At 35.2% G+C, this 72089-nt stretch overlaps 1 protein-coding gene, 2 long non-coding RNA genes and 1 pseudogene across 8 annotated transcripts; 2 read left to right on the top strand and 2 right to left on the bottom strand.

Annotated features, from left to right (window-relative positions):
- Positions 1 to 6670: 6670 nt before the first annotated feature.
- On the top strand, positions 6671 to 9910 carry LOC130469969 (protein RNA-directed DNA methylation 3-like). The gene is made up of 6 exons (XM_056839520.1): positions 6671 to 6801; positions 7047 to 7458; positions 7531 to 7863; positions 8225 to 8581; positions 9035 to 9253; positions 9344 to 9910. The coding sequence occupies exons 1-6, from the start codon at positions 6671 to 6673 to the stop codon at positions 9908 to 9910; spliced, it is 2019 nt and encodes a 672-aa protein (XP_056695498.1).
- A 23513-nt stretch (positions 9911 to 33423) lies between these two features.
- On the bottom strand, positions 33424 to 37982 carry LOC110790882 (heat shock cognate 70 kDa protein-like; annotated as a pseudogene).
- Positions 37983 to 39609: 1627 nt separating this feature from the next.
- Positions 39610 to 44968, bottom strand: LOC110790883 (uncharacterized). The gene is made up of 6 exons (XR_002533945.2): positions 44950 to 44968; positions 44797 to 44849; positions 44063 to 44131; positions 42889 to 43041; positions 39899 to 40135; positions 39610 to 39805 (listed from the first exon to the last, which is right to left on the bottom strand). It is a non-coding gene; the product is annotated as an uncharacterized lncRNA (long non-coding RNA).
- A 12815-nt stretch (positions 44969 to 57783) lies between these two features.
- LOC110790884 (uncharacterized) lies at positions 57784 to 67450 on the top strand. 6 transcript variants are annotated; one of them, XR_008930894.1, is made up of 15 exons: positions 57784 to 57991; positions 58165 to 58218; positions 59082 to 59275; positions 59868 to 59926; positions 60009 to 60124; positions 60487 to 60548; positions 60661 to 60895; positions 61398 to 61616; positions 61729 to 61792; positions 63478 to 63548; positions 65270 to 65362; positions 65444 to 65545; positions 65856 to 65965; positions 66537 to 66625; positions 67251 to 67450. It is a non-coding gene; the product is annotated as an uncharacterized lncRNA (long non-coding RNA). The 6 variants fall into 6 exon arrangements; XR_008930893.1 differs by lacking the exon at positions 65856 to 65965 and adding an exon at positions 58457 to 58491 and having other exon boundaries at positions 57785 to 57991; XR_002533949.2 differs by lacking the exon at positions 65856 to 65965 and having other exon boundaries at positions 57785 to 57991; positions 59857 to 59926.
- Positions 67451 to 72089: the final 4639 nt, after the last annotated feature.

Raw genomic sequence — 72089 nt, 5'->3', positions numbered from 1 at the left:
TATAGTTTCCTCCTACATTCATCCTGGTGTTCAACCCAAAAAGCTTCAGGAGGTGAATTTTCCTCATTTATTCACTTATATAGAAATTATCCTATATAACCCTAGAATCATGACTAGCTTCTCATATAAGTCCGGAAATTTTGGGCTAGAAATGTAAATTGCGTGTATCTGTTTAATTAGGTGGATATTTGCATACGTGGCCAGTATTGTGTTATTTCTTTTTCTCCATCCAATTCCATTTCCCTCATATGCAAAGTTTGTTATCAGGTTTATATCCCTCTCAAGGAAGACGATGTTTGGTACCTTTTAGTTATTGATATAAAAAGGAAAGTGAACTATGTTGTTGATTCAATTGGTTCTTTCAACCGTGATGATCGTATGTCTAGAGCCCAACTAGTGGTAAGCTTTCAATCGTCCTTATTTTTAGACTTTTAGTTTATGACGCTCACAATGGTATTAGTCTAATTTATGCTACACATCTACTTGCATAATGAGAATCAATAGCTCTATTTTTATTTAGACCTGTTATAATTAATCTTGAAGTTTGAAAATAATAGTTCAAATAAAATAAAATAATAGAATAAGATAATTTCATGATACACTGTTGCACCATCGTTGTTGTGAATCTGCTTTAAATTTATAATTTCATTTACGTGGGATTTTTTTTTTTACCAGATTGAGAGTGCTGATCGGTTTTTCAAAATTAAATCAGCAGTCAAACATTTTGTTGAAGAGGCTAAAAGATTTCCATACCAGCATGTACAGGTTCCTGCACAAACAAATGTTGTTGATTGTGGGATATATATGCTGAAATACGTTGAGGCACTAGAAGTACCCCAAGATTGGAGTTACATTGATTACACGGTAATTTTCAAATAAAGTAATTTTGTTTTGACTTTATCTGATTCGATCACTTGGTACAACTTTGATGCTCATTCCTGGTTTGGTACACCACTGTATGTGTAGATTGAAGATATGCGGAAGGAGAGAATTACATGTTTTGGAAACCTTTTCACAAGTTATGGCAATTTCTCTTCTCTGAATTCGAAATTAATGATGGGATCGTGATCGAAAGGAGGGGGATGATTATGATGTTACTCCGTAATAATCTGCTGCCCTTACGAAAACAAATGTCTGTTACTTGTTTCGGTTTTTTTTTTTTTTGGGGGGGGGCAGAATGAACACACAGTGATTTGTTTCGGTTATATCATTACTTTGATAAGACATTTAATACATGTTTTTGGATATAATTCCGTTTCTAAAGATTATAATTCGTTTGATACATTAAACCCTATTAAATTATCTAACACGATCCAGGTGAGATTGCTTATGTCATGTATACGGTAACCCATTTCAGACCCGGCCGATTGAAAATCATTAAATTTTTAGTAATAAATGAGATTGTGAGGAACTTTAAGCATAGTAAACACGTTGTTGTTACAATTGTTGGATGTCCAAGTTATTTTACCATTTTCGTTTAATAACTCCTATTCAAAATACGTGTAGTCACTGAGTATCCGGTAGCTACTAAACCTACTTTAGGAGTACCTGAGCACTCCATCTCTTAATACTTTTCTCTTATGTATAGGTTATTTTACCGTTATTATTCCATCCCCGCCGATATTTATGATAGGTCTTGCCGATATTTGATTCGTTCTAAATAGGAGACTAAATAAATTAGAGAAAATATATCTTTATTTCGGTAATAAAATAAAATCTTATTTTAAAAAAAAAAAATATCGGTAACAATCAAATAAATTTCAGTAACAATCAAATAAAATATCGGTAACATATAAGATAAGTTTTTTTTTTTTAACATAAGATAAGATTCTTTTTAAAAAAATTCGGTAACAATATTAGTTAAGATTTGGTTTTAATACAAGATAAGATTTTTTTTAAAAAAAATTAGGTAACAATATATAAAATCAAATAATATAAGATAAGATTATTTTTTAAAATTTTGTTAACAATCAAATAAAATCTGATTTTGTTAACAGGGTAATATTGGACACTCTATTTACTTATGTTACCGAAATTTCGGACACTCTATTTAACAGGATTTGATTAGATTGAAATTACCGATATTTTAATCAAATAAAATCTCGGTAACATATAAGATAATTTTTTTTTATTAACATAAGATAAGATTCTTTTTAAAAAAATTCGGTAACAATATAAGATAAGATTTGTTTTTAATACAAGATAAGATTTTTAAAAAAAATTAGGTAACAATATATAGAATTAGATAATATAAATAAGATTGTTTTTAAAAAACATTTCAATAACAATCGTTTTTATTTCGGTAATTTTTTTTAAAATTTCGGTAACAAATCAGTTTTTATTTGTAAACAATTTCGGTAACAATTATTAACTAATATAATTCAGATATACGATATCAAAATCTATTTTTATTTTGGTAATCAAATAAAATCTGATATTTTTTATTTCGGTGATTTTTAAAAAAAAAATCGGTAACAATTCAGATTTTATTTGTTAACAATTTCGGTAACAATTCAGATTTTATTTGTTAATAAATAAACAATGTCGTGACGAACTTGCCGGTATTTGATTCGTTCGATACATTAAATCCTGTTAATTTATCTAACACGACCCAAAGTTAATTAGGTCTTTACTATTACCTAATCAGTAACTCCTAATTAATAAAGTGGAATTCCAAAACTATTTGGTAACTCCAAAAAATAATTAGGAGGTCTTAACATAAATACATATAGATTTATTTATAGATTAAGGGTCGCATTAGATAAGGAAATTGTTTAAAATAATAAATAAACAATGTCGTGACGAACTCGCCGGTATTTGATTCGTTCGATACATTAAATCCTGTTAATTTATCTAACACGACCTAAAGTTAATTAGGTCTTTACTATTCCTTAATCAGTAACTCCTAATTAATAAAGTGGAATTCCAAAAGTATTTGGTAACTCCAAAAAATATTTAGGAGGTCCTAACATAAATAGATATATTTATTAATAGATTAAGGGTCGCATTAGATAAGGAAATGCTTAAAATAATAAATAAACCATGTCGTGACGAACTTGCCGGTATTTGATTCGTTCGATACATTAAATTCTGTTAATTTATCTAACACGACCCAAAGTTAATTGGGTCTTTACTATTCCCTAATCAGTAACTCCTAATTAATAAAGTGGAATTCCAAAACTATTTGGTAACTCCAAAAAATAATTAGGAGGTCTTAACATAAATATATATATATATATATATTTATTAATAGATTAAGGGTCGCATTGGATAAGGAAATTGTTTAAAATAATAAATAAACCATGTCGTGACGAACTTCCCGGTATTTGATTCATTCGATACATTAAATCCTGTTAATTTATCTAATACGACCCAAGGGGGTTTGTTTTCTTATATAATTTCATGTGAACGGTAACGCAAATAAGTAAATAGAGTGTCCGAAATTACCGATATTTGGCAACACTCGCTCTCTTGATTCTCTTACTTCCAAAGTTAATTAAGGGGGTTTGAACTCTCCACATAGCCTCCAGGATGACCGCCCGATCCGGATCGGGCGCGCGTTGATGAATCCAAATGGCCTAAATTCCGCCCGATGGTTGCATTTCGCCCTCAACTTCCAGGGCGATTTGCAATCTTCAATGTAGCTCCCCGTACCACTGAGTCTAACTCTCGGGGCTCAACCATAAGCATCCAAGGCTCCCGAAATTCGACGATGGAGGTCCCGAACTTCCTCGGGCTCATATAGTGGACTAGATCAACATGAAACGGGTCTAAAAAGACCAATTTCTCATAATCAAACCTGAAACTCAAGGCACACTCAATAACACACATTAGTACTAGAAACGGCTCCTAAGAGCACGTTTGACACATAAAAGTACTAAGGGACGGGGGTAAAAATACTATATAAAACATGCATATGGAAGAAGAATGAACAAGATGAAAAAGATGGTGATCCACAGGGTCTGCCCTGGGGTAAAAGTCACAAGAGTTTTGATAGTTGGACCTCTGGTCAGGGTAACTAGCACCCTGTTTCCCAGGGGGTATCTGAAAAACAAGAGACACTGTCTTCCTGGGGACAATCTAGAGATTCATCTCAGAAGAACAACAATGAAAACGGGGTTTCTTCCAATTTCAATAAACAGGGAGCTGGAAAAAGCTGGGATTCCAAAAAGAAAGAGAGCAATGTTCAGTCTTCTTGTGCACAACAAGGGCACTCAACCTGGAAAGATAGCAAAGAGGTAGAAAAGTTTCCCACATAGGTCAACTGACTCGAAATTTTTAGTGCTTTTATATTCTGCTGACTTGAAATTGCTTTTTTCATGAAGCATCTGAATTCTATTTTTTTTCCAACATAATGTTTTGGTGTGAGTCTTTTTTTACTATTATTTTTTTATTCACAGGTTTTAATGCAGTTAAAGTTGATTGTTAGGTTACCCTGGTTTTGGATTGGAAAAAGGAAACGAAAAGCCGTGGGACGTTGCTAGCAACGTTAGTGTTAAAAAGTCTACTTGGGGACAAACTGGTGGTAATTCTTGGAAGAAGAATGAACAAGATGAAAAAGATGGTGATCCACAGGGTCTGCCCTGGGGTAAAAGTCACAAGAGTTCTGATAGTTGGACCTCTGGTCAGGGTAACCAGCACCCTGTTTCCCAGGGGGTATCTGTAAAACAAGAGACACTGTTCCTGGGGACAACCTAGAGATTCATCTCAGAAGAACAACAATGAAAACGCGGTTTCTTCCAATTTCAATAAACAGGGAGCTGGAAAAAGCTGGGATTCCAAAAAGAAAGTTAGCAATGTTTAGTCTTCTTGTGCACAGCAAGGGGACTCAACCTGGAAAGATAGAAAAGAGGTAGAAAAGTTTCCCACATAGGTCAACTGACCCGAAATTTTTGGTGCTTTTATATTCTGCTGACTTGAAATTGCTTTTTTCATGAAGCCTCTGAATTCTTTTTTTTTTCCAACATAATGTTTTGGTGTGAGTCTTTTTTTACTATTATTTTTTTATTCACAGGTTTTAATGCAGTTAAAGTTGATTGTTTAATTGTTTTTTCTTGTATGAATTTTCAATCAAAACCATGAAGAAATCTGATGTAGTTATTTAACAGGCAAGGAATGCTGGTGGTTGGAGTTCCGTCAAGGCTAATAATAGCACAAATTCTGGTGGTTGGAGCACAGGTAAGGCCAATGTAGACGGTGTTTCCAGTAGTTGGGGGTCTCAAAAGGAAGACAAGCCTCAGCCAAAGAGTAACGACAGAAGTGTCGGTGACGGGAATTTCGATAAGGATGCTAAAGAAGAAGGTCTGAGTAGCTGGGATGCCAAAAAGGTAGAGCGAAAAACTCAATCTTCCTGGGGACAGCCCAGTGAATCAAAGAATTCTGCACAAAGTAGTGCTGATCATTGGGGTTTTCACAAGTCAAATCAGCCTGGGAAATCATCTGGTTGGGGTTCTGAAGATACCAACGCTGGCAAGGACAGTGAGAAACAAGATTCCTACGGGAAATCCAATGTTTCAACGTGAAAGAAAGAATCTCGTGAAAAGTTGCATGGTTCTGATGATTCACAATCACCTTGGGGACAGCCTGGCGGGTCAGGGTGGAATAAAAAGCAGCCTGAAGGAGGTCGTGGCTGGGGCTCCTCAAACACTGGAGAATGGAAGAGCAGGAAGACTCAGAATCAAAATCAGAATCAAAATCAGAATCCAAATCAAAATCGACCTCCGAGAGGACCAAATGACCATTCTCCGAGGGTTGCATTAACTTCTACTAGAAAACGAATGGACGAGTTCCCTACTATCTCAACCCCTACTGATAGAACCCCTACTATTTCAACCCCTACTGATAGAACCCCTACTATCTCAACCCCTACTGATAAAACCCCTACTGTATCAGCCCCTACTATCTCAACCCCTACTGATAGAACCCCTACTGATAGAACCCCTACTATCTCAATCTCTACTATCTCAAACCCTACTGATAGAACCCCTACTAATTGAACCCCTACTATCTCAACCCCTACTGTCTCAACCCCTACTATTTCAACCCCTACTGTCTCAACCCCTACTATTTCAACCCCTACTGTCTCAACCCCTACTATATCAACCCCTACTGATAGAACCCCAACTATCTCAACCCCTACTGATAGAACCCCTACTATCTCAACCCCTACTAATAGAACCTCTTCATCTGCGTGGGGTAAACCAGCACAAGAAACTGATAACATTGGCTGGAAAAAAAACAATCCTCAGCGAGATTCTGAAAATCTGGAAGGAACAAGTGGCTGGAATGATAAACTGCAAAAAGAAAACAGATCGTTTTCAAAACAGAGCCAACCAGCAAGCTCCAAAGACTGGGATTCTACTGGAAATGTTACAACTGGCAATACTGGTTTTGGAGTGGAAAAAGGAAACGAAAAGCCTTGGGACGTTGCTAGCAACGTTAGTGTTAAAAAGTCTACTTGGGGACAAACTGGTGGTAATTCTTGGAAGAAGAATGAACAAGATGAAAAAGATGGTGATCCACAGGGTCTGCCCTGGGGTAAAAGTCACAAGAGTTCTGATAGTTGGACCTCTGGTCAGGGTAACCAGCACCCTGTTTTCCAGGGGGTATCTGAAAAACAAGAGACACTGTTCCTGGGGACAACCTAGAGATTCATCTTAGAAGAACAACAATGAAAACGGGGTTTCTTCCAATTTCAATAAACAGGGAGGTGGAAAAAGCTGGGATTCCAAAAAGAAAGAGAGCAATGTTCAGTCTTCTTGTGCACAGCAAGGGGACTCAACCTGGAAAGATAGCAAAGAGGTAGAAAAGTTTCCCACATAGGTCAACTGACCCGAAATTTTTAGTGCTTTCATATTCTGCTGACTTGAAATTGCTTTTTTCATGAAGCCTCTGAATTCTATTTTTTTTCCAACATAATGTTTTGGTGTGAGTCTTTTTTTACTATTATTTTTTTATTCACGGGTTTTAATGCAGTTAAAGTTGATTGTTTAACTGTTTTTTCTTGTATGAATTTTCAATCAAAACCATGAAGAAATCTGATGTAGTTATTTAACAGGCAAGGAAGGCTGGTGTTGGAGTTCCGTCAAGGCTAATAATAGCACAAATTCTGGTGGTTGGAGCACAGGTAAGGCTAATGTAGACGGTGTTTCCAATAGTTGGAGGTCTCAAAAGGAAGAGAAGCCTCAGCCAAAGAGTAACGACAGAAGTGTCGGTGACGGGAATTTCGATAAGGATGCTAAAGAAGAAGGTCTGAGTAGCTGGGATGCCAAAAAGGTAGAGCGAAAAACTCAATCTTCCTGGGGACAGCCTAGTGAATCAAAGAATTCTGCACAAAGTAGTGCTGATCATTGGGGTTTTGACAAGTCAAATCAGCTTGGGAAATCATCTGGTTGGGGTTCTGAAGATACAAACGCTGGCAAGGACAGTGAGAAACAAGATTCATGGGGGAAATCCAATGTTTCAACATGAAAGAAAGAATCTGGTGAAAAGTTGCATATTTCTGATGATTCACAATCACCTTGGGGACAGCCTGGCGGGTCAGGGTGGAATAAAAAGCAGCCTGAAGGAGGTCGTGGCTGGGGCTCTTCAAACACTGGAGAATGGAAGAGCAGGAAGACTCAGAATCAAAATCAGAATCAAAATCAGAATCAAAATCAAAATCGACCTCCGAGAGGACCAAATGACCATTCTCCGAGGGTTGCATTAACTGCTACTAGAAAACGAATGGACGAGTTCCCTACTATCTCAACCCCTACTGATAGAACCCCTACTATTTCAACCCCTACTATCGCAACCCCTACTGATAGAACCCCTACTGTCTCAACCCCTACTATCTCAACCCCTACTGATAAAACCCCTACTGTATCAGCCCCTACTATCTCAACCCCTACTGATAGAACCCCTACTGATAGAACCCCTACTATCTCAATCTCTACTATCTCAAACCCTACTGATAGAACCCCTACTAATTGAACCCCTACTATCTCAACCCCTACTGTCTCAACCCTTCTATTTCAACCCCTACTGTCTCAACCCCTACTATTTCAACCCCTACTGTCTCAACCCCTACTATATAAACCCTACTGATAGAACCCCAACTATCTCAACCCCTACTGATAGAACCCCTACTATCTCAACCCCTACTAATAGAACCTCTTCATCTGCGTGGGGTAAACCAGCACAAGAAACTGATAACATTGGCTGGAAAAAAAACAATCCTCAGCGAGATTCTGAAAATCTGGAAGGAACAAGTGCCTGGAATGATAAACTGCAAAAAGAAAACAGATCGTTTTCAAAACAGAGCCAACCAGCAAGCTCCAAAGACTGGGATTCTACTGGAAATGTTACAACTGGCAATACTGGTTTTGGAGTGGAAAAAGGAAACGAAAAGCCTTGGGACGTTGCTAGCAACGTTAGTGTTAAAAAGTCTACTTGGGGACAAACTGGTGGTAATTCTTGGAAGAAGAATGAACAAGATGAAAAAGATGGTGATCCACAGGGTCTGCCCTGGGGTAAAAGTCACAAGAGTTCTGATAGTTGGACCTCTGGTCAGGGTAACCAGCACCCTGTTTCCCAAGGGGTATCCGAAAAACAAGAGACACTGTTCCTGGGGACAACCTAGAGATTCATCTCAGAAGAACAACAATGAAAACGGGGTTTCTTCCAATTTCAATAAACAGGGAGCTGGAAAAAGCTGGGATTCCAAAAAGAAAGAGAGCAATGTTCAGTCTTCTTGTGCATAGCAAGGGGACTCAACCTGGAAAGATAGCAAAGAGGTAGAAAAGTTTCCCACATAGGTCAACTGACCCGAAATTTTTAGTGCTTTTATATTCTGCTGACTTGAAATTGCTTTTTTTCATTAAGCCTCTGAATTCTATTTTTTTTCCAACATAATGTTATGGTGTGAGTCTTTTTTTACTATTATTTTTTTATTCACAGGTTTTAATGCAGTTAAAGTTGATTGTTTAATTGTTTTTTCTTGTAAGAATTTTCAATCAAAACCATGAAGAAATCTGATGTAGTTATTTAACAGGCAAGGAATCCTGGTGGTTGGAGTTCTGTCAAGGCTAATAATAGCACAAATTCTGGTGGTTGGAGCACAGGTAAGGCCAATGTAGACGATGTTTCCAGTAGTTGGGGGTCTCAAAAGGAAGACAAGCCTCAGCCAAAGAGTAACGACAGAAGTGTTGGTGACGGGAATTTCGATAAGGATGCTAAAGAAGAAGGTCTGAGTAGATGGGATGCCAAAAAGGTAGAGCGAAAAACTCAATCTTCCTAGGGACAGCCCAGTGAATCAAAGAATTCTGCACAAAGTAGTGCTGATCATTGGGGGTTTGACAAGTCAAATCAGCCTGGGAAATCATCTGGTTGGGGTTCTGAAGATACCAACGCTGGCAAGGACAGTGAGAAACAAGATTCCTGGGGGAAATCCAATGTTTCAACATGGAAGAAAGAATCTGGTGAAAAGTTGCATGGTTCTGATGATTCACAATCACCTTGGGGACAGCTTGGCGGGTCAGGGTGGAATAAAAAGCAGCCTGAAGGAGGTCGTGGCTGGGGCTCCTCAAACACTGGAGAATGGAAGAGCGGGAAGACCCAGAATCAAAATCAGAATCAAAATCAGAATCGACCTCCGAGAGGACCAAATGACGATTCTTCGAGGGTTACATTAACTGCTACTAGAAAACGAATGGACGAGTTCCCTACTATCTCAACCCCTACTGATAGAACGCCTACTATTTCAACCCCTACTATCTCAACCCCTACTGATAGAACCCCTACTGTCTCAACCCCTACTATCTCAACCCCTACTGATAAAACCCCTACTGTATCAGCCCCTACTATCTCAACCCTTACTGATAGAACCCCTACTATCTCAATCCCTACTGATAGAACCCCTACTGATTGAACCCCTACTATCTCAACCCCTACTGTCTCAACCCCTACTATTTCAACCCCTACTGTCTCAACCCCTACTATATCAACCCCTACTGATAGAACCCCAACTATCTCAACCCCTACTGATAGAACCCCTACTATCTCAACCCCTACTGATAGAACCTCTTCATCTGCGTGGGGTAAACCAGCACAAGAAACTGATAACATTGGCTGGAAAAAAAACAATCCTCAGCGAGATTCTGAAAATCTGGAAGGAACAAGTGGCTGGAATGATAAACTGCAAAAAGAAAACAGATCGTTTTCAAAACAGAACCAACCAGCAAGCTCCAAAGACTAGAATTCTACTGGAAATGTTACAACTGGCAATACTGGTTTTGGAGTGGAAAAAGGAAACGAAAAGCCTTGGGACGTTGCTAGCAACGTTAGTGTTAAAAAGTCTACTTGGGTACAAACTGGTGGTAATTCTTGGAAGAAGAATGAACAAGATGAAAAAGATGGTGATCCACAGGGTCTGCCCTGGGGTAAAAGTCACAAGAGTTCTGATAGTTGGACCTCTGGTCAGGGTAACCAGCACCCTGTTTCCCAGGGGGTATCTGAAAAACAAGAGACACTGTTCCTGGGGACAACTTGGAGATTCATCTCAGAAGAACAACAATGAAAACGGGGTTTCTTCCAATTTCAATAAACAGGGAGCTGGAAAAAGCTGGTATTCCAAAAAGAAAGAGAGCAATGTTCAGTCTTCTTGTGCACAGCAAGGGGACTCAACCTGGAAAGATAGCAAAGAGGTAGAAAAGTTTCCCACATAGGTCAACTGACCCGAAATTTTTAGTGCTTTTATATTCTGCTGACTTGAAATTGCTATTTTTCATGAAGCCTCTGAATTCTATTTTTTTTCCAACATAATGTTTCGGTGTGAGTCTTTTTTTACTATTATTTTTTATTCACAGGTTTTAATGCAGTTAAAGTTGATTGTTTAATTGTTTCTTCTTGTATGAATTTTCAATCAAAACCATGAAGAAATCTGATGTAGTTATTTAACAGGCAAGGAATGCTGGTGGTTGGAGTTCTGTCAAGGCTAATAATAGCACAAATTCTGGTGGTTAGAGCACAGGTAAGGCCAATGTAGACGGTGTTTCCAGTAGTTGGGGGTCTCAAAAGGTAGACAAGCCTCAGCCAAAGAGTAACGACGGAAGTGTTGGTGACGGGAATTTCGATAAGGATGCTAAAGAAGAAGGTCTGAGTAGCTGGGATGCCAAAAAGGTAGAGCGAAAAACTCAATCTTCCTGGGGACATCCCAGTGAATCAAAGAATTCTGCACAAAGTAGTGCTGATCATTGGGGTTTTGACAAGTCAAATCAGCCTGGCAAATCATCTGGTTGGGGTTCTGAAGATACCAACGCTGGCAAGGACAGTGAGAAACAAGATTCCTGGGGGAAATCCAATGTTTCAACATGGAAGAAAGAATCTGGTGAAAAGTTGCATGGTTCTGATGATTCACAATCACCTTGGGGACAGCCTGGCGGGTCAGGGTGGAATAAAAAGCAGCCTGAAGGAGGTCGTAACTGGGGCTCCTCAAACAATGGAGAATGGAAGAGCAGGAAGACTCAGAATCAAAATCAGAATCAAAATCAGAATCGACCTCCGAGAGGACCAAATGACGATTCTCCGAGGGTTGCATTAACTGCTACTACAAAACGAATGGACGAGTTCCCTACTATCTCAACCCCTACTGATAGAACCCCTACTATTTCAACCCCTACTATCTCAACCCCTACTGATAGAACCCCAACTGTCTCAACCCCTACTATCTCAACCCCTAATATCTCAACCCCTACTGATAGAACCCCTACTATCTCAACCCCTACTGATAGAACCCCTTCATCTGCGTGGGGTAAACCAGCACAAGAAACTGATAACATTGGCTGGAAAAAAAACAATCCTCAGCGAGATTCTGAAAATCTGGAAGGAACAAGTGGCTGGAATGATAAACTGCAAAAAGAAAACAGATCGTTTTCAAAACAGAGCCAACCAGCAAGCTCCAAAGACTGGGATTCTACTGGAAATGTTACAACTGGCAATACTGGTTTTGGAGTGGAAAAAGGAAACGAAAAGCCTTGGGACGTTGCTAGCAACGTTAGTGTTAAAAAGTCTACTTGGGGACAAACTGGTGGTAATTCTTGGAAGAAGAATGAACAAGATGAAAAAGATGGTGATCCACAGGGTCTGCCCTGGGGTAAAAGTCACAAGAGTTCTGATAGTTGGACCTCTAGTCAGGGTAACCAGCACCCTGTTTCCCAGGGGGTATCTGAAAAACAAGAGACACTGTTCCTGGGGACAACCTAGAGATTCATCTCAGAAGAACAACAATGAAAACGGGGTTTCTTCCAATTTCAATAAACAGGGAGCTGGAAAAAGCTGGGATTCCAAAAAGAAAGAGAGAAATGTTCAGTCTTCTTGTGCACAGCAAGGGGACTCAACCTGGAAAGATAGCAAAGAGGTAGAAAAGTTTCCCACATAGGTCAACTGACCCGAAATTTTAGTGCTTTTATATTCTGCTGACTTGAAATTGCTTTTTTCATGAAGCCTCTGAATTCTATTTTTTTCCAACATTGTTTTGGTGTGAGTCTTTTTTTACTATTATTTTTTTATTCACAGGTTTTAATGCAGTTAAAGTTGATTGTTTAATTATTTTTTCTTGTATGAATTTTCAATCAAAACCATGAAGAAATCTGATGTAGTTAACAGGCAAGGAATGCTGGTGGTTGGAGTTCTGTCAAGGCTAATAATAGCACAAATTCTGGTGGTTGGAGCACAGGTAAGGCCAATGTAGACGGTGTTTCCAGTAGTTGGGGGTCTCAAAAGGAAGACAAGCCTCAGCCAAAGAGTAACGACAGAAGTGTTGGTGACGGGAATTTCGATAAGGATGCTAAAGAAGAAGGTCTGAGTAGCTAGGATGCCAATAAGGTTCGTTAAAAACTTACAGATTTATTATTTAATTTAGGCCAGAATATACTCTACGGGTCCTTAACGGTGAAAAACAAAAGGTTCGGATCCTTAACGGTGAAAAATTGCAAAGGTGAGACCCCATTCTTTATATTAACTCCAATATTATGGATGTAATTTTTTATTTTTTTTCATCCTTTCTCCTTGAGATAAGAGGTTCCATTTTCAAAGATTTTATTTAATAATCTAAAAATGTCAAATATATACTTCCTCCATTCTTTATTAAATGACACAATTTTTTTTTCACGTTTGCCAATGCAATATTTCAACCATTAATACCTTTTTATTATCAATGGTTAAAAATTATAAAAGTTTGATATTATAAAACTATAGGATGAGACGATTATAACAAGACCCCACATGACTATATTTTTTGTTAAGTATAAATCACAATTGATGGTCAAAGTATATTATATGAATAGTGCCAAAAGTACAATCATGTCATTTAAAAAAGAATGGAAGAAGTATATCAATATGTGACAGGCGTTGATTTGTACGTGTAGCGGAATTTTCGGCTGATTTGTCAAAGATCTTTGATTTTATATGTATATTAATCCGGGAAATATATTATGTAATATAGGTAATTACCATAACGTGCACTGTAGATTACGATTCTCCGTTTTAGGAATATTATGTAATCTAATTATTTATGTAATGTTGAAATCTTATTTATGGTCAAAGGCGTTGAGCCGTTGGTTTGACCCTAAATTGAAACAAATCGCTGAAATCTTTCCTGATTCTTTAGCTAAAATCAGTCCCTGAATTTACCACCCATTCAATATTCAGTAACTGTTTTTTGGAATTTTTTAAGAGATTAAAAAATTAGATTATTTTATTAATATTTGCTTTGTATGTCAATAATATTATTCTCGATATATTTTTTTTATATAGTAGGCGATTGAGGTCCTAATTTTTTTATAAAAGAATAAAAGTTGTTTCACTTTATCCCAAAAAACAATGAATGGATATTGGATGAATTGAAAACATGATTAATTGATGGAGTAATTTGCATTTTAAAATAAAAAGAAAAAAAGTCTTTGTCCTCATTAATTAATGATAAGTTAAGTATATCCTCATTAATTGTAGTGTGTCCGTATAATGTAATAGATGTCCTTGATTATTTATATTATGTTCAAATAATTTATATACGGGCTGTTTACAACATAAGGTTTGTTCTTAGCAAAAAAATTATAATTGTGACAAAGTCAGATTTTTATAATGTGGTATTCACACAATTTCCAAATTAAATTATGTCAAATGAAATTTTAAGCTTTCAAGAGCTAGAGCAACTAGTTTTTATAACTTTAAGCCATTGTATTTGCATTTAAGTTAATCCTACAACGAAAACCGATAACTTTAAAATCAATTGCAGAATATTGCACTTAAACAACTAAGCAAGGAAATAAAATCCCCAAAGGCATAGGTTAACTACAAATAAATGAAATTTAGAGCGGTTCCAACATCAACATGTCTCGCTTTGGAGGTAGTCGAGATGCCAAATGGACCAACCTAGACAAAAGAAAAAGAACTCAAAAAAAACATAACAAGGTTTTTATTGCGGAGTACAAATTCGATTCAAATGAATAAGGAAAAAAAACGTTTGAGGAAGAGACAAGGTTAATCTTGGTCGCCTGATGCAGGTAGTGGAACTTTATCCTCATCATCAAGTACGTAACAAGCCTCGTAGTCCTCGAGATCACCTTCCATAAACTTCTTGAGTTCCTCCTCCACTTCCTCATTCAACTTTGAAATCCTTGTTTCAGTAAAACTTTGGGGAAACACATCCTTTATCATCTTTTGCACCAGCAAGCAGTGTCTAAGAGTAGATTTCATCAATTTTTCACAACGATAATCAGCAGTTGTACACATGCCTTTAGATGGCTCCCCAACAAAATCAGTTGCCTCATCAGATTGACTCGATGAGTTTTCATTATCGTCGGTCATCATTGAGGTCCCAGCACCAATCTTTACCCAGTAATCATTCTCCTCATCATACTTATATCTCATATTATGAGTAAGGGTTTTAATAGTAAACATATACTTGGGCTTAGGTTTTCCATTCGTCAACAACATCTCAACATATGTTTCTCCATCAAATTCTAAACCATTACTCTTAAAAAGGAGGGTCAGCAACATCCCATAAGGCAAAGACAACTTCGTCTGGCGATCGCAGCAGATGCCATGTAATGCAGCATCAGTTTAGGCATGTTGACAACTTTTTTCTTCAGCACACAGTACATGATAAACACATCTAAAAAGGTAATAGATGACTTATTTCCAATCCTGGGGATGATTGTTCTGCTAATAATCAAGTGCAGCAGCCTAACATCCCAGTCTAACTCATTCACATCTGGCTTCCTTTTACGACCGACCAAGCTGTTGTCACTCAAAAGAAGCTGCATACACTCCTCTTTATTAAAGTCCTTGTGCGTGCTCCATTTTTTCCCAGGAGAATAAAAAACCCCACCCGTAGGTAGGTGAAACAACTCAGAAAGACGGTGCTCTGTCAATATAATTTCCTTCCCACGTACCCAACTTGTTAAACAACCATTTGACTGGAGAGAAGCACAGTCTAAATGAGTGTAAAACTCCCTCACAAGTTCAGGGTAAACCCTGTCAACAGACTCCAATATTACCACCCAACCCTGTGCATTGAACCAGTCATAAATGTAGGGGCAACGTCCTTCAAAAGATTTGAAATCTACGCCTTTACCGTAGGCTATATCCCTACCCTTAAACCTTTTCTCGTAAACTTCACTGAAATGCTCATTCTTAAATCGACGAATCTCAGATGTCGATCGACGTTGTTGCAGGCCTTGCAGCAGCCGTTTTGCCCTATTCCGGCATAAAACACCGCGCCAAGAAAGAGGATTGTTTCTTTTCTGTGCTTTATGATTATTATTTTCCATCTGCAAAAAGCACTCGACAGTTAGTCATCTCCATGGCACTCACAAAATAATATCAAACTATAACTTCAACATCCAAGATTATAATATCTGTAAACTCCAGTCAATGGTCCGGATTTGTGTCAAATTATCATGAAAGTATTCGGGTATGATCACATATTAACATTAAAACGTAGAAAAAAGAAATACATTAATTTAACAAATCCGAAATAAATAAGCCTGATATTAGCAAAAATTAAAAAGCGTTTTAATAGAAATGACCAGAAAACGAAAATTCCGAAGGAAAATAAATTGAAAGGAAAGGTATGAGAGTATATATCAACACTTTGAAAGCAATAACACAAAAAACGCTTAATTGTTACAAATTGTTTAAAACGTAAATATAAAGTTTGGTGGACTTACCTATGCAGTTCTTCGCAGTGCCAACGAAGATATTCACGTCTCTCTAAAACTAGAGCTACACTTAAATACCGGACAAAGGGTGTGAATGCCAAACAATCTTTTGACTTTGTCTCAAATTGGAGCAAATTTCAGTGGGCTTTAATATTTTTTAAAAGAAATTTGGTTACGAATTTCTGTTTAGGTAAAATATATTTCAAATACTTTAAAAACCCAGTTAAAACAATTTCCTCTTTAAGGAAAATATTATTTCAAAAATTTAAATTTAAGTTTCAACTTTCAAATTGCAACTACAAAAGTATATTGCGTAAATAATGGTAGTTGTTATTATTGCGTAAATAATGCAGAATTTAAGGAAATTGAAACTACCAGGAACGGAACGTTACTTTTATAAAACAAAAAGTTATGGTGTGTTGTACGTTAGAATTAAGATTCTCTTTTCCATAGGATAAAGATGCTCTTAAAATCTCTTTTCCATAAGGAAATACTTATTTATATTAGTTAATAAAATAAGAGTTAATTATTAAACAAGATAATTTACATTATAGATAATCACTAGTATAACACCCGTGCGATGCACGATTTGAAAACCATAATATCAAATTTGTAGAAAATATATCATACATAGGGGATTTTCTTACACCAATACATATTGTATTTACTTAGTAGTGACTCTCATGCGGAGATTTTTATTATCTTTATCTTTCAAAAAAAAAAATACAGTATTGTATTAATATACATAGTAATTTAATCATTACAATATGATGGCAAAATTAACCAATAAATTAATTAATCAATGAGGTTTCGAATAATATTTTTGCCATTTCCCCCCTAAATGTGTTGTTAAGTACTCCTTCCGTTCCATAATATTTTCCGATTTTTCATTATATGCGGTCTCCTATGCACTACTTTGACCATACATTATGAAACGGAGGAAGTATAGAAGAAGATTCAATAAAAAAAAATAACTTCTTATTTAAACGTTTGACTTTCAGTAAATGGTCATACGTAGCTCCTATAATAAAATGATTCAATTCCGGGTATTAAAAACTAAATATTTTTATATATTTTAAAAAAACATTTGAAAGAATGCTTATAAATTATAGAGTAGGTCAATCGTTACCACCATTGTGGCTTTGACCCATCATTTTTGTGCATGTCTATTTTAAATTTTTATAGGAATTTAATATTTTACTACATTAATAGAAATTAGTAAATTATATGATGAAAGTGGTTTTATTCAATTCATCATCCGCTAGGGGAATAAAATATAAAAGTATTCTTGTCATAACACTCGTTTTTATTTGTACCGGCCGTACTCATCTTTTTTTTCCACCCGAATTACGTACCACCTTAGTATCCTACCCATAAACCTTATAATTTTTTTCAATTTTTATAATAATTTGATATTTTATTACGTTAATTAAAAATGAGAAAACTATTTATTGGAAGTAAATTTATTATTTTTATCAACGGTGGTCGGAACATATTTATAATTATTCTTGTCATACACACCCGCTTATGTACTAACAAATCCTAACACACATCTTCATTCTACTCATTTTTAACCCACACGAATAAACACTTTAGTATGTATAACTTACCAATAAACTTGATAAAATGTCTTACCCTCCCGACTTGTACTTGAATATTCGAAACGGAAGTCTTCTTACCCGGCCCGTAAATAAGCCCTACTCGAATGAACTCACTTTTTTCATTCCTAAATAACAATCGGTTTACTTTATCCAAGCACCAACTTTGACCTTAGTTAGGTCGTTCATAAAATACACTCATACGTAGTAAAAACAATATCATATACCAGCTGTTTCGTATTAAGAATTAATTTATAAAATAATACTCAGTAAATCTTTTATATATTTTTCTCTGAATATATTGATATGAACGATCAAAGTTAAATCATGAAAAGTGACACTACTAAGGACTATGTATATATTCTGCTTTCGAACATTTTGACATATAATATTTTTAGTATTACACTTGTTATAAAGTCAAGAAAATACTTAATACTTACAATAAAATGTTCAAGGATTTGGGGCAAGTTAGTGGGTGTGTGGGACATATCGCGTGTAACCCCAACCCATATCCTCCGATCCTTACCATGGTACATATAAAATGTATCTTGATTTCACCACCAACTTACTATATATATGAAGCACTTTTTTTAAAAAAAAAAATCTATGTTTTGATCTCTATGTATTTAATTTCACGTTGAAATTAAGGATTTTTTTACAATAATATGTTCTCTTTTAAAAAAAACAAGTACGGAAAAAAAAGTTTATAATACATGTTCTGTATGTTAGTAAAAATACATGACTATTTTCATGGTAAGAACATTTTCTTCCCGTCCAATAAAAAAATAATCACATTTTCTAGCATACAAAACATTTTTCTGATCAGGGTTTTTAATTTTTTTAACCGCAATTATCTTTATTATTGACTTCTTTTCAACTAATATGACCTTAATTATTGAAATAAGTTTCAGGTCCTATAAGTTCAGATAAATTCAGGTAATAAGTTGAAGAGAAAGTTGAAGAGAAATCCCCCTATATGAGTCAACTCTTGAAATAAAGTCAAAAAATTCATTTTCCCTTTCATACTTATTGAATAATGTCATTGGATTTTCAAGTTTAAGCAGGAAAAAAGTAAAGAATTTTTTTTTTCTTAATAGTCGAACTTTTATAACTCTAAACTTTAGGAATAATAACTTTCAATAATCAAAATTACAATGTTTCAAATTCAATAATTATACACTACATTGGGATAAACTACCTAGCTAGAAAGTTCAATTAGTTAGTCTATGATTCTGGTTTTACATATTTTTTTCTCTAAATTCTTGCGTTTAAAAAGTTGTTCTACACTCACTCGTCTATCCATAACTATGATTTTTTATTACTCCTATCAGCGTGGCAACTTGTTATAAAGCAAGAAGTTTGAATATTCAATGAATGAGTAATGTATTGTCGTTTTAAAGTCGAGAATATGATCATGCATATACTTAATGATTTTCTTTGACCAAAGTATAACAATTATCAATTATGAGTTGTGTTGTTACATTCTTGGGCTTTGTTATGTTTGACTTATTTTAGGCAAAATAAGTTCAGATAAGTTCATATTAGTTCACTTCAGATAAAATAAGTCGAATAGAACGGAGCTTTAGTTGTATATTTTGTAATAAAGTCAAATATATTATTTTATTTTAATTATTTATATTAAAAGAGTCGTAAATCATAGAGCGAAATTTATATTAAGAAATAACTTTAACAAAGTACTCCATAAGTTTTAATTTTCCTCTAAATATATTGATATGAACGATCAAAGTTAAATCTCGAAAACAGACACTTATTAAGGACTACGTATATAATATACTTTTGAGCATTTTGACATATATTTTTTAAAATATTAATCACACGTGTTATAAAAATTCAAAAATTACTTAATATGTACAATAAAATATTCAAGAATTTGGGGAAGGTTAGTAGGTGCGTGATTATACTAAAATATTCAACGAATGGAGGAAGTATCCTATAAATAAAATATACTAAGACAATGATGAAGTTATTAAGGATCCAAAAGGGCATGGGCCTCTGTTAACTTTTAAAAAATAGTATACCAAATAGGCCTAGTCTAATATGTTATTCATTTTTTTTATAAATTAGTATACCAAACAGGCTCAATTTAATTTGTTAATTATTCCCCACTTTCCTAAATATTGACTCATTACAATTTTAATCTTACATAAAATGTATTTGGTCCCACCACTTTTATTTATTCTCAACTTCATAGTACAACCAATTCATCACAAAAACATTTTTGGTGCATGCATGGGGCAAACAATTACGAAGGGGTCGAGTACTCCTATATAACTACTACTATTATGTACGAAATATGTGTTTGATTCCTTAGATTCTAATATAATAGTGTATATTTAATTTTATTCACCTATATACTATATAGATGTATTTAATTTATAGAAGTTAGTAAATTATTATTTATTTTTTTCGTTGGAGAAGTTAGTAAATTATAAATACAAACCTGTTACCTAAATTGGTATATGATACTTTCCTTATTGTTTGGGTTGGAGAAGTATTCGATACTTTTTTTTTAATTCTTGTTTCTTTTCAATTGTTTCCTTTGAATATAAATCTATGACCTAAATAGGTTAATATGGAAAGTTTGGTTACAGTAATTTTTTTGCTAATAAATATGCACTTTGTATATTTAGTAATAAAATCCTATATACTATTTTTTTAATTATTTACTTATATTAAAAAGAGATCGAGGCCAATCAATGAGTGACAAATGTCATCACCACATTGATTTCCTCTCTTTTAGTATATTATATAGATTAAAAAAGGTAAATAAAAAACCGATTCAATACATAATTAAATTAATATTCCGTATCGTCCCTTCTTGTATTTCCCCTATCGTATGTTCGGATTTGATTATTAATGAAAGCTAAGTGCCTGATGGCATTTCCCTCAAAAAAATAAAAAATTAAAATTCCGTATCGGTTATATATTACGTAATCTTAATTCGGTTTAGTTAAGAAACCTATAGAATGCAAAATACCGAATCAAAAGATAACGGAAAAGATAATTACGTTTTTTTATACTTTGAAATTAATATCTTTTACGAAAATACATGATGTAAATTTAGAAAAATATACTCCAGTTTTTTCAGAAGATTTTATTCAATATCCTTACTCTCTTAACTTTCCTTATGAATAGACATAGTGAATTGACGGCAAACATCCTTGTAACCGCTGTATTTACCCACGTTTCTGCCATCCACCTCCTTCTAAACCTAATTTCTTCCTTCCCGTCCTTTCATCTTCTTCTTGTCGCCCGTTTTCTTTGTCTCTCCTACGACCCTTTCTTTCTCTCTCGTGCTGCAAAATCTTATAGTATCTTTAAACACCCAAAAGATATCATTGTTGTGCCTTAAATACCAAGTTATATTTCACGTTAAAAGGTCTCTAAAACAGTACACATTTTCGGATTCATTCGGATACTGCCGTGACAGAATTTAACAATGGCCCTTGAACATAACCGAGATGAGGATATTCAGTATGATAAAGTAAGTTTGCAATTTATTTTTTAACTAAAGCACCGTGCAGTTTACTTGTGTTAAATATTTTTTATTTGGAACAATCATCTTGCGTATAAATATAAGAATGTTTATGTATTTTAGCAATTGTTTGTATTATGTTTTGAAATTAATATCTTTTACGAAAATACATGATGTAAATTTAGAAAAATATACTCCAGTTTTTTCAGAAGATTTTATTCAATATCCTTACTCTCTTAACTTTCCTTATGAACAGACATAGTGAATTGACGGCAAACATCCTTGTAACCGCTGTATTTACCCACGTTTCTGCCATCCACCTCCTTCTAAACCTAATTTCTTCCTTCCCGTCCTTTCATCTTCTTCTTGTCGCCCGTTTTCTTTGTCTCTCCTACCACCCTTTCTTTCTCTCTCGTGCTGCAAAATCTTATAGTATCTTTAAACACCCAAAAGATATCATTGTTGTGCCTTAAATACCAAGTTATATTTCACGTTAAAAGGTCTCTAAAACAGTAAAACCTAATCACTTCACATTTTCGGATTCATTCGGATACTGCCGTGACAGAATTTAACAATGGCCCTTGAACATAACCGAGATGAGGATATTCAGTATGATAAAGTAAGTTTGCAATTTATTTTTTAACTAAAGCACCGTGCAGTTTACTTGTGTTAAATATTTTTTATTTGGAACAATCATCTTGTGTATAAATATAAGAATGTTTATGTATTTTAGCAATTGTTTGTATTATGTTTTGTAGATTAATGTTGATGTTGATATGAGATCTCTTCTGGAATTGACTTATAAAGCCGTCAAATCTGTGCATACAAAAGTAGAGGGTCTCCGAATGACTTACTCCAAAAATAATCCTGATACATCTTCATATCGTCCAGATGATCAACAACAAGTTGTCAATTTAAAATCTCTTGGCAAACGAAAGGCCATTGACACGGACAGTCAATGTCCTTCATCCACCCAAACAAAGAACAATTTAGTAAGTCTGATTCAACATATTTATTTAAATTTTACTATATTTTGTATATTATCTAATATGTTTTCATAATTTAATTAGGCGAAGAATTTGTCAAGTGCTTTTTCTAAAACGCTTTCATCAGAGAATAAGGTAAACGTACATCATCTTTAAAGATAAGACAATAATGATATTGGATTGTTGATATCTATCAGTTTTTTATTTTTATTTGTAAGTGTTCGATAGAACTGAGGCAATTGAATCTGTTTCATTATAAAATAGTAGTTATATTTGGAATTTAGAATTTGAATATAGCTATTTAGCTAAATAGTTTTGATGAATTACTTTGGTTTTTGATAATAAATGCAGAAAATAATTTATTTATGCAAAATTTGAAATGTGTTTCTTCAAATAATTTTTGCTCACCTCCTTCGGTCACCTCTTGTTTTTTTGTTCAAATCAGAAAATTATTTTTGTTCACCTCCATTTATTGCACCTTTAAATAATTTTTGAATTTACTTCATCACAATTTTTTTCATTCATTGAGAGTCTCATACTCACAATTATTATCTTTTCGTTTAAAGAAGGGCAAATTAAACAAACTTCTCAAACGTCATTAAAGTCCAGATTAGATTTCAACTACGATTATTTGTTAATCTTGATTATGGATGAAGAAGCTTGGGTTGATAAATTAATTGATTAGCTACGAATCAGACTAAAATAATTGGTTCGATTTTTGATTGTCATCAAATACGACCAATCTTGATTATGGATTATTGGTTGGATTTTATGTTTTGCATGAAGATATTATTTTCTGCATTGAGCTAGCAACACCCTTAAAGATACATTTATTGATTTTTTTTGTTCTTGATATATAGGTTGTTGGTTTGGGCAATGATACGATAAATAAACCGTCAGTTGTGCGTAAGGTGGCAACAAAATCAATAGTTATACGAAGTACTTGAAGGGGTTAAAAGCTGAAACTCAAACATTATTTTCCAAGTTACTTTTGTCGAATAAGGAAAAGGAGTATTATTACTCTTCCTCCCCACCTACTGACGTGTACTGTAATTTGGGTGATGCTTTAAGTATGGTTGAAGATAAAAATTAGAGAGCTACGGTAATTATCTTTGTCATTGACAACGTAATTTCATGAATGATTTCATATTCTAAGTTGTTTTAAACATTTTTGTTTATTTTGTAAGGTCATTGATGCTTACTTACACGCGAGGAGTAAGTATGAGTCTTGTGATACTCTTATTACCAAATTATATATGCCTACGGACTTCCATAGCATGGTTTTGGCATCGGATGAGCCGCCAAGTCCCAATTCTTTTGCTAGTTTGCAAAACATAGTTTCTGCCTACGTTCCAATAGGTGTCAAACCAGAAAAGCTTAAGAAGGTAATTTCACCATTTGTCGAAAATTGATCCTGTATAACCCTGAAATTATAAATAACTTCTCATGGGATATGTTCCCAATATCGATCGTTCCATTTCTGTTTTTTTTGTCAAATTCCAAATTTCTCATATATGGAGGGTTTGTTATCAGGTTTATATCCCTATCAAGGAAGATGATCACTGGTACCTTCTAGTTATTGATATAAACATGAAAACAAACTATGTTGTCGATCCAATTGGTCATAACAACTCTTATCATATGACAAGAGCCAAGTTGGTGGTAAGCTTTCATACCAAGTTTTTTTTATGTGTGTGTGTGAGAGAGATTGACATTAACCAAAGCCAACAGTTGTAATATGAAAATCCCATTAATTTTTCATATTGTTATTTTTTAATTTTATTTTGAAAACTATTGTTTTATGAACTATTGTTTTATGAACTGAAGTATATTTTTAATTAGGCCTAATTAATCATGAATTCTAAAGATGATATGTCAAATAATCTAAGATACATAATTTGAGATTTTTTCATATATAATAGACTGTTGATTTACTATGTGATTGACATTAATCTGCATTGATTTTATAATTTTACTTGTTCTTCTTTACAGATTGATAGTGCTAATCGCTATTTCGAAAAAGAACCAAAACTCCATCATTATGTTCAACTGGCAAAACATTTTGCTGAAGCAGCAAAACATGTTGTTCAAGTGGCCAGAGAATTTTCATACCAGTTAGTGGCGACTCCTGCACTTAAAAAGGATGTTGATTGTGGGTTTTACATGCTGAAACATGTGAGTGCCTTGAATGTACCCAAGGATTGGATTCACATTGAATTCAAGGTATTTTTTTTTTGAAAAAGTGATTTTTGAGTAAGTAAATATAATTAACTTGTGACATTTTCAATAACCCTTCCTTTTTTTTGCATGTCATTGTGTAGATTGAAGAAATGCAGAGGCAGAAAATATTTCTTTTCATCGACATTTTCAGAACTGTGCACAATGAAGCTGAGCTGAATAAGAAATTGATAATGAGGCCAGAATGTATATATGATTGATTATTAGGATCTATTGAAAAACAATTGTGGCAATGATTTGTTCTTTTTTATTATAATTTAGGTTGATAAAGACAATTGTGATATTTTGCAAGGTTGTGTTTTGTTATTATGTTTTTGGATAATTATATTTGAGTGGTACTCTTCTGATCAATTCTATTTTTTACCCTGATCTATATGATTTGTTCATTACACTGCATCGGGTTAAATTATCTATCACGACATTGGGTACGCTTATATCATGCATACGGACATACGGTAACGCAAAAATAGTATATAGGGTATCCGAAATTGTCTATCTTTTACAACATCCCATCAGTCTATCCGAAAAATAGGGCGGATCTTCAACATTTTTCTTTGGGGGGCCATTGAAATTTCGAAACGTAAATGTTAAGGATAACGCTTAACAGTAAATGATGTACATCAATATAACATACTCGCACCAGTATGACCGACACAAAGTTTAATGCAATTTAATTGACTTTATTATTAAATTAGCGCGGTGGTTGATATTTGAGTATTTTTTGAATATAGCTAGTGAGAATATGTCAACTTTTTGAAGGTGGGGTGATTTTTTTAATGTTTTCAGATGTTAGGAATACAAGTGGGACCTTAGGTAAACGAGAGAAACAATATAAAATTAGGAAAAAACATATCTTTTATAGAAACGATGCAAGGATTCCGGGACGACTTTATAAGGAAAACGGTGCGAGAATTCCGGCATGAATATTTTTTAAAGGATTTTCCAATTAAATATTTTTTTTTAGAAAAAAACTAAGGACACACAGGAGATGACATGTGTCATTGCATGCGTTTATTTTTAAGATTCTATAAAATATGACGATATCTATTCGGCTGGAAAAAAAGTAGGAAAAAAGGAAAAAATTATACTAAGAACTCATTAGGACGTGACACGTGTCATTCCTGATTTGTCTTTTAGTATATATATAGTAATAAATATCTTTACAACATTCAATCTCTTAATGTCTGAGCATGTACAGTGGCTCCTACGCTTCTTGCTCTATCTGCTCCCTGCTTGCATCACTTTCTAGTCGTTTTAGTTGTAGATAGTTGTATATTAGATGGTATAATATGATGATCGAGTTGGAATTCATGTTATACTTTATTTCACCTGGATTCCTGGAACGGGTTGACACATGCTTATTGTTTAGCTTGCTCCTTCTCGGACATCAGGACATGTATTTCCTTTTCTTACATCTTCGGTAATGTCCAACCAGGGCCGGTCCTGACATTTAATGGGCCCTAGGCAAAAAATGAAATATGGGCCCCCGTATGTACTCGTAATAAATAAAATTTTAAGTTTCAAAATCTATTTAGCAAATACTTTCATTAAAAAAATACGCAATTTTTGTTAATTTTTTTTATTTCAACCTATTTCTACCATTTTTGTTATAAAAAGTGGGGGATTTTTTTTCCTTCATGTATATGTTACACGAAGAGTAAAAATGTGAACGGCATTGATCGTAGTTCGTGCAATAATAGTATGACAAGTTGTTTTTTTACTATGTAACAAGTTTTTTAAAGTAAATTTCATAGATATTCATTTTTTTAAAAAAAATTTGGGGTTTTTTATAATTACAAGCTGATTTTGTTGCATTAAAGATGACAAACAACTCACATTAATAAAACTGTAGAGGAAGATTATAATTTTTTTATTTCTTTTTTAAAAGGTAAAGGAAAAGACTTAAGACATGAAAAGAAAAATAAACGAAGGAAAGTGAGTAATACGGAGTATTTTTTTGAATGTATTAGGGAAATAATATTAGAAAACAACTCCTGTACTAAGAAACTTTAAATAAAAAAACAAAAAAAGAAACAAAGGAAAAGGTGAGTTGTCACATAGAAAGAAATAAAAAAAAGGAAGCACGGGAAAAAGGTGGCGAGAAGATTTGATCCCACATTATGTATGTACATGCACCTAACCACTACCACTGAAACAGCATGGCTTCTTTGTGTTTTTATGCGTCGTTTTGTATTAATACAAAATAACTGGGGACGAATTAATTTAGGGCCCCTTTCGGTCCTGGGCCCTAGGCCGTCGCACCTCTCGCCTATGTCCAGGACCAGGCCTGTGTCCAACATCATTCAAGGGACCAATGCAAACTGTGTCATTCAGTAACTTTTATGTTTTTTAGCTTATCCACACTTACTTCTGAAACGCACCAGGAATTTACAACAGTGTACTTGAAAACTGTAATATTAGCTAAACAAATCTTCGGTCAATGCCTTAGGAAATCTTCGGAAATATAATAAGACTACTTTTATTAATGGTTTTAAAAGTAGAATACATTGGATCGAAGGTACATAGCTCTACACACATTAGGAGGGCAAGGCTCCTAATAATATATACATTTGAGTATTAAAAGTTTGAGTGAACTGGACTTTTAATAGTATAGAAATAAGCTTAAGCAAGGCCATTAAAACCTCGATGAAATAATACTATGTATCACTTGCAATAATATTACAATCGGGTTTGATATTCCTATATTCGTTGACCTTCGTAAAAACTATGAACTTAGGTAAAAGGGATGGATAGACCATTGTCTTCGATCAATCTTTCCTGCCGATTTTCATTTTAGTAAGAGGAACGGGGAAGGTACAGAGGATTGCATTTATCAACCTTTAACTAGAGGATAATTGTCGTTGTAGGTAAGATCTTTTATCCATAAACAAATTGTATCTTAGAGATATATAAGATTCATCCACTAAGATATCCATTCAAGAACTATGTGTCCAATACCACATTCCTTGTCTGGTTCTTCAGTGAATTTCACCTTATATCCATTGCTAACTAATGATGTGATCTTTGGAAGCTTACTCACTAACAACTCTTTTAAATCCAATACCTACAAAAAAAATCAACCAAATATCAGGGTATGAATTGACAATTTTTTGACACCATGTTAATTATATATAATATATGTATATGAATGCATGTTGATTGTTATAATGTGTTCAGCAATTGTGTTTCACAATGAAAATGCAAAGTCGTGAATAGTTTCGGGTATCCGCATGCATGTTGTGCATGTTATAATATTTCTTGACTGTGATTCCCTAAACCAAGTTCTACAATGTTTAAACATATCTACATTAGCTATTTTCAACACCGAATCATACCAAAAAAACTGACTTGCACCCTTCTTTCTCATCCTCTATCCACCATAGTGCACTATCAGGCCCAAATTCAACAAAAATTTCTCCATTCTCCTCAAAAAATGCCAAATCAATAGATTCAAAACCACTTCGTCCACCACCATGATCACCCTCCAAACCATACTCCTCATCTTCCCCTGCATCCGCATCATAACCGTCACCTTCATTGCTCCTCCTACTACTCATCAACTTCCTGGCATTATGTGCCACCGATTTTCGCTTCATCCCTGTACCAACCATCTTCATCACCAAGCTTGGAGTCAAACTGTACATTTTTTGGTGGGGTCACCAAGCATGCATGTCCCCCTTGAAAACCCAAAACATAACTAACGAATTCATGTTGTCCATGAAAATATAAATTTATTTTAACAATGCAATGCATTATGCATGCGAAAAAGTGTTATTTTTGTGGTCACTCCTATTGTTTCAACTATTAACAAGTGAAAATTGGTATTGAACGAATGAAGTAATTATGTAAAAAAATAATTAATACGAAGTAAGTAAAATTCATAAAAAGAATAATACAAACGGACTAGCTAGACAAAACAATAATATAGATAAAACAATAATTGTATATAACTCACAATAATATTACAATCGAATTTGATTTTAATGTTCGGTCGATCACCTTTGAAAAAACTAGGAACTCCGATTAACAAATACTATACGTACCTGTTATATTCCTCCAGTTTCTCCTGCCATTGGTCTTTTTATTGATGGGAGCGGGCAAGGAGGGTCGGAGGGTGAAACACATAATTTTTTTTTTAGACAGAGAAACTACGGTCGACCGTGTTCTTATTTATGAAAACAATTTATGTGGTATGAACGATAAAATTCAATTATGGAAATTTTCATGATTATGAAGATACTTAATTTTTTATTAATTTTTTGAAGTGAAGGTGTTGAATAGAAAAGAAAAGAGTAAGGTTTTTCGTTTTGGAATGGATAATATCAGCCTTTATATATATAAATAAATAATATACGCTTGACACATCATGCATAATTGAGACAAAGAGTCACATGCATGTATGACACGTATTTCCCATGCATAATTGAGACAAAGAGTCACATGCATGTATGACATATATATGTCTAATGTCTGTCATGCAATATTTCGGTTCCAGCATGTCACATTGTCACCCCTGAAGTTGTACCCCGCAACAAAATTATCAGATGCATGTTCAAGTTAAAAAAAAAATTACCAAGGCATTTAACTGGAAATGTAGATCAAAATTATTTTGGATCTTTTACCAAACTAGCTAATCCTACAATTTTATTTACCAAAAGTTACCGTTTTTCATTAGTAATATCGGCCTAATTAATAAACGAGAAATCTCTGAGTATTTGGTATCTACTAAACCTAATTTAGGAGTTCCAAATTAAATCTTAAATAATGTACTATTTTAATGTAGTAACGTATAAGTAAGAAATAGAAGTCGCAAATTAAGTATGAATTTTTTTAATATACTTTATAACTCAGGGTCACCATAGATAAGGAACTAATGAAAGTACGTAAAATAAATAACCAATGCCATAAATAATTAAGAACCTCCCTTGAAAACCCAAACTAAAACTAAGGAATGCAGAGGTTGTTTTTTCGGATATCAAATATGTGTGGCAACACACTTATCAGCTAAAAGATAAATAGCTAAAAGACAAAAAAAAAAAAAAAAGTACCAGCATTCATGTAAAAAAAAGTACTATTCTGTAAAAAAAAAAAGTATCATTTTTGTATAAAAAAGTAGTACCATTTAATTTCTTTTTTTTTCTTTTTTTTCTTCTTTTCTTTTTTTATCTTTTTTTCTTATTTTATCTTTTGCTATAATATGCATTTGCAAGCACATATCTATATCCGAAAATACTTTCTCAAGGAATGCATCTGTTGCCCATGAAAAACAAAATATTGCATGTTGCCCATCAAAAAACAAACAATGCATGACATCTAATTGAAATGTTGAGCATTAAAAAACAAACGAATGCATGTAACCCAATTGTGGTATTTTGCATGGCATCTAATTGAAATGTTGAGCATTCAAATAAAGTAATTTTGTTTTGACTTTATCTGATTCACTTGGTACAACTTTGATGCTCATTCCTGGTTTGGTACGCCACTGTATGTGTAGATTGAAGATATGCGGAGGGAGAGAATTACATGTTTTGTAAACCTTTTCACAAGTTATGGAAATTACTCTTCTCTGCATACGAAATTAATGATGGGATGGGATCGTGATCGAAAGGAGGGGGGTGATTATGATGTTACTCCGTTTTCCAAGATTATAATTTGTTTGATACATTAAACCCTATTAAATTATCTAACACGGTCCAATGAGATTGCTTATGTCATGTACTAGTCTTATATGCACGCGATGCGTGCGAGAGTATTAAAAACATTGTTCACAACATTCATCTAAATTGTTCACAACATTGTTGTTCAAAAGGTAATGTGACACTTGAATTTGGACGGAGGGAGTAATAGGCAAGAAACATTGTTCACAACCTTTTAAGTTAACATAATAACTATTAAAAAAAACATTTAAGTAATGGAAAAATGTAATAAGCATGCCCTTACATGACCAAAAAAATTAATCAAAATTGTATTATCAAATCAAATAATGGCAATTTTTTGAATCTTAGTAGTTTTTGGCTTTATCTGACTTTTTTGATTTTTTTAATAGTTCTGAATCTTCTGATTGATATATTGATCTAATATCAGGAGGTATGTTTGGAGAGATAGGTGTTCTTTGTTATAGAATATAGACCGATACTTTTCACTGTTATTGAAGGTGACCTAATCTTAGTTATTGAATATGTTGCATTTTAAATTTTTTGGGTTGGTTTAATTATTGAAGGTATTGCATGTTATCGTTGAAATTGCCTTTACTAAATTTAGTTATTTTGAATTTCTTAGTCTTGGGTGTTGGTGAGCATAAAGGTGAATTTGTTGGTGTCGCATCTCAAAATAATAATTAGGTGATTTTTTTTAAAGCTTAGTGTGGGTTTTATGAAATTATTATATAATATGCATTTAGTTTTATATGAAATACGTAGTATAATAGTAAAACATTGTGTTACTTTGGTTTATACGTCATGTTGTCATGTTCAATTTCCTCTTGTTCGTGAACTCAACTATCTTTTACAGAGTTTTATAAAGCAGGGGGAAAATCTTGATGATGAGAATAAATGGGTAATGAAGAATTAGTTCTATATAACATAGAAGTATTTGAAGTCTACTATCTTATATAGAGTTTTATAAAAACTATCTATCGGTCACAAATATAGTTTTACATCACCAAACTATATACATTATAATAGAGATTAGTTTAGGTTTACAAGGCTATATTAAAACTTAAAGAGAGGCCCCAATTTAATAACTATCTACTCCGTAATGGTCACCAAATTATGCTGAAGCATCTCTTTAAAACAACATGGATCAATCTTGTACAGTTTTTCAAACAGCAAGTCTCTAAAATGATAAGGATGTGATTTAACACCTGGATGAGAAGATTAAGAACCACTGCATTTTTCGTTTAAAGAAAAAAAGTCAATAACATTCATATTACCTTTCTTGTTTAAAGGGTTGACGATTAACATACCTTTGATTGTGAAAGTTATTTGCATGTGGTTATCGAATGCAATAAAAAACAATAAAACCTGCATTAAATCGATTCAAGTGTTTTAGTACACATATTTACATCTCTATGCAACGATGATCTTGCTTCTTTGACTAATTAATTTCAAAATTAAATCTTAAGTAATTTACTATTTTAATTTAGTGATTTCTAAAAAAAAAGTAGGAAGTCATAAAATATAAATTTATTAATATAATTTATATTATAGGGTCACCGGTGATATAATATAATTTACCCTAGTTAAGGAAGTACGTAGAGTAAATAAGGAAGGCCATAACTACGAACATGTGATGTGATTCGTTCGTGACATTACGTCAGCAGGGACGAAGCTAGAAATCTATCTTGACGGGCGCCGGTTTATTTAGAAAAAAAAGTTTTATTCATAAAATTTACCGACGATTTATACAAATACTCGTGTTATTTCCTTTTAAAAAAACTGAAATGGAAAATTGAAAACAAAATAAACGAATAAGAAATGTTTGTGCAGAGCAAGTCAGCAACAAACGTAAGGAGAAAAGGCAAACGGCCAAAAAAACCAAGGCAAAACACTAACATTTTGTTTGAAAAGGGAATCGAACGCTGAGTGAATTGTTTATAAGACCAATGCTCAACCACTGCAACGCACCTCAATTCATAGGCAGTAGTTACTTTTAATAATTATATACTTGACTTCCAAAATGTTGACACCCTTGGGCCCCAATGTAGCTTCACGTCAGGTTAAGTATCTACCCTTTAAAAGTAATTTGGCGCCGCCCCATAACTAAATAGTAAATATTTTACTATTTTAACTAGATTAGCACCCGTGCGATGCACGGTTTTGAACAAAGGTATTGTTAAATTTGTTTACAATAAGAAAAAATTTTAACCTCAACATTAATTAGTAAATTATACTTCGTATAACATATTTTTTGATATACCCATAGGAAAAATATATTTTATGTTATTTGTAAAACATACTTCGTAGTTACAATTTTGAGTAATTTATTAGCCTTGCAAAAAAAAATGATTGTAAATCAGCTTTTAAAATATCTCACCTATGAATCGAGATAAAAGATCGCAACCAAGATTTCCTCTAACTCAAAAACAGGAAGCTCCAAAATATTTACTATTTAATTGATTTTTATGTTTAGTAAAATTGATTTTATTAATAAAAAAAATCATGTTATCACATGGAATTAATTAGAGATCCCTTAAATAACTACTTTGTATCTTCATTATATATCAACAATCCATGATTTTGATCTATCCCCTTGTCACACATACCCAAAAAAAATCAACAATCTATCCTCCAATATATAGAAAGAAAATAGGCAGAAACTTATGTCAAACAAAGAAAAGAAATAAAGGGAGTGGAAATAAAACAATGCTACGGAGTAGATTACAATTCATTTTTCAGATTAAAGCCACCTGCATTAAGCATCCTTCCAACTATGACAGACCGTTTATTGCTTCTGATATGATTTTCTTCACCATAACTAAAATGCATCAGCAAAATAAATTATACGACGAAATAATGAACTCCTATTCTTCCGCATAATAAACTTACATCTCCTTACAATTATACGACGAAGATACAAAAAGAAAAATCCAGTTATAATTACATCTAAAAGCTAAATTAAACTAGAACATTGATCTAAAATCGGAAGACCCCTGTTCACCTAAAGGAGAGTCGGAGATGAGTAATGTCACCTTCACCAAAGAAATTAAGGACCTTAAGAAGATGAGGTGTATAATTACTTTTCGATAAAACATTCTTGCTCTTCCTTTATTCATCTTAATTCCTTCGAAAAAGACCATTCATGTTCTCCCATGGATAGCTTACATTAAAATTCCAATCAACTGAGGGTTATTCAAAAAGTATATCATGCAATCAGGTTGGATAAATAATCAAAACATTCACGACTTTTACGAAAATATCCATATAAATAAAGAAACCTAAAAAGAAAAAAACAATTTGAAAAAACTACATACCATTGAAAAGAAAAATCGTGGGAGATCTAGAATCCTCAGGAAATCAAGATGAACATACATGCTTCAGCTAAAGACATACAGAAAAAAGAGAATGTAAATTTCGAAACGAATTTGGAGTTTAAATCACCCAAATTATACTGATTTGGACATGAATTCATGAGCAGGACCACTCAACATCAAGAACTTCCGTAATCATAACTTATTATTACCTGAAAAGAAAAAAAATACAAAATTAATTAATCACAACAATTAGTTTGTAAAACAGAAAAAATTATGAAGAAAAAAGAAAAAATACAGTAGCGTCTCAATCAAATGAATAGCTGAAATACAGAATAAATAAAACATAAATCGGAAATGGAATAGTAGATAGAGACCGGAAGATGAACAACCAGTCGTTGTAAAGCGTGAGTTTTTATTTAAAAGAAAATTGGAAAGCGTGAAGGGCATAGGAGAACGGCATAAGAGTAGTGCAGTTTGGGCGGGAAAATGTTAAAAGGAGGACACGACACGTGTACAGCTTGAGAGGAAAATTTTAGTAATAGTTATAGATAGATTTACGCTTGCTGCTATGCATTCCCACAGACTCAAACACCATGCAACAGTAATCGGCACTGATCTGCTGCCAGCTGAAACAGATCACCGCTGATCTGCAGCGCTCAATATCAACCATCAGGATTGATCAGCAACCAACACCATTCAGCAGTCCTGGACACAACAACTTCAGCTTCTTCCTGCAAGAAGACTACTCTCACAACAAACCTAGAACTCCACAACAACCTCTCCAGCCAAACCAGTAGGTATAATAAGCACACCATTCCAAAATAAGTTGCATTCAATTCATTCCAAAACCAAACTTTCATTCAAATTATAGTCTTACAATTACTTATTGTCTAATAGGATAGGGATCGAAATTAGATTAAAATCAAGAAAGCGTTACAAAGGTTCTCCACATCGAAGTGATAAAAGTTTAGAGACATTAAGTTACAAAACCCAATTAAATACAAACACTTGTGAAGTTTAGCTCATAGTTTCTTTCCTTTGCATCCTTGGCTACTAGATCTGCTAGGTGGTTGGTCTTTCTACCCCTCTAACAGAAGCCGCATCTCTTAACACTGTTGCCTCAGTTCCCTGGAATCCATGACAACATTAATTAACTCATTTACATTTAATTAAACCATTGCACGTCTACATTAACCTAACCAATTTGTTACCAGCAACACCCACTACGACAGAAACACTAACCCAAGCACAAAAAGCTGCTCCTATCAGGGGTATTTTAAATAAAATTAGACATTGAGATTGAGCAGATAAAATATCAGGGGTATTTTAGATAAAATTAGACATTGAGATTAAAATTGGTCTATAAAATAAAGGAATAATAAAGAGAGGGGGGGGGGGGGGTCTTAAATTTTGGGGAAGATTAATTAGTACCCGTGATATCATCGTCGTTCTCTTGTTGGACTATCGTTGTGAAGATAGGGTCGCAAATGCTCTTTAGCTCGTTCAATTTCTCCTCAAACTTGTAGGGTTCAGGAAGCATATAGTTCCCATCTAACCAGTCGGTTATTTTCTCAATTGCATCGTCTAGCTTTCGTTTCTTCTGCATCCCAATTATTTCTTCGCAGCCTTTTGTTGTCAATTCATCAATATAGTTTGGCCTCTTCCAAATTGTTCTTTGCTATAACTGTTTTCTTGCACACCTCATCCTGATCTTTGAATTGTTTGGCCTCTTCCAACAACCTATCAATCTCATTCTTTTGTAATCTCCCACTTCCAGTAATAATAAGCTGTTTTTTTGTCCTAGTGTTTTTTTCGACAGTTGACACAGTCAAGATGCCATTCGCATCAATTTCCATGCATACAATTAAATCTGGAACACCAGCAGGTGCTGGAGGGATCCCTTCAAGCGTGAAGCTACCCAAGAAATTGTTATCCTTGGCCATGGGTCTCTCACCTCGTACACACAAATTTCTGCATAGGACTGATTGTCCAAATAAGTGGAACAACGGGTCAACCTCTTCACAGGGATTGAGGTGTTTTGAGGAATCACGACATTAAACAACCCATCAATATTAATCTCAACACCAAGGGATAAGGGGGTAACATCCAGAAGCATAAGGTCCGTACAGTTCATATCTACACCAGCCAACACAGCAGCATGAATAGCAGCACCACAAGCAACAGCCTCGTCTGGGTTAATGCCTTTGCTGAGGAACTTCCCTTGGAAAAATTCTTGCAACAAGTACTGAACTCTGGGGATCCGAGTTGAACCACCAATAAGGACAACATGATCTACATCAGTTATCTTCATTTTTGCATCATTCAGAGTTTCAGACACTTATCAACATGGTCCAAACAACGGGCAAACAGATCCTCATTTAGGCATTCAAAATTTTCTCTAGTGATGCTTGATAAGAAATTGATACCCTTAAAGAGACCATTAATTTGAATAGAAGCCTCTGTAGTATAAGAGAGGGCTCTCTTAGCCTCCTCACATGCAGCTCTCAACCTCCCAACAGCCCTAGGGTTGTCATTTATTTCCTGATTGTATTTACTTTTAATCTCGCGCATAAAGTGGCTTACCATTCTATTGTCAATATCCTCTCCACCAAGGTGGGTGTCCCCACATACTGCGATGACTTCAAAGACATTCTTTTTCACATTGATAATCGAAACATCAAATTTTCCACCACCAAAATAAAAAATCAAGACATTCTTTGATGTGGCAGCACTCTAATCAATCATCTTTTTGTGGCCATAGGCAATCGCAGCAACTGTTGGTTCGTTAATAATGCTCATGACTTCAAGTCCAGCTACTAATCCAGCATCTAATGTTGCCTGGCGTTGGGCATTGTTGAAGTAGGCAGGAACAGTTATCACAACTTTTTTAACTTTTGAACCAAGATATTCTGACGCAATATCTTTCATCTTATTGAGGACCATTGAGGATATCTGCTCAGCACAAAATTGCTTGTCTTCACCCTCACAGGAAGTTACCAAAATCATAGGCTTGTTGCCATTGTCACCATCAGGAGCAGGAACAACTTTAAAAGGCCAGAGACTCATGTCGTTTTGTAAACATTTGTCATCGAATCTCCTCCCTATAATCCTCTTCGCATCTGCCATAATCATGAATGTATCACCATTAAAGGGTTATGGTCTATCGACAAACCTTACATCAAAAACAATTTAAATATTCAAGGTGGATAAAACTATATGACATTTGACATTCAGATGTGTGCCGATCTCCGGACAATTCAAACAATTGCTAGCATAGCCTAAAATATCCATGAAGACTTGAAGAGAAATGGATAAGGTATTAAAACTCAGATAACTGAAACACTAAAAGGAAGCAACTATAAGAGTACATGCCAAATAATCATATAAAAGCAGTCAAGAGAATCACAGAAGAGTAGTCCTTGTAAAGTTCAATTACCATAACAAAACAAACTTTTGGTACTAATTAATTATAATACATAGAAAAGAAAGATATAACGAACCAAATATGGTGTTAGCAGGATTGTGTGCCCTCTGGTTCTTGGCAAACTCACCGATTAGGCGCTCTTTTTGTTTGAAGGACACCCAAGACGGCGTCGTGCATTTACCCAAGTCATTGGTGATGATTTCAGGACGGTTTTTCTCAGCATTCCATACTCCGACACATGAGTACGATGTGCCAAGATCGATTCCTATTGCTGTTTCACGATCCATTCTGGGTGTAACCAAATTAACATACAAAATTATCAAATGAACAATTATGCATCTAATCAGATTTGCTCAGTTTGATAAAATAAATAAAATCTAGGGAAACACCAACGTCAGGATCACCAAAAGCAGGAGAATATAGCAAGATACACTATAATGTTGAATCTAAAATCATTAAAGACTGAAGAAAAAGTACAATCCCTGGCAGAGGCAAAGAGCTGCTCAAGGATTCTGATACAAATAGTGAAGCTACCTAGAGAAAAGTATTAAAATAGAAACAATATTCTTAAAATAAGCCAACTAATAAGAGGGAAGGGTGAAGCATCTCCGTTAAAAAGGGATGAATACATACATAATCTCCCTAAATCCTCTGCATTTTATTAAAACATGATCTACGCATTAGAGTCGAATTCAAGTATGGAGATCCCCATTTTCTCAAATCAATATTGATGGTCACACATACTAGATTTTAATCAATCAAACACGTAGTTTCTAGACTATTGTGCGAAGAAAATATAATCAAGTTAGGTAGAGAACTAGGCCAAATGATAGACAGATGCTTGATCATATCTCGAACACTTACAACCATTAGATCGTTTGAGAATGTTAAATACAATAAAAAATGGAGTGAAGTAAATTGAGAAAAAATAATTAGAGAAAAAACCTAAATATTGGGCGTAATTTTGTCATTCAAATTAACCTAATATGAGCCAAAATAAACAAGACTTGAATCAAATTATACCTCAATAGAGAAGTAGTTCACTCAAGTTTGAACAAAGATACTGGGTTGCAAGCGGGGTGAAAAATTGAAAAAGCGGGATGAATAATTGAAAAAGAAAGAGAATGGAGAGTTGGAGAATACGAGCAAGGGCACTATTAAAATTACAGAATGGATTATGGGATATTCGGGTTTTCCGATAGTTAGGCGGGGCGGGTACGGCCGTACGGGACCCCCTCCCCTGCACCCGTACCCGCTAGAGCTGTCAAAGCTGACCCGACCCGAAAAACCGACCTGAACCGATCGAACCCCTGACCCACCATGATCCGAAATTATGGTAAAATAGGTAACCCGAAACCCGAACTGTACCCGACCCGAAAAAATCGATAACCGATTTTAACCCGATGTTGTAACACCCAAACCCGAACCCGACACCCGACCCGAAGATGACCGACAACCGAATTGACCCGACCGAATGACCCGAACCCGATTCAATACCCGACCCGATGTCAACCCGAAACCGATTGTAACTTGATGAAACCTGCTATTGACCCGACCTATGACAACCCGCTACCCGATTTACCCGACCTGTTGATAACCCGATTTGTCATTGACACGACCAAATATTAACTTCAACGATAAATCTATTTTAATTATTTATTACTAGATACTGAAAAATTAAAATGAGAAAAAATTCAAACATGTTGAACAACTTAACGTTTTTATATAAACTAGTTGTTGGACGACGCACTAACGTGCGCCGCCCCCTAAGTTATCAAAACCTATTTTGTGAAATTATGATCGATATAATTGTGAAAGTGATTTTTTTTTATTTCCAAATTAAAAAATCTATTAGCATGATTACTTTGTTTTCACAATTACTTTGTTTTTTAGTGGAATAGAAAATTCTTATCCCAAACCTTTAAAATGTATGAACTTGAAACACTATGCTTAAGCATAGTGTTTTGAGTCACATATAGGTGATTTTCACCATCACTAGGATCGGACCGCGCGCGAACGATGAAATTTTTCGTTTCCCATCGATCTGTACAAAAGTCACCATGCTTTAGATTTGAGATAAACATGTCGTGAGTAATTCAGAACACATGGCCATAAAAATACTCAATATCCTCATTCCTCAACTATCAATTCCTCACATATCAATTCCTCTCATACTACTGGAATTGTGAACTAATTTTCCTACTATGCTAATCTAATACCAAGTACTTCATATTTACTTTATAAAAACACACAACTGAAATTTGTTGGACTCTTTGCCAATTATTCTTCAAACATCTCATCATCTGATATGTTGGATTGTTGGGTGATCTGTTCCATTTACATGGGGTTGGCTAGCCAAATCAGCACTCAAGTCACTTGAAATGGGCGGCTGGACGTTATTTAGGGAAGGGTAAGACATTTAATATCTAGAGAAAAAACAAGACCAGATGAAGGACCAACTCTTCCTGAGAACATCTGCTGTGAAAAATAGACACGTCATCAAGAAAATCAGATTACTTATAAGGTTGTTTATAAATGTCCTCTACATTTAGGCAATTTAAGAACTGAAACCATTTAATTTGCATTCAAACATATTTCTTGAGAAGGCACTGAATATTGAAATCCTGTTGCGGGCTAACTATTGCACTCACATCTTTCATGGGTAAAAACTGGAACGGGGGGTAAACATACACGAGAAACATAAGTTCAAGATTTTGAAGAAAACATTGGTGAAGTAGCCAGAATATTCATACATGAAACGGTACCGATATACAATAAGGCTATATATTCCCCCGGAACACGGGATAGTAGGTACATAAATCACCTTGCTGCAACCAGGTACAAGGCCTTGAAGAAATTTCATCCTCTCACTGGTTTTTCCTCTCCTAACCTATATTCAAGATAAATGATCATCGTATGCATCAGTAACAACAAAAGATAAACTTTAATACCTACCAAGAAGAATCAATAAGGAAACGCATACCCTTTCTGCTAGATAATGATTGTTAGTAGTCTGTCCTCTTCGTGCTCTACATGCATGTAATCTTCGTTTGCCGACTCAGAAGCCTGAATACTCCATTTAACATGTCTTCCAATAGACTTATTTCCGATTGTACATTATTGAAATATACCCTCCATGCTGTTGAATTTTTGCATTGTTCTTCCTAGCTTCAACAGAACCCTGCTGAATTCCACTTGATTTCTGAGCCTCAGCAGCAGCCTAATACCAAAACCAAAACAATACCGGATGATCAACAACATATAAAGACTGAATAAATTTTGGTTGAGATATTCTGGTTAATCAAATAGAATTTTGAGTAACAGAAAAGAAGTACTTGAAAGCCTCTAGTAAATTTAGTGATCATACCTACCTTAATCAAGGCCATACTACATTGGTTTCAGACTTTCGGCACCCGGACCTCGGGTCTAGGTAAGAAAAGTATGCTTACACTAATCAACATCACTAATGTCTGACGGGTAGGATGGGTGATCAACACTGTTAGCAAATAATCTCAGTACTTTAGTAAAATTATTTTAGGGAAAGAAAGTGATAGGAAGTTAAGATCTACAGAATATAATCCCTTGATTATATGTTGTTTGGTATAAAAGTCATGACCTTGGCAAAAGACCTAATGAACATGAAGGTGAGATTTTCATAATACTCCCTAGGTTAAGGATTGTTTAATGGATGACCACAAACCATTGCACCCCTTCAAATCGTATTCTAGGCCTGGATAGCCTCAAAAGAGAGATCACTAATCATCTGAAGTGTAGAATATAGTTTTAGCCTTTCGCCTGAGTGACTTCCCTCCGTGATAAAACTTGGAGCTAACGAAGACTTTGAGAGTGTTAGCTACTGAAATACCTTATCACCTAGGTACCATAGGACATAAAGGTTATGCATGTCACTGGAATCCAGCCTATACATGTCAAACCATGAAATAGCTGAATTCTAATGACATCTATAAGCTGAACACCGTAGTTAGTAGAGGTTGTACTGTGAGCCTTAGACAAACACGATAATCTTAGCTATATATGAACCCCCTTCAAAGAAAGAGTTTTGTCTAAAAGGCCTCGAATCTTATATCTTTAAACTTTAAAGTACTGCAAAATGAAAATTAAAAGTAATACCCCAAAGAACAGATTGACCTGTAGGTGAAATCAAACTCTAATGTTCAAGGAAACAACAAAAAAGTTGATTCAATCAAGTTCTCAAAAATCAATAACCCAAGAAAATGGCAATAAACACAAAAACACAAAACACAAATAACCAAACCCTAACCATGAAATATATATCAACAATTTTTTATGCTCCAAATGTACCCTTGATGGTGCAAAGCTTGTGATATTGTCAACCTCTTGGCCACTATATAATCCTGATTGAGCCTACACACCAATCATCGATTCATTTCTATTTCTAACTACCAGAAAATCAATCTACTTTCACACTTTGTTAATTTCTTTATCCCTCTCAAACTACACTCTATTGTACAAAGCACAAGAATAACCCATTTTTCACAAAGTATCATATACATAACACAAATATTAAAAATTTGCACTTAAGAGAAGCGGTCAACACACAAACCCAATGCTGCAAATAGATTTTAAAAAAATTAAAACATCACATACTCACACTTGCTACACGATATATTAAACATGAAATCCATTCACGAAATCACAACACAGGAAGAAGGGGAGCTTAAAGTATAGCATCTTCGTTTTGAACAGTTTTTGATCTAATTCTTGTAGAAATTCTGCAAAAAGATGGAAAATTTTGATACATACAAACTATGCCCAACCCATCAAAGAACTTGTTAGCTTATGAATTCTCTACAAGATGCTATCCACGACAGACAAGATAAATAGAATGGCATTGTCGACTAAAGAACATGAATTCAAGTGATCGATAAAGGAAATAATTAAACACATAAATCCTAACATGATAGGATAGTAATGACCAAAACAGCTAGAATCTGGCAATATACTGTAATAATCTTCAGTTTCCACTGGTCTTCTGTTGCATTCTTAATCCAAATCTAAAAATCCTCTTTCAGTTTTAACTTTGGCTCAACTAAAAATGCAAACAAAATTACATAACTAAAAAAATCCTCAATTTTAAAAATTCAACCGAATAGAAGAACAGTAAGAAAGAAGCATCATTTTATCAATCAATTAAATCAATACTATTCTAAAAAAAGGCCAATCAATCAACAACCACAAAATCCTAGTACCAAGTGAGTATCATCTGATTCAATAGACTGTGATTCATCAGTTGAAACAATCAGTTTTGAGATGATTCATTCAATAAACTGTGATTATTTTATCCCTATAACTATTATAAATCAGGAAAAAGGATGATTCATTAGGTTCAACTGATGAGGACTTCATGGTTCTGATCTTAAAGCTGAGGAGTACACAGTTCATCAGGATTCAAGGAAGGAGGTGAATGGAAATGATGACTAAAAATTCATCTCCATATCTCAAGCATAATAAAATGGCATCTTTGCGGTACTTCAAACATATGATATTCACTATAGAGAAACATAGGTCCCTCACTCTCTCTAAAGGCCTATTGACAAGCAGTCCAAGTGATTGCTATGGACGGACAAAACTGAGAACCTCAACTTTCAGTTCAGTCACAGGAATGGCTTAAAAAACCTAGCTATAGTCCATGTTATTTAACACATCAAGAGAAAGGTGCCAGTAGGCTTAGTAAGAAGCTACACGACACCCATAATCCCTATCCAGTATCCACCCAAACCCAAGTTTCACCAAGGTAGGATAGTCGGAAAAAGGATATGTTCTTTGCCCAAAAAAATCTTTTTTCTTGCATTGGATTTTCTTTAATTCCCATCTTTCTTCTCACCTTGTGCATTTAATAAGTACCCTTCACCGAGGTAGGGGACAAACCGATGCAAACAGATGGAGATAACAAATTCACTGTGTGAGTATTTATGAATTTCAGAGTAAAACCTTGTTCAGAGTGTAGAGGTTAGCATAACAGCAATATGCATAGTATGAAAACGCAGGATTGAAGATGTTGGTCCACTGTTCTGGTGCAGGCATATGTTTTGTGGGGCATCGTTCGGGTTTTCTTTCATCATCCACCAGATCCAACCCAACCACCTGAAGGATAAATGACAGAATCCAACTCGATAACATAAGAAGCATATTTAAGAAAATATCACTAATTACAGGATGATTTTTTCAAGATTTTTTCAACATGCAATACAAACATGAAGTTTTCTGGCCTGACCCTTCCATGTGATTAATAGCAATTACAAATAAGACTGACAAGTGACAGTTCTACACACACTATTTCATAAGGATCATGCTAGTTCACAAAATACGTATACTAAGAACTAATATAAAATTAGCAGCAGTGGCATATTTTGAAGACTTGTGAAAAAGTTGCAGAGAAACAAATAAAAATTTAGGACATTATCTAAGACATTCCAAAATAGAAAACAGAATTTTGACACAAGATTTACAACTATGCTTTCGTTTCTCAGCAAGCGAATATGTAAAATACTCATATGTTCCCATTATTCAGATATTGTAGATTTCTACTCATACTGCAGATATGTAAGTTGAGATTAGCAATGAAATCGAAACAACAGTCCTGCAGTTTTTATGAATATAATAGGGGCAGTGTAAAATATTTGACAAGTGTTTCATGAGAATGCTCCTTCTGTAAATCATAAACACATTCAAAAATTGTCGGTATTTGGTTTTTATCCCAAGAACGCTATGCATGAGTGTCAAATCACATACTGATTAACTTATAGCTTGTTCACTGGGAAAAGTAACATAAGGCCTTGACTGGTAATGGGGGCATCTGACCACCAATATTTTAGCATCTCCACTGTAAGCATATAATTAATTCAAGCTCGTATATAGGCTTGCATGCTGCTGCAATTCCCAACAACAAGCTTAAGCTGAGAAAAAATTGTCGAAAGACATAAGAGGGAACTGGTCCTGCTTGGGTGTTTCTATTAATGGTGAAGTGAATAAAACACGTGAACATTACTGCAGAGACTGGATTCTTGCAAGCTTAAACCACAACGACAATTGGTAAACATACACTTGGCATATGTAGAACAACAACATTTAATGTGGTGTAACTATGTAAGTGCACAGAACACACCTCACAATAGGGGAGGATGGATTGGTATCCCGCTGAGTCCTATGCACTATCGTGGACTGCTTCTTCCATCTACGAACCAAAGTAATTTCAGTTAGAGATATATGAGTAAATGCAAGATTTATATGTTACCAAACTCGTCAATGGATTTGTCGAGATCGAATTGCATATGGTTTGAAAGGAAAACGAAGGCTTAAATAAGCTGACTTTTTCATTGTGTAAGAACAAACAAGGATGAATAAAGTAAGATTGTAATGTCGAAAAATTCCACCAATATTTTAGCCAAATATTTAGGGGAAATTATCACAGATTCACAGCTGAAAAATACATCAAAACACTCATATACGCTTTAGAACTTCTGAACATCAACCTGCAAATATCTTGTATCTTCAATGGTAGCTATAAGTTTGGAAAAATTAGAACATATATATTGAACCACATTTTTTAATCTTTTCTAGACAGAGAAAGTTGTATCCCGTACAAATCCCACCTAGCTGCTCAAAATTTTAAATTAGCTACCCCCAACTCGTGAATTTTCTGAGTGTTAAAAACCCAAACTCAAACTTATCCATTTTGCAGCAGAAGTCAACAAACATAATTAAAATAAAAAAAATCAGAACCCACAAATAAGTACGAGCATTCTGGTAATCCAAAAGATTGACGAAAAGAAAAGTGCAATCAGATGAAAGAAAAAAAATGATTAGATGATTATAAAAGAAGAACGGGGAATAAATTACCTTCCGTGGAGCTCCCTTTTGTGTGGTGAGAGGAGAAGGAGATAAACCCAAATCTGAAATCCCAAAAACACCAAAAAGAAACTCAAATTTTAAATAGATAGACCTAGAATATTCTAAAAATACAGAATTAAAGGAAGATAAGAAGAAAAGTACCTGAAATTCCTTTGAAGTTGAACGAATGAGATAGCTTGGATAGGATCAGATGATCGGAATTATAAACCCTAAGCTGAAATACCAAAACCCCCCAAAAAAACCTTGACGCAATCAAGGATATCAACCAAAGATGCTGAGAAAATAAACCCAGAGAACGACAACTCATGTATGAGAGGAGAATAGAAAAATTAGAGAACATAAATAGAGCGATCGAGTAGAAGTTGTTGGGTGGAATGGAGTAGCAGAGAAGAGCAATGGAGGGAAGAGAAAGAAGAGGAGACGAGAGAGGGGAGGGAAAATGAGAGCAGAAAAGAAACGAAGAGAAAGCAACAATCTCCACAAACACGAAACAAATTGGCGCGAGGTAGGGGTGACATAGTCCCTGCACTATTCTTAAGAATAAGACAAAATGAAAAATAAGGCAAGAAATTGGAGCATGGTAAATTCAAAGCTTTAGAAGTGTTAACATAAATAGAAGATATTATTAGGCTACTGCCAAATGAGTGTTAAACAACAGCATGAAGCATATATAGCGGCAATACAAAAGATTGGGGAAATCACCAACAAAAGCTTGCACTACTAACTATACCATAATCTAGCAGCGTGGTGAAACATCAGGAAATCACCGAAAGCAAAAACTTATCCAAGAACGCTGCAAAATACACCTACAAAAGCCTGCACTACTAACTATACTATAATCTATATACATAGCAGCGTGGTGAAACACCGTGAAATCACCAGAAGCAAAAACTTATCCAACAACGCTGCAAAACACCTACAAAAGCCTGTACTATTAACTATACCATAACCTATGTACACAGCAGCGTGGTGAAACATCGGGAATTCACCGGAAGCAAAAACTTATCCAAGAACGCTGCAAAATACTTTAGCTACACATCCACAAAAACAATTGCACTGGAAAAGGAAAAATCAGAGATTTAATTGCCTTCACCGTCATCATCAACTGTGTCATCGGCTTTTAAAATAGAAAAGGGAGAAACAAGACTCTCCACATAATCTATCATCTTAAAAGCCTCTGATTTGGACTCCCTAACAAAAACAATGACGGGTGAAATTGCACTTTTACGTGCATCAATAAGTGCTAGTCCACCATCCTTAATTTGTACACAAATGAACCCCCTGTATGTGAGCCCTAAAATTGTGGTGCAACATTTAGCCATCTCCAGATTCAAGTCCAATACATACAACTTAGTCCAAGAATCCCAGTCGTTATATTCTTGCAAACTCCAGAGCTCAAATATCCACTCAGGAGATCTCCCCCTGTGTACCTTGGAGTCATGAACAAAGGAAATACACAGACAATCATGTACTCCTATTACACCAAGCAACATCTGAGTTGAACGCGCAAGCGTAATAATTGACAAGGGTATCCTTTCAAATGTTTCAGCAGCGAGATCAAATTTGAGAATGTGGGTGTCGTTTGCGAGGTAATGCAATGCGTTTTCCATGAAAACTGAGTTAGTCTTCGAAATTGAACGAAAATCTTCATCACTAACCTTTATTAGGTTCCATTGAATATTCCTAAACAGATGCATTTGCCTTGAAAATGTCGCAATCTGACCTTTATAAACTGAAGTAGAAGAAACTAGGAGGATCGTGTAGTTCTTTAAGGAGTGGACATAGCCGAACTAGCAAGAATCTACATGAACATAAACGGAATTCCCACCAACAGGCGATATGATTTCCTTGCCTATTCTAGTGAGAGGGTTCCAAAGATACACATAATGTTCACTTGATCTCATATCCTGGATATAGAGACAAATAATTCCATTGCATGACCCAATAAAGAAAACAGAACATCCATGAAACTTGTCATGTTGGCTCCAATGGGTTAATCTTACGCCCTTAGTTATGTCAGTCTTATTACTGATGTTAATAGATGATAATTTATTAGGAGGTAACACAGCTATGGTCATGTGTGCAGTTTCCGTGTCTGTAAGATAAGACATGGCGAAACTAGGATTCGCGATTAGGGTGTTCAATCCATTGCATACACGTCTGACCGCCGCTAGTGATCTTAGCGGCAATCGAAAGTCGAAACAGGATTTGAAGGAGTAACTCTTCAGCTAACTCCATCAATCGACAGGGTTCTTCGATATCTTCCATAGTAAATTAATTAGTGTTTGTGTTCTGTCAAAATAAAAAAAATCTTACAGTAAGAAACAACAAATTCTCACACTTTTCATCTAAAGATGGAAGTGGGCCGGGCCAGTCCGAAGCCCAACCCGACCCGGCACGAAAAAAAGCCCGACCCGGCACGAGCACGAAAAAAGCACGGGCACAAAGTCGTGGGCTGGGCTTGGGCCTTAATTTTTTGGAAAATGCAGGACAAGACACGACAAAGCACACTAAATTTAATAAAATTAGCCTTAGGCACGACGGGCCGGCCCGGACCGGCACGAAACCCCGTGGGCCTGGGCCTGGTTTGACTTTTCGTCCCGGCACGGCACGAAACTACATGGACATGGAGTGGGCTCGGCCCGAATTATGCACTTGAATAACTATTAGAGTAAAATAATAAGGGCATGGATTATTAACTACAGAATTTCAGCAAAAGGATAAAATTAACTACAGAATTATGCACTTGAATAACTATTAGAGTAAAATAATAAGGACATGGATTATTTTTACCTTAATATCTGAGAATCTGATGAAATTGGAAAGTAGCGGCGGCATGCAGAAGAGAAAGATTGATCGGTTCCGATTGCGGCGAAACCGGCGATGAATTCGGTTGGAGGCGAATACGGTGGCAAGGCACCGGCGAGAGAACGCTAATTCAACTACTTTTTTTTAAAAAATGGTGAAAATAAGGGGAGCAACCCTAATTAAGTTCGCCCTGTGAAGGAATTGAGAAATGAGAATGCATGTAAGAGGGAGGAGAGAGAACAACGGATTTTTCAAGAACTTAATTTTTTATTTTTTTTTTTGATAGTTCAAGAGCTTAATTATCTAACTTCTAAATGTATTTTAGGAGTCCCAAATTCCCCATATTAAAAATTAAACTAGTTTTTTTTGCCCGTTCTACGCACGTGATTTTTCTATGGAAAATTATCTAAAGAAAAATGATAAATTGTCCTATAATAATTATAATTATAATTTCAACATAACACAATGAATGACACGGAGAATTACATGGACTTGCGATGAATTAGTAAACAACGTACTCCTCTATTATATCACAATACGAGAAGATCAACCCTAAAATTAAGTGAATTGGTCTTCATATTAAATCTCAATATTTTCCTTGTAAGAAAATAAAAGGAACAATGAATCTCTTAAAAAATAGGAAAAATAGAAACAATTACTATTATTATATTTACTCCGGAGTAACATATACGGAGTGCTACTTTGTGAATTACAAAAGCATATGCATTTCCGATTATGAAATTAAAGAAATAAATGCTACGAGTAGTACCAAAAGGTGCCATTTTAATCTCTTTTTTTTTTTTTGGTATTGTACTAAATGCAAATATACAATGCATCAATACTCTCTATTAAGCAAGCTAGAGTTTGGAGGCTACCGATCTTCGATCCTTTGTCATCTCCGAGTCCGATGTTGCAACCGGTTAAAGTATCCTTTGAAACAATCACAAAATATCGTCTTCAATTTAATTCCCAATTTTTTCAATGTCAATACTTCTTACTTTTCGCAACCTAACTGCTAATGCCATGAAATGTATATTATGACACCCTTCTCAACCCATCTAATCAAATCCTTTAACATTCCTTAATAACCTCATATGTTCTTGCAAATCCTAAAAGAGTTGTCGACCTAACTTGCAATATTAAAATCTAGCAATTCTACAGCACCTCAATGTTAGGCAAATGTAGATCGCTGCGAAAGTAATTGCAAGCCTATAAAAGTCTACTCACCTCCGCATTTATAACCATGTATGCAATTGAAAAAAAATTGACCGATAAAGTTTATCAATCATGATGATATAATCAACAAAAAACATTACCTCATAAAGAACAACCCAGATTTTAGGAATAAAACAAACCAAAAGTAACAAGGAAATCACAAAATTTTATAGCCATTCCATCAGTTAAAAAGTGGATTGATACATTGAACATGAATGATTAAATCAACAAATACTCATCTTATACAGGACAACAAAGTTATCAAGAAATGTGAAAGATGAAAAGATTAGGAATACCAATGGTATGGCTTATTAAGAAAAATAAGCACGTAGTAATTAAACCCATAAACTATAATCGTTTTATATTATTTGGGGTAAAACTTAATACAATATTTAATGAGGGGGTTAAACTTAAAAAAAGCTGAAGAGATTTACGTACTTAATACAAGAATTAAATAGAGTATTGATTTGTAAGGGAGAAGAAGGGGAATGAAGAAGAAGGGATTAGATCAGTAACCAAAGCTTGGTTGAAATTGGAAAAAGAAAGGAAGAAATGGAGGGAGGAAATCAGAGTGTGACACGTGGACATAGTGGTTTCGATTTTTAAATACTAAGAAGGAAATCACAAAATTTTATAGCCATTCCATCAGTTAAAATGTGGATTGATACATTGAACATGAATGATTAAATCAACAAATACTCATCTTATATAGGACAACAAAGTTATCAAGAAATGTGAAAGATGAAAAGATTAGGAATACCAATGGTATGGCTTATTAAGAAAAATAAGCACGTAGTAATTAAACCCATAAACTATAACCGTTTTATATTATTTGGGGTAAAACGAATCAAATATCAGCTGGTTCTTTGTTACTTCACTAGAAGAAAAAATATCATGTGCTTCTCTTCAAGTGCGGCTCATTTAATAAATTGGCAGCACTTGAAAGCAAAAAAAAAACCATTTTCACAAGTGCGGGCTCGTTTTAGAAAATCGGTAGCACTTCTATAACCCTTATAAAAGCCACAACTTAAAGTTTGGAACAGTAAATTTTCATGAACTACCAATTTTACCCTTACTTCTCCCTTAGTAATGAGGCCCAACTAGACCTGTCAAAATTGACCCGGACCCGAAAAACCGACCCGATTGATCCGACCCGTAACCCGAAATCGATCCGAAACGACGACCCGAAATTAACCCGAAAACCAAACAGAACCGACCCGTAACCGAAACCGACCCGAAAGAGATTTGACCTGAATTGACCCGATACCCGAACGACCCGACCCGACCCGAAATACCCGAACCGATATTCACCCGAAACCGAATTAACCCGAACCGAAAATAACCGTAAAATTTAAATCAACCCGAATCGAAAATCAACCTAGCAACTTAAATTTACCAATCCCAAACCTTTAAAATGTATCAACCTAGTGTTATGAGTCACATATGGATGATTTTCACTATTCATAAGGAAAAATTCCCACATTGCTTCCCTTTGATGACTCTATCCTATGTGCTCAATCAACCAAGGTTCAAACCTTGGTCCTAGCATATTTCCTTCTTTATTTTCCCTTCTTTATTTTCCCTTCTTTATTTTCTGATCTTTATTTCCTGATTGCTTTTGTTTCTGGCGGTTCCCTTTTCTTTCTTTCTCTTCCTCCCATTCCTTTCTCCTCTGTTTTCCCTTTTGCCTCACCTTCTCCGCCTGTTTCTCCTTCTTCGCCTTGTTCCCTTTGATCCAGCTCTCTGCTTCTTGGCAGTTCGTTTTCTCTTGTACGGCGGCGCTATTCTTCTACGAAGATTGGAACTTTTCTGGCCTGTGGGAAGCATTGAATTGATTACCCGACGGATTGAATTGGTTAGTTAGGCAAACCCTAATTCCTAAATGATCATTCAATTGGTAAATAGTTCATTCCTTCCCACATGCTTGAAAGCTTTCCACCTTTGGTTACTGGTTAGGATGGTAGCTTGATTAACAACTTGATAGGTTGTTAACAGGTATGTTATATATTTATCATCCATTACATTTTAAGTTTTCTTGCGATTTAGGGTTTTTTCGATTAAATCTGGAAATTGTTGATTGTGTTGCAGTAATTTTTGGGGTTTTCTTTTGCCATTTAGCTCTTTTTCGATTGCATCTGTAAATTGTGGATTCTAGTGCATTAATCCTCTTTCTGTGAATTTTTGTTCCTTCCATTAATTCTCTTGATTACATGTTCATTCATAGGTTGGAGTGTTAACTGTCGTGTTTTATCCCCTTAACTGTGGTGCATTAATCCTCTTTATGTAAATTTTGGGTTCTGGAATTAATCCTCTTAATTACATGTTAATTCATAGTCTAGAGTGTAACCTGTGGTGTTTTATCTGCATAATTAGATTTCTAAGACAACCCTGTTTTTTGGGTTCAGCTTGTGGACATTATGAATATCGTCCAGCGATTAATTTTTTTTTCCCGTAATCAATGATGATTTCCCGAATATGACTGCATGTGTAGTTATAATTTCGTTCCGTACGCCATCTATCAATTTATTAGATTTTCCGAATATGACTGCATGTTTAGTCGCACGTGTTCACCACTGCAATTAGCTTTATGGGATTCCATATTACTCTTTAATCATACATGTTTTATGTTGAATTGTATGCATGCAACTGCTGTGTTTACAATTTTTTCCTCGTAGAGTCTCATTTCCTTGGCCTGTTTGTGGTTTATGCATATGGCTTCCTATTCAAGATGTTATTCTGTTAAATAAGTTAACGTAGTAGCATCGTCATAAGAAATAACACGATAATGTAAAAGCATTAATAGACAAATACATACAACACTTGCAAATTTAGGAAACATGCATACCACTGCTTCATTAATAGTCCAAAAATTAGGATACATTGGATTGAAGGCAGCTCTCTATACATTATGGGGGCAAGACATGGCGGACAGTCTGATCAAGCCTGTGCCTGGGGAGGGCCAGCCACAGAGCAACCAATGCAACCAGAACAGGCTTATAATAGAGTTGTCCAACGGTTACCGCTTGCTGCTCATATAGTGCTGGTCCTTAGGTGGTTTGTGATTCTGAAGGCGCATAGCCTGAGGGGACAGCCAATCGAACTGGGAATTAGTGGTGTCAACCCTCAGTTTCATAAACCTTCATCTCATCAAACCTACACATGGCCTGGTAATTTAAATGTATGTCGTGTTAGTATCGACAATACATCAGACCATGATACTTAGTATCGACAGTACATCAGAACATTCATATTAATTGTGATATTTCTGTAAGTATCCAGGTATTCATACACCATCTAAGCATGATGAATACGATCTGTTGTGTACCAAAGGGTACAACAGAAGACCCGATCTTGACATCACTTGCCATTTGAGGAACGTTTAATTTTGAGGCTTTTAGGTGAACGGGAGCTTATTGTCCTTCAGAAAATGATATGCCTGAAGAGCCTTTGTTTAAGGGGTGGGTTTAGTTTGAGGCTGAATAGAGGATAGGTGTTGCTTTTTATAGGGGAGTATGGCCATACAGTTGTTAGTTTATATTATATTATGATGCAAAGTCTTTGGTGGATTTTATCTGTTCACACAGTGGAGAGCAGGGAGGCCCAACCATGAATAGGCTTGGATGCCATGTGTATCAATCTGATTTACACAGTAAAGTCAGCAGTTTGAGGCCACCCAAATTAGTGATTTAAATGAAATGTTGACCAGGCTAAGTTATTCCCAAAGCATGTTTTATGTGTGAGTGGTGGACATCAGTGTTCTCCCTATAAATGTTAGTCTTCCTTCTGCTGCCTCATTCCCAATGCATAGCTGCCATTTAGAAAAGATTAAGCTCTGCACTATGTGAATAGATAAACCCACTGTGTCAATAGATAAAATCCAGTTACCGTTCTCGCCTACTAATTTCTTTTTTAAAACCCGTTGCCTTAGGAAAACAGGACTTTCGACTATGCTCCCATATTGCTGAACATATATGATTACGGTTTTGTTTACCAAGTATGCATGCATATATGGGACACATCCTCTCCTTACTTAGGCTACCTATGATATATTCTTATGTCGGTTTAGTCGTATGCAAACATGAAAATATACTACTACAGATAAATTGCATATAGTGACATAGGTCTTCCTAATGCTAAGAAGCAACCGCACACTTTATTAATATGAGAATATGAGATGTCGGAAACTAAACACTAATCTGCTAGAAAACCTATAAACTTAAGTGACACAAGTCACAAAACTATTCTTCTTATACCGAGACCAGTTTTGTGCATACATCAATTAGTCTTGCAAGGGTTAAGTTAGGGTGAACATGTATGCATAAATCTATTTACTGAACTAGATGGGAAAAAAATAGCATAGGTAATATTAGATTTATTTTTCTGTGATGAATTTCACGCAATTTCTCAAGTCTTAATATACCCATACTGATATCTACTCTATCTTGTATATCATATGCAACCTAACACTACACTTATGAACTAAGAAACCGGCCATGAAATATAATAGGCAACCTATCACAGAACAAAATGCAGCTAAGCCTTTTTTGAAATTTGTCTGAGCTTGAGGAGTCAGATTCAAATATACTTGATTATTGAGGCAGTACTTAGAATTCAAGAATGAAACAATGAGAGAGAACATCCCGTTATAAATGCATAACCAAATGTTTTAAATCATAAAATCAAAGGAATTTCCCAGCTTGTTGTTTTATCAGAAGATTCACTTGGTTCATAGGCAACTAGAGAGTAAAGGCTTAAAACTAAGAGAAATCACTAAACACCCAATTACAGAACCAATAGGAAAACCAGCAGCCAAAGAAGCTCCAAAATCGATTAAAGAAGCTGAACAACTTTGCATGGGATTCAGACCACTGCAGCAGAGTTTTTCAGTTCTTCATCTCTTTAAATCATGGAAATTCTATCTTGTAATGGTAAATAAGAGGTCCTTTTAACATAGTTTTTTGGATTCCTATACTTTGTATACTGGTGGTACTTACGTATTTAAGATGTTGTATGCTATTGTTTTATGCAGGGAAATCGAATGCGTGCTGCACTTTTTGGAAATCAAGTCGATGTCTACAAGGAAGCTATTGAACACTTAGGGAGTTATGAAATAGCTAATGCTACGATTAAACCCAGCGATGAATATTGGAAAGCCAAAGACGCGAAATATGGTCTGCTTGGATACCAGATGAGCTTTGGCTCACAGGCGGTAATCCAACGAATTAATGCTGAGTCAGGCCCGATATTACCAGAATACCAATGCCTAGCCACCATCCGAAGAGTGTATGATCCAACTGAAAGATTTGGTAAGAAACTACCCTTTTTCCTACCATGTTGTGATACTCTACACATGCGTCAATACTTATTTCTATGCTCCTTTTATTCGCAGATGTTGTTGCTGTTGTTCTGTACCTCGAAGAAGAAGCACGGAAAGTCACTGGATTTGAACAACGCGAATACTTAGTTCGTGAAATTGTGGTGACAGACCATAGGTACAACTCATACCCTATTTAAAAATCTAAACATCTTGCACTTTAATCATACGTGCCAAACCTTCCCCAATTTTGCAGCAATGAGCAGCCAATGACGATTTCTGTTTGGAACGAGCTGACTGGAGAACATTGCAAGCCGCTTTCCTCATGGCAGAATAGTTCACTGTTTTTGGATTCACGGCTTTGAGAGGCAGCTCTCATAAAGGTATTGATTACCTTAATCCTCCATTAGTGTCTGCATACACAAAGAATCTTACCAAAGACGATGCGTAATGTACAGGCTTCTCGCTTGGTTCTACTATGTCAACTAGAATCATTACTGATCCAAAAGGAGAAAGAGCAGACGCATTGAGGGAATGGTAACACAACACATATTATTCCTTACCCTTTAAAAACACAGCATAGAATACCTGGCAAATAACCTCCATATGTTTTGTAGGGTCAAAAATCGCACTGACTGGCTAAGTGACAGGCAAGCAAGAGTATTGGATGTCAGGAACCCTACGAAACAGAAGGTGATCATCACACTGGATTCCCTGAGGCTGATAAGGGTATAAACCTTTGCTTTTGTCCTATGTTCCTTGATTATCGTCTTCAATTATTACAACACCAGTGAATGAAACAATAATGGCAGATGATTTCATAATTCCAACAACTAAAACTAATATTTTTGGGCTAGCATATCAGTGTTGAACTATGTTTGCATTGCATAACTGCTAAGCTAAGTAAGAAACAAATGTCAGCAAACAGAAAAAAAAAACGGATAATGGAAGTAACTTCGAAGATATTGAATAGCCTAAACTAAATTGCTTTGCATAGCTGCTAAAAATAGATAGGAAATATAAGGGCTGCTACAACATCATCACTGTGTTTACATTGCATTGCATAACCTAAATTAAATTGCATTGCATAACTGCTAAACTAAGTAACAACAAAATGTCATCCAACCAACTACAATAACTTTGCATTCAGTAAGAAAAGAAATACATTATAATGTTGCTTCATAATCATAATAAAGCGATCACAACATAAACACCTGGTAACCATCACTGACTTCAAGAAAGTGGCCCAGGGTAACTGAGCTTAAACCTGCTGGAAACCCACACTCATATGAGAAAAAGTGATACACAGATAGTGTATGTGTTATTGTTCCGGTAATGTTGATGCACTTCGGAATATAAAGAAGTGTGCCTGACTTGTGAACCTGTCGACTTTTTTCCCTAGCCATGCAACACCTTGCAAGAGCAGCGCCATTGGCTAAGGGTTACAATACCCAACCCTCAAATGAGCACGATCAATGCATACTTGGGGTGCTCTGCTTGTGGACGGTGTGGAGACATTCCAGCAGGGACAACCTACACTTGCACCAGATGCAAAGCAGATACCGTGTCTACTCCCAAGTAAGCTACAAACTTTAGAATGCTTTGTTACTGACGAATACATGTAATGCTGTGTAACACTTTTGAACATGATCATTGCAGAATTACCTACAATTTTGTGGCATCTGATGGTACTGGCACGATAGAATGCACCTCATTCACGGAAGATTCTGAGAAGTTGTTCAGGATGACGGCTGCAGACACGTTCAGGATGAAGCACAGCGTAAGCCTATCTCCCTTAGACTAACAAGTCAAACATAGAAAAAACTTGCAAAACCCATTAGAATGTACACATGTACAAATTTAGAAAGAAAAGGACAAAACGCTACACATTTTTATCAAATTAGGCTGACCATTGAAGGAAATTAAATTTAAATTTATTAGGTTTAAACTGCAAATTACATGAGAAATGAAAGACAAGCAGAGACCACACAAAGAAAGCCCCACACTCCAGCATTCTAAATCAAATAATTGTAAACAACGCACAGAAAAGTGCTGTCCTTTTCCCTCGAACTTTCTACAAAACTTGCAGATGAAATTAGGAACTTAGTCACTTATATGTATAATATTGCAGTTTGTGTTGTCTTATTAATTCTTCAATGTCAGTTTTATCTTGTACCGCACATAGGCTTAAACACGTCTCCTGAGTTTAACAAACACCTATATTTCCAGAATGATGCAGTGATCTTTGAACAGCTCCAGGAAATGCTCAAGTCCACCCACTTACTGCTGGAAATCGGTCCAACAGTGGGCCTTTCAAAGAACGGCGTGCTTGAATGGTGCTTGAAATCGATTGCTTTGGAACCAGAGGAGGCCCAAGCAGAAAATGTTGAGCATCACTTTGCTGATCAGCAGCCTGAACAAGGACCGAGTGCCAGCCAGGTGCTTGCACAAGCAATGGTCGCTAGGCAGCAGCTTGAACAACCAACACTTCGTAGGAAGAACCCTGAGCAGGCAGCAGTGACTGGAAAGCAGGTAGAGCAAGGAGCCATTCCTAAAAAGAAACTAAAGCAGGAATTCATAGCTGAACTCCATGATGCACAGGGGAGTATTTCAAGGCAATCAGACGAAGGAGAGGATGAAGAGGATGACTCCTCTGGTAAGTAATTCAAGTGCATCATTAGTCGTCCCTTTTGCTTAGGATGAAGAATCTAGATCCTATGGTCAGTAATTCAAGTCTATCTGTCATCCACCCTTTTGCTTAGCTAAGCTTAATCACTTGTAAAATAATTAGTATTGTGGTTGATCTACCTTGGAAACTTGTAAGATGTAGGTAGTCTCTACTTAGCCTAGAATCAAACCCTTTAGAATTTGCACTTAATATGTTTCCGAGCCCTACGCTTCATGTCAACAGAAATAGCTTCTCTTGCAATAGTATAGTAGGTGGGGATGAAGCCTCACTACCTAGAGGTTTTTAAAGGGGACAAGCCCGTAGTGCGGTGTTCTCAACAAATACCCCTTAAATATTTTGTAATATAAACATAACTACTCTTGTACATATTATAACTCGAGCACTACGCCGAGTACTTTATGTTCTAATTTGCACAAGTACTTTGTATCTATCTTCCATGGATCAAGATATGGTACTCACCAGTTTGTACGGTTACATAACTTCGTGGTTGTTTGTGTCATCTTTTACCATTTGTAATTGTTGTTTAGCTTAATGGTTGGCTCGATGTTTTACGCTATAGATTTTCCTTACACGCTAATAAAATATACCGAACCGATTCTAATATCTTGGGGGACCGCGCGCGGTCCAATAACTAGTTAGTTTAAAATACAAGTTTTTTTTACCTTATCATATTATTATTATTATTTTATTTATATTATTCTTATTATTATAACCCGAAAAACCCAATCCGATATGACCCGATCCGTTATGACCCGATCCGATATGACCCGATTCGATATTCTGACCCGAAACCAGACCCGACCCAATTATGAAAAACCGAATGGACCCGACCCGTACCCGAAACCGACCCGAAAGAAATATAACCTGAAATGACCCGACCCGAACGGACCCGACCCGAATCCAATCCAAACGACCCGTTTTCCAGGTCTAGGCCCAACCTCCTCTCCCTCAGTAATGGCGCCCAACCTTCTTTGCCACATGTGATCTTCTCATCTCCCTCAGCAATTGCACCCAGAAAAACTCACCAGCACCGCCGTCTCAACCTCAACCGCCGTCTCTGTCACCTCCTTGCCGACGTTGATGCGCGTTTCTTCTCCTTCTGTAAACCGAATAATGGTGGCCGGCGGGGTAGGAAAGCGAGGAGTAGAGCTGTAGAGGTTCGTTGTTCTCTCTTCTCGTGATTTTCCGTGCTCAATTTATCTTGCGAAATGTTACTAATTGAAATTGATTTATGTTGCTGAAATTGGTAGAGTTTTTTAATTTTGATTTTGATTTAGAATTTTGATTTAGGTTTTTTATTTAGGATTTTGATTTAGGTTTTTTATTTTAGGATTTTGGCTTGGAGGCATTAGGAAGTTCAGGAGCATGAACACCTATTTTCGTGGTATGTAAATTGTTATTCCAAGTTCGATTTTCATGATTTCTTGGTAATAATATGTGTGTGAATCACATATTGTGGTCAAATTTCAACTTAATTTCGCTCATGATTTAACATATAGTATATAGTATGTGGGTAATTGAAATTTGAATTGGGTAATTATAAATTTATAAAGATATAGTATTGATTTAAACTAAATCAATCAAGAATTCAAGATTATAAACTAAGTTTGGTTTGGTTTTAGACAGAGACAAAAGTTTAAGGAAGAACTCTTGCAAGGTATCTTCAATTTCTCAATCTTCTCCTTAATGACGCGGGAAATTATTTTATCAACTGTCTATTTAGGATATTTGATTTGGGCTTAATTTTTTGACGATGTGGGTGGTGAAGATGATAACCTTATGTTGTGGTTAGGTCATTGCATAATCATGGATTGTTAAAAGAATATGTTCTTTGATGTAAATAGTTGTTTATACTCTGGCTTATCAAGTGGAGAGATGCAGACAAACAAGTACTTAATGGTCTGGTAAAAAGATGGCTTAGGGAGTTAAAAGAGATCACATAAGAATTGTTGCAGGCTCATTTTCTTTTCTAGAGGAGCATTGATGGTCTTAAGTCTTAACCGAATTAGTTGTAGGTTGGAGTTTTTGCAGTTATTTGTGAAATTTGAGTATAGTGCTGAAGCATTGCCTCAATTTTTGTAATCTAGGGATTTTAGTTGATTTCTTGAATACATCTTGTCTCTGGAGCGCTCGAGCATAAGCTCTGGTATCTAGGATTTGTTTAATTAAAAATTATTTTGCAGTCCAATTTTTAGGGTTTTTGTTTGGTGCTGTCCATTGTTCTGAATTTCTGTAATATTCTCGCAGATTTGAGGGAGATCGCGATTCGCGTCAGCTTTTGAAAACGGGTTCTTATATTAAGGAAGCATGTTTATGAATTTAGCTAATTGTCACTCACATAGAGCGGGAGGTTGAGCAACTTCGTTGGAAAAAAAATCTTGTGGCAAACAAGAAGAAAGGAAAGCTCGAACCATCTGGGCGCCAGAAGATGATAGAAGAAGGTAACAAAAGTTACATGTTGTTACTCGCATGGAAATCTTCTTAACTGTGGAATAAAAAAGAAATTTGGTTCATTTTACATTCTAAAATTATGGGACCCTGAGTTGATTTAAGTTTTCGAATACTCTTTTTCTGTTTGCTTCATCTGTGTCCTATTCGTCCGTGTGTTTGTTTTTTTTTGCCTTTATAGCAGAAATGGGTTTTGTAATCTGAACATGTAATGGAGTTTGAGGGGGTTCAATTTGATGATAGGGGTTGGTAATATTTTTAAGGTAATGAGCCAACATAGTAAGACAAGCAAGAACCCTTTTATTTATGCACCTGAGATCTACTTTGACATTGTATGAGGTGACAACTTTCTTATAGTGTTGTAAAGATACATGTCCTCCGGCCTTTACTTTCTTGGATATCAGGTTAAGAAATTTGTTAAGGCGTATCCTTCAGAAAATAGGCATTTTTTGCTTTGTCATGCTCAAAAACTTAAATATCTGGAACTTTTCTATTGGCAGATTAATTATTTTGTAACTTTTATATTGAGGCCTTTCTTTTATTTATTTGAATGTAGTTGTGACAATAATAGTAGCTTTTATGCAGGTACAGAGATATCTAGCTAGCAATAGATGGACTGAAATAGCCAAGGTGGTCTCTGGGAGGTAAGTTATGCTCTTTTAGCATTTTCTATTTGCATTCATATTGGAATGGTGCTTATTTTATGTTTGTGTATCTCGAATGCAGGATCGATAATGCTGTGAAGAATCTCAAATCCTGTTGATGAATTCCATTAATGAGTAGTAGCTTTCACCTGTTGTTGACGATCTCGAATGAGCTTTTTTCGTTTCTGGAATTTGAAGGTTTGTACTGTAGTTTTTATTTCAATGGAGGATTTCGGAATTTAAAGAGATAAAACCTGTAATAAAACCTGTAGTAATCATCAAAACATTAAAATGTGTGGATTATTTGGACGATTGAACAATTGGAAAATTTGAAGCTTTTTTTGTTAAATCAATTTTTGGTTAACGAGTTTTGGAATTTAAAGAGTTAAAACCTGTAATAAAACCTGTAATAATCTTCAAAATGATTAAAATGTGTGGATTATTTGGACGATTGAACAATTAGAAAATTTGAAGCTTTTTTTGTTAAATCAAATTTTGGCTAACAGCATTTCTGATTATAATCCGTCTAATTATGTTTGAAATTTCTGCAATTATTACAGCTGTTTACCTCAAAATCGATCGATTTCTTCAGTTCCCTGGATGAATTCGGAGAGAGGAACAGGTAATTAAATGCATGTGAAAGAGTGGGAAAACGACTGTCATTTCTGTTCAATTTCTGGTTGAATTTTCATCAAATCATTATTAACCTTGTGTACATCGAATCTGCGTTTCAGCAATTACAAAGCTCAATCATACAGAAAGAACAACAATACTGAAGAAAAGGAGGAAGTCGTCGCTTCAATTTCATATTCCACCATTTTTATTCAAATCAGCTCAATCTGAAGCTTCATCTTCAAATTTGCAGAGTGTTGAAGAATCTTCTGCATTTTACAACTGTTTCTAGAATTCAAAGATTGAAGTTCTGATTTAATCTTCCTTTTTCCAGAAAATTGCAAGTTTTTTCTTCAGGTAATACAATGCCCTTAAATTCTTTAACTTCAACTTCGAACGAATTGTCAGCAGATTTGTATGGTGTTTCCTCCTCATATATTCCATTATTCTTCATGACCGACGTTGCTGAAGTTAGATTCCTTAATTAGATCAGTATTAAAGTCTTGTGGATTTCCTTAATACAACTTCTTGCCTGAATATTAAAATATGTAGTCTTGGAACTCATACAAAGTACTCCTTATAGAGCATACCCCTATTCTCACAACAAGTATTACATACTCATCTCCTGTTGAATTTATTTATACAACCTTGTTGATTTTAGAAATATGGGATTTTCCTGTTTGATGTTCAAATTTTTGCTTTTTTTTAGCATTTTTTTTACGGTAGTCAGTCTTGGGTATCGTTTTTTAGCATTTTGCAGTGGATTTTTTTTTGATGTTTGACTTTTAAAGATCTAATTTGTTGGTAATTCCTACATTTTTGTGCAGTTTGATTTATCTTGTTGTTTTATTGTTCTTAGGGTTTATCAGTCCGATCATCAATGCCCACGAAGAAGCACGTGAATAAATTGAATCGATGGGAGATTTTAAAAAAAAAGGCATGGTGTGGGTTGTGAAAATGTGGGGCTTATCTACAGATTCGTTGTCCGGTTGTAACGTTCGGTTCTTCTCCCCAAGTCCAGGAGAATCCATTTTGTAGCTACTACTAATCTCACCATGGTGTTGCGACGGCAATGAAGGTATTTCAATTTTCGCTTATCTTTATTTCGTTTCTTAATTCCTGATTATTTTTAAGATTTTTTTTTTAGATTGTTTTTATTATTAAATTTCTTTTTTTTTTTTTGATGGAAGACATCACCAAAATGTTCGTGATTTTGAAGTTGGTGTTGAGCTTCTTTACATTATTCTTCGCAAGGTAATTTCTCTTTTTTTTAAATATTTTTTGTTCTTGAATTTAATGTAATTTTGGGTTAGAATGGTTGGTAATTACGTTTCTGTTGCTAAGTAGGTTGAATTGTGTAAATTAGGTTAAAATGGTTGAAAACCGGGGGACTACTCGCTCTGGTGGTGACAACTTTCACTTAGAGTATTATGGCTTCCCTTGCAAAAAACTAGTGCAATGTGCTTTAGGTTGAAAGATCCTAGGGTTGAAAATAATGATCCTGGCTTCTACATCTTCCCATCTGTTTATTATGGCTTGCCTTGCAAATAATTAGTGCAATGTGCGTTAGGTTGAAAGACCCTAGGGTTGAAAATACTGGCCCTAGCATCTACATCTTCCCATCTGTTTAATGTCTAGGGACCCAAAAGGCTGGGCAAAGGTGTTTGTGATAAATGTGGAGCTTTGGGTCTAGCCAGACGTTATTGATGATAGTTTTAACACCTCGCTTGCTGGTTTGGTTGCCCGAAGAAATGATTCATCGAAATAATGAGTCGCCATTGATATGGACACATCTGGCAAAGGAGATATAAGTCCATGTTGTGGTATTCTGGTGATAATGTGGTGTATGTTGTTAGAAATGGATGCTCTAATCTCTCACAATCTTTTTTTTTACTTTGGAATTGGGTACTTAGTATTCATTACTCTACTTGTTCGTTTTAGTCCAAATCAGCAGGGAGTTGTGGTGGTCTCCTTTAATAATATCATGTGCAACTGATAAACTTAATTACTTCTATATGGACACAATGTCTTGTATTTTGTAACTTTTCTTATTATTAAATGAGAATTTCTCATTTATCTATAAAGGGAATTAGTAAAAAGAAATTAGACTATTTTTTTTGTCTGTTGGATTTGTTCGCTCTGTTTCTTAAGGCTAACGTGTATGTTGCTTCCCCGTATGCTATTTAAAATTTCCCTGGTGAAAATTGGTTTGCTACTTATCCCTAAATTTTTTATCAAAATTTTTAATTATTTTAATTTGCCCGTATTTGTCGCAAACCCTCGAAATTAGACTGGTTAGCTGTGAATTTTTCGTGATTAATAGTTTCCCAATTGTTTAATAAAGCATGATTTCAAGTAGTACTTTAGTGGGTGTGAATTGAACGACCGTTTATTTCATCTTTTTGTTGGTGATTGTTTGTTGATTTAGCGTTCTTTTCGCGAAAAAGAATTGGGATTTTAATTGGAATATCATGATTGAGTTGTGGGATTTCCCATTTGTTTGAAGAGAGGGATCTTAGAATTGGAAATGTATGAACTTTAGTGATGTGGGGTTTCCGTAATATGCCACATTTATTAGGGTTGGATTTTTTTGAAGGGGAGTATGCCATGGGATCTCCTTGTTTATCGGTATTCCAGGACTCAACTACGAGGTTTTTATGTGGAAATTGGCAAGAATGTTGGAGGAAAAACCGCATTAGGAATAAGGATTCTAGCAAAGATAACTTGAATCCATCTGCAATAGATATTTGATAAAATTAGTGAATCTGCTTGGAGTATGTATATGCGTCCTAGGGGTCCAAATGGTCTGTTTATAACTTTATATTGATCGAGGATGAGTGGCTAGGTGAGGGAAAATGTAGAATATTTGTTCAATTATTTGCTATGTTGAGCTCCACAGTCAAATTTGCCGCGTCACTTATATGTTGTAATGCATGCAGGATTATCAAGTAAACGCATTGGTCTACCTTTAAATACCGACCAGTTTGACCAATATAATACGACTCTTAAGGTACGTTGTTATCCGGGTCAAGATATATGTGCATTTGTCAATCATAGCTCATTGACAAAGAGCTATGATGTATGCATACATAATAGTTCTTTGATATGCCTGTAATAGTTTATTCCTCTTGTATTCTTTTCCTGCCGTCTGCATTGTATTCTTGTGCTCTTGGCCTCTTAGGAATCTTTACTGTCCGTAATACGAACGTTTATCCCTTGGTTATATCGTTTAGTCCACAGAAATATTAGTTTTACAACATTATTTATACAGTGGTGAATTCCCCTCTTGGATCCCTAGATGGAGAGTGAGGATTTAGTCATATGATTCAAGGAGTAGTCTTAGAGCATATCTCATTTGAGCTTTTTCGTGTGCATTTTCTTGGCTATCTTGCCGTGATATTTCAGAACTGCATTAATTTTTGCTATGATTGGTAGGACTTGGGATAGAATGTGGAGCTGAACAGCTGAACTACTGTGTTGTATAGCATAATTAAACTTATACCTCATCTTTTGTAACCATTTTGCTCCTCTGGACCCTGGTTGGGAACTAAGTTCGATTTTGCAATTTTAGTTAAATTGTCATTTATCTGAATCATGAATTAAGGAAAATTTTCTTTCTCTTCTTCCCCCTTCTTTTTCCATGGAATAATTGAAAAAACAATGAAAAGTATATCTTTATTATATGTCCTATTTGCTAGCCCTATTCTTTATAATCAACCGGACAGTTCATGCTCTCTGGAAGGTCCTTGAGCTCTTGGCTGCTTTCTGGCTGAAGGGGGGAAAGGTCTCTCGATTTATAATTGGAGGAGCGGATTCATGTTCGATTTAATTTATAGTTAAAGGCTTTCCATCTGACCTATGGATTTAATTTATACAGTACACTAATATAAAGTTATCCAGGTAATTTTGCTTCATTTTTTGACATTCAAATGGATTACTGATATTGAGCTTTCATCCAAAACATTTAATAGTTAAAAGTTATCTTATTTTAGTCTGGATTTTGAATTTAATAGATTGGTTGGGAGAAATAATCTCTATGGTAGAAAATTTCTCAATTTAGATTATCTACAAGGGTGAGCAGTCTGTTTTCGTGTGAATAACATTCACTTTCATAATTACACTCCCAACTTTCTGTAATTATATATAATAGTCGGGTTCATTAGGCATTGTTTTTCTCAGAATTCAATTAATATTCCATGTGAAAGTTCTTCAATCTGAGTATTTTGTTCTAATGGGTCGATTCTTAGTTTAAAATTAAACTTTTGACTGGACCATAGTCATGAAGGTGGTCCAAAGTAATATATGCTATGTTGTTTCAGGCTCTCCTGAAATGCAAGTATACTCAGCTATATCTTTAGAGGGTATTTTGACACTTTTCATATTTCGTTAATTGCAAGTTGATGGCCGGCGCGCAAGTTTGCTAAAAATTAGGAAAAAAAACTTGTTATTAGCTTGTGATAGTTGAGTAAGGTTATTTTAAAGCACGTGCCATATTGTGAATTCTAGACCCATAATATAGATTCTTCCGTTCTAGAAATAAATTCTGATGGAAGTCTAATTGAGGCAATATTGTTTTTTTTCCAAATATATCTTGAATCCTAGACCCTTAAGGATTAAGAGTTCCATCAAGAAAGAAATGTTGATGGACCCTATAATGTTTTTTAGCTATTGTATAATGATCCCTTGGGATTATTTCTGTTTATAACGTTACAAATCTTTGCTCGTCTGTAGGGTTTGATACATGTGGCAAGCAAAGCTCCAAAAAATGCACATGCTCACTCTTTACTGGTCTTAATGTACCAAAGATTGGGTCAGCCTCAAAAGGTTGCTCTAACTTCACTATATTTTTGGTTTTAACTCAACATATGTTGATTGTGCGACTAATTTTGTAGAGTTTTCTTTCAGGCAATGCCTGACTATAAGAAAGTAGCAAATGATTTATTCCGTTTTGATGAGGGGATTGACATGCCAAAGTTGTTATCATTGGTCCAAATGCATCTTCCATAGGTTTGTGATCTAATGTTTTAAACCATGTTTCAGTTAAGAATGTAATTTTCACTAAGAGTGTGTTTGGGTAACAAATCAAGGGCCAACAGTCTTAGCTATATTCTTGAAGTTGTTAAGAGTGATCTAAGATTACATAAGTGTGCATCTGTAGTTAACATGTTTTTGTGTCCATTAGAGGGAGGGAACTTGAGGTTAAACTGTTTGTGGAACCTGACAAGTATATGATACAATGCATACAGAAAATTTGGCTGCCTTGGTAAAGTAGTAACAATTTATCTGCTTTTTATGTACTTGATGTTGTTATTTGCAGTAATGATAGCTTCTATTGGGACATAACGATAGCTTCTATGGACATATGTTCTTCAAAGAATCAAAAAAATGATATCTACATATCGATGGTTCGAAGTTTACATATCTATGGTAAAGTCCACATATTGGGGTAAATTATTAAACACGCAATGGGTTGATTTCTAATTCTTTGTCTCATCCAACATTTCAAAGGACACTGAACCACTAGCTATACTCCTGGTGATGTTTTGACTGTACTAGGTTGTTTTGGGTTAGATATGGTTCTGTCCTTGTGTAAAAGTGGGGTGGACTGTTCCATTCATTTAGTTAAGTCTATCAGTTGGAATAACTTGAACTGTCCCACAATACCTGTTAAAGTGGGTTGGTGTTAGGTCGTCTTAAACTTGGTATTTATCCCTACGGGTATAATTTCTCAAGGTACTAACCTATCATGATTATGTTATCTTACTATCTTAGGATTTGTATGATGTTTCATGTTTGAATTTTCTGGTGTGGCGGTTGTTTTCTTGCTTGTTCCAAATATAGACTTTCCGTTGGTCAACAATCTACTCTTTTGAGTAACTTTCTCTTACAGGTTTCTATTTTGATTTAAAATGTGGAACATCGTAATACAAATAGAAGTAAAGCTGTTGCTTTCCTGGGTATGCTTAAGTTTCTGATTCTCTTTTTGGATTGTTTGTAGGTAGTGATCCGGCTGCTAATGTTACCCTCTTATCTAGCCAACCAGTGAAGGATTCATCAACCTTGGAGAGCCTGCTGAAAAAGCCACAGGTAGACTATAAAACTCTGGACATGCACGGCTTTGGAAATCAATGCTTATTCAAAGTAGAGAAACAAATATTTACAAAACAAATGTTATAGATGTATTTATAGAAATCAGTAAGAAATATATTTCCTCCTTTAAATACAAGGTTGTATTAATTAACCATACTTGAGATAATTCAATAAAAATAGTTACACGATTGATTTTTTTTCTACCTTGGGGGACGGCGCGCGTTAGCGCGGCGGCCAACAACTAGTTATACTAAGTATAATGAACATGTAAATTGTTTCAAATACTTATTTAAGTTCATTAGTTGAAGCTTAGGAGCGAAATAAGCCATTTTAGTCAAAATATGAATTATAATGAACAAACGAGCCTTTAGTGCATAACATGACCAAAGTAGGTGAGAATGAGTGTTTGAAACATAAAACTAAGTATATTAAACATCCAAAATGTTTAAAATACTTATTTAGGCTCATTGGTTGAAAGTTAGGAGAGAAATAAGCCATTTTTTATTATTATAAGGTTCATTATTTCATTGTTGTGAGCAATTTATGTCTTACTTTAATGTACCATACAATATTTATCATATAACTAACATGTTTTTTTTTCTCAATGATCAATCTTCTTTAGGTATTCAACAATCCGAGGGAGCAGCCTTTTACCATTGAGTAGATAAATGAAGTTCGAGAAAAGTTGGCAAAGTTCATTACCATTTATTGTCTTTCATATTTTCTTGTAGTGAATCTTAGATTATGGATGCTAGTTTTTCATAGGATTGTAATTTAATCAATTTTTATATTTATAATTATATACTATTCAATTTAATTATCTATTAATTGGATACTTTTTTTATGTGATGTATGGAGGTTAACTAGTATGTGTGGTCTAGTTGTATAATATATGTAGCAGCGATATCAGTTATATAACAAATTTCTACATCAATTGCGGCTCATTTATATATAAATTGCTGCTCTTTTTTATGCTTGTGCTGCCCATTTTTATGTCAAGTGCGGACTAATTTCCAAAATTGGCAGCAAAAAATTAGTGCGGGCTCATTTTCGAAATTGGCAGCACAAACTTTGTCAAGCGCGGGCTCATATTGCAAAATTGGTAGCACTAAATTTGTCAAGTGCGGGCTCATTTTGTAAATTGCCAGCACTTGAAGTATCAAGTGCTGCCAATATTTTGGCAGCACTTGAGAAACATCAAGTGCGGGCAAGCCATGTGCTGCACATGTAAAAGCCCGCACTTAACCCCTTAAAATGAGCCTGCGAATATTGGCATCACTTGAGAAACATCAAGTGCGGGCAAGCCATGTGCTGCACATGTAAAATCCCGCACTTAACCTCTTAAAATGAGCCCCCACTTGAGCTTTTTTCATCTAGTGCTTAGTCATGGCATTCCTTATTTATTCTAAGCATTTCCTTATCTAATGCGACCCTTTTATTATTAATAAATCTATATTTATGTTGGACCTCCTAATTAGGTACGTTTAGGAGTTACAAAATACTAAAATACACCATTATATTCATTAATATCAGATATTTTGTAAAGTTCGGTAATAAAAATGAAATTATCGATATAACTGAATAGTGAATAATAAAGGTAAAATGACCTTGACCTAAGAGAATCAAGAGATTGAGTGTTGCAAAAGATTGTTAATTTCGAACAACTTATTTACAATTTTTGCGTTAAAGTATACATGACATACGCAATCTCACCTGTGTCGTGTTGGATAATTTCACAGGGTTTAATGTATCTAACGAATCAATTATAAAAGGTTCATTCTTCCTTAGTCATGTCATTTCTTATTTATTCTAAGCATTTATTTATCTAGTGCGACCCTTTAATTATTACTAAATTTATTGGGTTTGGTCGAACTCCGTTACTGGTTCGGTCAAACCCGAATTTCTCTGTTTTTGTTCTGTATTTGGGTGCGATTGCTGGCTAAGGGATGCTGCAATTGGAGTTGATGGAGGGGGAGTGCAGAGCAGCGATGCTCCGATGTTGGCTGCTCTTGGTGAGTAGGCGACGGTGGTGTGGTGAGGTGTTGGTGTTGGTGTTGTTGCGTTGCTAGCTGCAGTAGCAGCTTGGTTGTTAGTGGCGAAGGAGTGGCATTGGTCTTAAGTAATTTACTATTTAATGTAGTAAGTTCTAAGTAACAAATAGGAAGTCGCGAAGTATATGAACTTATTAATATATTTATAAGTTAGGGTCACCCTAGATAAGGAAGTAGTAGAATAAAGACATAAGCGATTCCATAACTAATTAATTAAGAACCTCTTATTTGATTCGTTTGTTAAATTACGTGTTAAATTATCTAACACGACCCTGATTTTTCTTACATCATGAATACAAATTATCCAAGGTAATATACAAATTGATACCATCAAAGGAGAAAGATGAAAAAAATTAATTAAACTACATCCATAATATTGAAGATGTAATACATCTATTTGTGCAAGGATGGAATATTAATTAGTAAATTATCTATAAATATTACATCTACCAAATATCAATGTTATCCAAAAAATTTAAATCCAGCAAAATAATTCAGAGAATTTAAATGACAATATTATTTCTTAAACTAGCTACTAGGCAAATTACCCCTGTATCTTTCGCAGAGCAGCGGCCTTCACTTTGTACATTGTGGGGACTGGCACTTTTTCTTGAAACCGCTGATCAGCAAGTACAACCAATTCTGCTACTTCCACATTAGGGTTAGCCCTAACGTCCTCAAGCAAATGGGTAGTAAGCCACCGTACGCCAGCCATTCTACTGCGCAGCAACTTCTTACAACTATGAAGCGGCTGCATAGTCTTAATTAACCACTTACTATCATCAGGTATCGGAGTGGCATGTACTCTCCATCTGCATTTTTTGTCAGCACACTTGACTGTGTATCTATTACTTTCCGCTTTTACCGTTTTCATATTAAACTTCTCTTGAACACAGAAATCTGTCAAAATCTCACGTAGACGTTCTTTGTCATCGAAGACCATCCCCACAATTAAACTCATAGCAATTGGTTGTTGCTTTTTTCCCTTCTTTGTCCTTTTAGCAAAGTTCTTTCTCCTAGGAGTCTTTGGTGGATCAGTAGGAGGAATTTCGTCACTCTCTTCATAACATAATTGGGCAATAGGACCATCCTGGAAAGCATGACATGGGTCATGGGAAGCAGAAGAATGAGTTGGGTCAGCAGAGCAAGAAGAACTAGGTGTGCCATGTGTAGAAGGCTGAGGTGGAGTTGGAGGATGCGGGTTCCAAGGGACATTTGGGAAAATATTAAAATAAATATTTTCACCTTCATCATCACTCTCAATATTATAACCAGTAGCTACAAGCTTCACTTCAGCAATTTCAATGGGTGAATTAGAGTCCCCTAAACTACAACTCTCATAAAAGTTCAAGAACTCTTCATCCATTTCTCTTTTCCTACGTTCTTCCTCTAATTGCTTCAACTTTTTTAACTTCTCTGCTGCCTTTTTTTCTTTTTCGGCCAGAAAATGTAACACTGATGCATTGGGCTCAACGCCATCCTCAAGAACTATATTAATATCGGTGTCCTTACACATTATAAACATAAGAGTCAGGTTCAAACGGTCCAACTCCACCATTTTCAAGGTATAGGAACAGAAGTACCTCAAAATTGGATTAGGGGGAAAAGGAGAACCTTCGTTATCCATCTGCTTTTCCAGGTCCTCCAATAGTTTGTTCATTCCATAAAACAAAGGATCATTCACGGGAATATCATACACCTTTTCTCCATAACGAATAACCAACCACCTAAATTTTGAATTTTAATCCATTTTTTCCAGCAACCTAACATAAACAAACCAAACAATTAATATAAAAGTACAAACTACAACTAAATATTAATACACAAAAACGTAAACAATCAACTTAATAAAAGAGCAGGAACTTTAAATTAGTTTACACATTCTTTAAGAAACTAAACATTATATTATAAGAGAAAAGGTGCGCGTGGCATTTTAAATGCTCTCAACCCATTGGGTCAACCCGAACCCGAAAGTTCTGGGTCTCGAACAAGCATTTATAAACCCGAACCCGAACCCGAAAGTGACCGACCCGATTCAACCCGAACCCGAAAACAATTTTTTACAACCCGACCCGACCGACTCGTTTGACATGTCTAATCACAACTGATTCAACAATTGAGGCGATTAATTTCCCAACAATTTTAATTCGAATTTCAGAGGAAAGTGCAGTGGTGAGAAGCGTTCCCAAAGAAAAAACAAGCTATTCTTCCATTGAAAAAAATGCGAAGAAGAAACAGAGGGTTAATATTATTAGTAGTGGTAATGTTACTTCATACATTTTCTTTTTTGATAATCAACACAAATAAATTATTAATTTAGACATGCAACCACAAATTCGAAATCAAAACTGCAAAATGATGTCAATTAGAAACCAAAACTGCAACTCCGATGACTCAACCACCCTTTAACTCACCGTTAACTAGACATTGATTTTTTTTTTTTAATGCATATAATATCAAACGCCCAACTGTAAAATCCAAAAAAAAAAAACTAAAATCACGATAAATCAAATTCTAATGAAGTTTATTTCTTCTCCAACAATTCATGAATACTACTTAAAAAAGACAAAAGTAAAATATCTTGCAAAACAAAAAAAAAATGAAAAATTCAGTTGTATCCATTAATTTTGTCCCCCTGTTCTACCAAAAATCTCCCAATTTTGATCAAGTATTGGAGATGTATCAACTTAGGGAATGCTCAATTTAAATGTATCGGTATCCAACTATTTTTTCCCAATCAAAACTGTTCCGGTGTTGTAAAGATGGAAACAATGGGCTTCGAATGAAGGCCCTTTCGTATGTGTTGAAGATCTTGCTTGTTTGAATGAGTAGAGTCCGAATTCACCTGCACAAGAGCAAAGTCACTAGCCTCGGGGGTGTTTCCGAGGAAAGCCCCTCCGATGCCTAAGTAAGAACGATGCTCGGATTCTAGAGAGAAGTTCTCTAGAAGAGTAGTCTTAAGGCGATAAATTGGACGTACCTTGAGGTGTGAGCCTTGGCGGCCTATTTATAGTGTTTGCATAATAAATGCCCATAGGTCATTTATTGCTATTGGGCCTTGGGCCTTGATGGATGGCTGACTAGCCATTGGTAGGTTTTGATGCTGTTTGTTTAGAGCCATTGGGCTTTGGACTTAGTGGCCCAATTGAGAATCAATTGGGAGCCCAAACAACATGCCCCCCAGACCCGGTCCATTTAGAATTAAATGGGTGGGTTTCCAGCTGTCAGAAGTCCAAAAGTTCCCTCTCTTTTTTGAAAATAGATGACTTGCATTGATGACAAGTGTGGGAATTTGTATTGTGTCGTGGAGATCATGGGTTGAGGAAGTTGATGCGCCCCCTTTCTTTTCTATAAATATTGGGTGCTTTGCTCCTTTCGAACTTTTTACTCCTTCTTTCAAACCTATTCTC

Source organism: Spinacia oleracea, chromosome 3, assembly GCF_020520425.1.
Source record: "Spinacia oleracea cultivar Varoflay chromosome 3, BTI_SOV_V1, whole genome shotgun sequence".
In the NCBI taxonomy this organism is placed as follows: Eukaryota; Viridiplantae; Streptophyta; class Magnoliopsida; order Caryophyllales; family Amaranthaceae; genus Spinacia; species Spinacia oleracea.
Note: the sequence above shows the minus strand (reverse complement) of the source record. Positions and strands in the feature narration are given on the sequence as shown.

What these genes read in the sequence shown, in the direction of transcription:
- LOC130469969 (XM_056839520.1), top strand. Translation starts at nt 6,671, where the DNA reads ATGAAAACGGGGTTTCTTCCAATTTCAATAAACAGGGAGGTGGAAAAA. An exon ending in AGCACCCTGTTTCCCAAGGG is followed by an intron (nt 8,582 to 9,034) that starts GTATCCGAAAAA and finishes GTTATTTAACAG; the next exon opens with GCAAGGAATCCTGGTGGTTG. An exon ending in GTAGATGGGATGCCAAAAAG is followed by an intron (nt 9,254 to 9,343) that starts GTAGAGCGAAAA and finishes GGGTTTGACAAG; the next exon opens with TCAAATCAGCCTGGGAAATC.